The sequence below is a fragment of the Typopeltis vanoorti genome, chromosome 19 (genome assembly GCF_054136105.1).
Source record: "Typopeltis vanoorti isolate ZY-2024b chromosome 19, IOZ_Tvanoo_1.0, whole genome shotgun sequence".
In the NCBI taxonomy this organism is placed as follows: Eukaryota; Metazoa; Arthropoda; class Arachnida; order Uropygi; family Thelyphonidae; genus Typopeltis; species Typopeltis vanoorti.
In genome coordinates, this window is record NC_143567.1 from 5,200,273 (window position 1) to 5,272,361 (window position 72,089).

General features: G+C 35.9%; 1 protein-coding gene across 2 annotated transcripts; it reads right to left on the bottom strand.

Moving 5' to 3' along the window:
- Positions 1 to 281: 281 nt before the first annotated feature.
- On the bottom strand, positions 282 to 43,542 carry Cisd2 (CDGSH iron sulfur domain 2). 2 transcript variants are annotated; one of them, XR_016549923.1, is made up of 4 exons: positions 43,113 to 43,542; positions 29,493 to 29,695; positions 3,872 to 4,056; positions 282 to 476 (listed from the first exon to the last, which is right to left on the bottom strand). XR_016549923.1 is itself a non-coding variant. In XM_090408998.1 (3 exons), exons 1-3 carry the CDS (start codon positions 43,114 to 43,116, stop codon positions 384 to 386), a joined length of 300 nt encoding a protein of 99 aa, XP_090265124.1. In that variant the 5' UTR covers positions 43,117 to 43,531; the 3' UTR covers positions 282 to 383. The 2 variants fall into 2 exon arrangements, 1 of the variants encoding a protein (XP_090265124.1); XM_090408998.1 differs by lacking the exon at positions 3,872 to 4,056 and having other exon boundaries at positions 43,113 to 43,531.
- Between the last annotated feature and the right edge of the window lie 28,547 nt (positions 43,543 to 72,089).

The following is a 72,089-nucleotide window of genomic DNA, read 5'->3' on the forward strand; positions in this document are numbered from 1 at the left end:
ATTGTTCTGAGAATTGAGTTACCACTTGTTAAATTTCGGACCATGCACAATTAGTAGGGGAATCCATTAGCAACTAAGAAAGGGGGACCATGACTGCAAACCACTTTATTTCTATATTGTTTTTCAGTAGTTTTGAATTGTGTGTCAGAATTCAGTTGCCGGCTGGCGCAGTCGACTTAAAAGAACATAAATTTGTCGGCAACGGAATAGCTGAAAATAAGTAAGATAAGTAAATAATATAAGTAATAATAACAGGGCAAGTCAGAAGACATAACAACTCCTTTAGAACACTATCAGGTGATAAAATTTTTCTTTTCAATAGTACAATAATTGCTTTCTATGATCTAATACATCAAAATTTCAAAGCTTAAAGAAATTGAAATTTAAATTAAAGTTTTTCTTCTTATTACTACTGGGCCTGTATTATCTCCATTTTCTTTGTTATGCTTTTTATGTGCACCATCACAATAAGGAAACTGCAATGAAAAAATGTTTTTATTCTTGACTCAACATTAATAGAGACCTTGTAATATACTATGGATGTGCTATTAATTCATTTTAGTGTTGGGATGAAATCCAATGCAAGTGAGCAAAGATTACACAGCATTTACTTTAGAACAGAAACTGAATCCTCAAAAACAAAAAAAAACAAAAAAAATACATTTAGTCTCATATATGCAATGAGAATAAAAATATATTAATTAATGAAAACATCTCCTCACAATTAAACATAGTTTTACACAGTCTTGTCATAAATACTGTTACAACTTCCACACACACACACACACACACCTGCCTTGCCCACAGAATTGTGAGAGCCTGGTTCTGTTAGTGACACTGTGCACAACCAATTAACATTGGTGTATCATTATTATTATTCAGGCCTCCATGGAGTCAAGAGACTCATTGTGGGAGGACCTCCCTAGGAAACACAAAGTCTATCATATCACTCCTTGACTGTTCTCTATCAGTAGAGAGAGAGAGAGAGTTATCTAATTGAATGGGTTACAATACAGTGGGGAGATTATTAGAACCATGTAGCTGTAATAGCACTTCACAAGACTGGAATGTAGTCACCATATATTTTCAACACGATAAACACACTTGGGATATGTAGGATGTTTGTGGATTAGACTATTAACTGTTATAACGATGCAGAAGACATATCTGACCACCAAAGAACAGGTCAACCATGCTGTATTAGGATGAAAGAGCTTGTGATGACTGTGAAGGCATGCTCCACTATAAATCTAGAAGAATTAGAAAGAGATGTCGTGAGAGATGAATGTTTTGCAGAGAATAATGTCACATGTACTAACTGATAACCTGGCAGTGAGAGCTTTTCATTCTACTGGACACTTCCTAAGACCACAACTTATATGACAGAAGGTGATAAAATTAAAGGCACTTCTTTGGCGGTACACACGACAGACAGAGATATCCTCTTCACAGATGAAAAGATTTTCACCATTGAAGACTCGCTTAATCACCAAAATGATTAGGTATATGCCCAGAATGGTTGCACAATATGTGCAATAGCACTCAGGATTCAGAGAGGTAATCACCCTGCGGTGATGGTTGGTGTGGATGTGTGTGTGTGGGGGGAGGGAGTATCCGAGTTGCATTTCTTCGAGAAAAGGGTCAAAATTGCCACTAATGTGTATCAAGACACTGTGCTGGAACCTGTGGTACCACACCTGAACAACATCTTGTTTCATGGTAGGCAGTGGACTTTACAACAGGACTCAACCCATGCACACAAGGCATGGACCACACAACAGTGGTTGGAGTCAAATGTGTCCCACCACATATCACCATCTGATTGGCCATCTCAAAGTCCCAATCCAAATCCTTTGGACTTCAAATTGTTGTTGGAGCTTAAGAGAGTAGCCTGCAAGAAATGACCCCCCAGCATCGCCAGCCTAAAGGTAGATTTGGAGTGAGTAGTGGGAGCATTTCCATTGAATATTGTGCATGCCGCCATCGATGTGTGGCCTCACAGACTTCGGGCATGTGTGAAGGCAAAAGAAAGACATTTCAAACATGGTGCTGCTATATGCACATTACACACGTGGTTTGTATGTGCTGAATGCTGTAAATGATTTACTGATGGATTCAAGGTTTATGCGCTGCTCAAGTTGTAACAGTATTTATGGCTAGACCAAGTATTTGCCTAAGCCAATAAATTAAACAGCTGTTCTCACCACAGGGAATACAATTATACTAAATTAATACCCTCTAATATATGTACTTGAATTTCTTTAATTTAAAGAAATTCAAGTAGTAGTCATTACACTTACACTAAAAAATATTCTTTTAGTGTAAGTGTAATCAGCTACAGTACTTTCCAGAAGTTTATTCCAGTGGCTGATTACACTTACACTAAAAGAATATTTTTGTAAGTCTAACTTATAGCACTCCTTCATCAGCTTGAAACTATGTTCCCTAACAAAATGTCAAAATATTGTTATAATTCAACCTATTCATGGCCTTAATTAAGCTTTATAACCATCAACCAAGACACATCATTCTTGTGTCTACAATTTGTAACCATGGCTTTCTTTATAAGAGTGAGCGCTCTCCTCTGTACTTCTCCAGGATATCAGTATTCCTTCTCAGAATGCTTATAATTATATCATTGTACCTTTTAGCAAAAATCTCTGTAAATTAATGAAAGTATCCTATGTGCAGTTCTAGCTCTTTCATGCTGCACTGTTTGAAAAAATTCATATTGAATAACACTATTAGTCTTTGATCATTTATATATTCAACTTGCTTTTGAGTTTTTTCCTTATACAAATAATAGGCTATCTTGGATTTTGATACTCAGATGAATGACTTTACATTTTAAGCTGTTAAAAATCTTTGTTCATACAATACTATTATTGTGTCAATAATGGGTAGTGGGCCTTCTAAGATTAGTCTTGAAACACCAAGATCATGCCTTGAAATGTTGTTTGTATAAGAATGCCGGAGTTTATTATTATTGTTATCATCTGCCCTCCATGGAGTCAGACTCATCCTGGGATGTACGATTCTACCCCCCCCCTCCCATTCTATGAAAAATCTCTTCCATGTCAGCCTGATAATAACCCCTGACTAGCTTATATGTCTCAATCATATCCCACCCTCCCTCTTCCTCCTATTCATGTGGTTTTGCAATTTACATTCTCTCAATCTGTCCTCATACTTCACATTCCAAAAACCACTGACAACCTTTGTGAATCTTCTCTGGACCCTTTCCAACATATCCTTGCCACCATAAAAACCCAGCAACCAAATTTGTGCACAGTAATCCATATGTGGCATGATCAAAGCCTTATACAATGGCACCATAATCTCTTTATTTCTGCACATCACTGTCCTCAGCATCATTGCTATTATCCAATGTGATGTCTTCACAACTTGTGCAAGGTGGCCCCTGAATTACAAATCCTTGACCACCACCACTCCCAGATTCCTCATCTCCTCTACTTCCTTTAAAGTTTCCCCCACCAAGTATATACTTTATATCCCATCTTTGTTTACCAAATCTCAAAACCTTATACTTTGTAACAATGAACTGATAGTTCCACTTACCTGCCCATTAATGAAATCTCTTAAGGCCCTAATGTAAGGCCATAACATCTGCTTAACTCTGCATTGCTCTCCCCAGTTTAGCATCATCTGCTGGTCACTAGTTAAACTAGAGGGTGCTCGTGGTGGTGGTGTGTAAGTAGAGCTATGGATTCAGATAAGTTATTCTTGAAATAATTAATTGTATATGAGTGTTTGTTTGAGTAAGAGCTGCTATAAAAGTTGTGCGCTACTAGTATTATTAGTGTGTGGGATATTTTGTCTAAACTTAATTACAAATTCGTTGTTTTTATACCTTAGAGTAGTAAATGGCAGAAGAAAGATGGTGGCAGCTTTTTCATTGCATGGCTTTAAATTAGACTTCAGTCGTTTCGTGAAGTGCGAGGTGTGCTACAAAGGCTGACCATACATCCCAATTTGACCGGGACGGTCCCGGTTTGAAGGTCCTGTCCTGGTGTCCCAGCCAATTTGTGAACTGTCCTGGAAAAACATAATATTACATATTACTATTGCTATTGTACATTATTACTATTATTATTTGACACCTCCAGGGAGTCCAAGGGCTCATCGAGGAAGGGCACCTGCTCTACAACTCTGTCTCCACTATTCAATCCACCAACTGACCGCAACCACACCAATGCCAACATACCGCCGACCACCACCACTAGTATTTCCACAGACAATCACAAACATCTATGCACATGGTGGGATTCGAACCCGCAGCCTTTTGGCTGGAGAACGGATATGCTAACCACTTGGCCAGTGGGAGGGAAGTAAAAATAGAAAAATAAGTTTATAAAAATAACGATGCTGCGCTGAACTCTAGAATATGTGTAATCAATCTGCATCAAGGTCACTTCGATTGTGGCTAGACCACCACTAACTATGAAACTATGCATATGCAGAATCTATACAGGCGTGCAAATCATGTGTCCATAATATAGCGTCGTGTGTGTTTACAACGGTGTTCATCCATTCTAGTAGTGATTCAAGTGCTATTCATGACGTGAACTTGACGTGTGCCGAGAGTGTTTTGCTTTAGATTATGTTATAATTCTGCTTTGTTCATATCCCTGTCATGCCTAAAAGAATTGTAACTTCACCGATGAACTACAAAAGGGCTTTCCTTTTCTTAAGAGATATTGTGATGAAGTTGATCGGGTGCGATGCGATCATTGTGCCTCAGTTTTCTCCGTAGCGCATGGCTGATGGTCAGACATTAAAGACCACTTAAAAAGTGCTAAGCATAAAGCTGGTTTGTTAGCGGTGGCAGGTTGTTCTTCATTATCTATGTATTTCAAAAACAGTGATCCTGTAGAAAAGGACCTAATAATCATAGCTAAAGAAGTAACATTTGCATTCCATTCCATTTCACATGATGTAAGTTTCAGAACCTCTGATTGTTCTTCTAAACTGATTTCGAAACTTTTTGAACCAAAATTTGCACTTGCCAGAACAAAATGTGGGGCTATCGTCTTGAACGTAATTGGACCCATGGTAATTGATGAACTCTACGAGGACTTAGAGAAATATCATTTTGTCACAATTACAACAGACACATCAAACAGGAAAGAAATTAAATTTCTGCCAGTCGTTGTGAGGTACTTTATGTCCGAATATGGAATAAAAGTTAAACTTCTGGATGTTGAAACACTTCCTGGTGAGTATTTCAACATACAGATTCGGAAATAGTGACGAATCACTTAATGCTGTCATTAAGAAACACAAACTGTCTACTAAAATTGTTGGATTCTGTGGCGATAATTGCAACACCAACTTTGGAGGTGAAAAGGATACAAAGATGGATGACAAAGATGGTTTCAGGACTGTACAAGGATAGTTATGAGGATCAGCTGAGGGAATGTGGACAGCAGAGTTTGGTGGATAGAAGGAGAGGTGATATGATTGAAACTTTTAAACTGTTGAGAGGTGGTTACAGGGTTGACACTGGGGAGTTCTTTCGCTTGGTTGAACAGCAGGAAGGAGTGATGACAAAAGGCCATCCCTGGAAGTTACGAAAGGAAACTGTGAGCAAGAGGGTGAGGAGTGGTTTCTTTGCATGGAGGGTGGTTGAATCGTGGAATGCATTGCCTGATGGAGTGGTGAGAGTGAGAACGGTCAATGAGTTTAAGGAGTGGTATGACAGACTTTGTGTTTCTTAAGGGGGACCTCCCCTTGATGAATCTTGACAGACTTTATGTTCTTAGGAAGGACCTCCCACGATGAGTCTTTTGACTCCATGGAGGCCTGAATAATAATAATAATAATAAAACGGCAAGGTGAAAATAATGTTTTCGCATGTTTGAAGAAAGATTTGGGGAGAAACATTGGCTGTGGGACACATTGTCACAACTGTCTACAAACCACAGTAGATGTTCTTCCCATAGAAGCTTTGATCGTTAAAGTGTACAAGTATTTTTACATTTATATTGTTCGCATATCTCAGCTGAAAGATTTTTGTGACTTTGAGCAAGTGAAATACAGGAAATTACTGAAACATGGAAATACAAGATTCTTATCCCTCTTCTCAGCTATTGAACAATTTCTTCATATGTATGGTCTGAAGTCTTACTTCTGCTCACTAGAGTACTGTCCAATGATTATAAGTAATATTTTCAACAGTGAGTGTGGAGAAATGTACCTGTGGTTTGTGCATGGACAGCTCTGTCTCTTCGATGAAACCATTTTTGGCTATGGAGACAACAAAGGCAACTGAAGTGACCATTGAGCTTGAAAAACTGAGAACAAACATTCAGGAAAGGCTAGAACGTATATTTTTGCCACAGGGAGCCAAAAAACTATTACAATACTTGAAGACGAGGGACAGATTAATGGTACAGTTGTCATGCAGGAAGTTACTGCCTTTTATGAGAGATGCATCTCTTACATTGAAATTTGGCAAAACAGCTTTGGTGAGGACACCAGATCCTTTGCTTGGGTCAATAATAACACCTTAATATGGCCTGATGTAGAAAAGTCTGCAGAAAAAGTGAATGAGGCAGTTGGGTTTGAATAATAATAATAATAATATTTGGATAATCTTTTGATGAGCTGGTGATTACTAAGAATTTTTTAAAAGAAAATAGGAGACAAACAGAAGAAAACTTAACTAATGAAGAAAAGTGAGTTTGATTGTTCTCCCATTTCAAGAGCCAAAAGATAAATTTGTGTAACCTCTCTTGTGTCATAGAATACATATTCTGCTTTCCTGGTACTTCTGCTACAGTTGAAAGAATATTTTCCATGATGAACAATGTGTGGTCAGAAGAAAAAAGAAGAATATTGGAATCAACTGTTAAAAGTTTGTTGTACTGTAAAATTAATATTGAACTCACCTGCACACAGTTCTATGACAAAATAAAAGCAACACACAATTTTTAAAGAAGGTTCACTCAAATGATAAATATGAGTGGTATACTACAGCTCAGAAGGAATAAAGACAGTGGATAAAAACATCACAAACATTGTTTAAAATAATCATTAATCTCATCAACATGCGCCTCCGTAGCACAATTGGAAGAATGATGGTACGTTGCGTCCTTCGATTAGAAAAAGGCCTACGTTCGATTCTCTCATGACTGAGGAATCTTTATATCAGGGGTTCCCAACCTGAGATACCCATACCCCTGGGGGGTATGGTGAATAGCAGGTAAATAAGTATATTATGCTATTAATATATTCCAAAAATAGTTGTTATCAACATTTCCGGGCTATTCCATATTGGTACTGTCTGTCAGCCACATCAGCAACATTTCAGGTCTCTTTTCAGACATGGACACAGTGAGGTTGCATAGACTTTTTTTCTCACTGCAGGGTCCGATAACTCAAATTGCCCAGTTAAGATACAAGATAGCTAGTGAAATTGCCAGATTGGTGCTCCCTCGAGGCTTGCCTCTGCATCTCCTGCGTATGTGCGTGACGTACTGTATTGTACACACTCCAACTGCTTCATTTCGACATGCTCATAGTATACACATTTTAGTGATAAACATAGGTTAGCTAAATTACTTTTGCTGACTAAATTTTGATCTAAACGTAAGTGGCTTATAGTTTATTTTTAGCCTATTCTAAAAATGAAAGGATAGATCAAGATTTAAATACATTAAAATATTATTTATTTTTTAGCTTAATTTTAAAATGAAAGGTTAGATCAGGATTTATATACAAAAAAATATTATTTTGCAGACCCAAGGAATGACCAAGCCAAAGAAATGTTACCAAGATTCATATGTGCAATATGGTTTTGCTTTTGTGCTTGACAAAGGTGTGCAAAAGTTGCAGTGCTTCATTTGCTCCAAGATATTCAGCAATGGTAGTATGAAGCCATCAAAATTGAGAGAGCATCTTCAGAATGTTCATCCTGAACATTCTAACGAGTCAGAGTCCTCATTTAGAATAAAACGAGCATGATTTAGTAAGAATATCACACTTCATGACCATGGATTTATTACCCCGAAGAAGCCAGCACTGGAGGCCAGTTATCGCATCGCCAAAGAAAAGAAACCACATACAATTGCTGAGACATTAGTGAAGTCGTGTGCTAAGGACATGGTTGAGTTGATGTGTGGTAAAGAAGCAAAAAGAGAAAATTGCACAAATACCATTATCAAGTAATAGAATTTGTGATTGGATTCGAGAAATGTCAGAAGACATACGTATACAGGTAGTGGAGGAAATCAAGAAAAGTCCAGCAAGAATTAGTTTACAGTTGGATGAATCAACTGATGCCTCTAACTGCACACAGCTTCTTGTTTTTACTAGATATATACATCAGAATGAAATAAAAAAAGGAATTTCTTTTTTGTAAACTCTTGAAAGAAACAACAAAGGCAGTGGACATTATGAATTTGGTGAATGATTTTTTTTGATTCAAATGGCCTTTCATGGGAATTAGTAGAATCTATTTGTACTGACGGTTCTTCCGCTATGTTGGGGAAAAAATCAGGTTTCACTGCTTTAGTTAAAGAAATCAACCCAAATATTTTTACAAGCCATTGCATCCTTAACCAGTATGCTTTAGCATCTAAAACACTTCCACATAATTTGAAAGCCGTTTTGGATGTTGTTGTTCAAGTTGTGAATTTTATCAAAGCAAAAGCATTGAATCACCACGTGTTTAAATCTTTGTGTGAAGAGGTTGGAGCAGATCATATCATACTACTGCTTCATACAGAAGTACGATGGTTATCCAGAGGAAATGTTTTAGGAAGGGTTTTTGAACTTAGAAATTTAATTGAAATTTTTTTAGTCGAAAAATAATCTGCTTTTGCTTCATATATCAAAGATCCAAACTTTGAGATTTCTCTGGCTTATCTTTCTGATGTATTTGGAATTCTTAATTCTGTGAACATTTCACTGCAAGGTACAGATGTCATTCTCGCGGAGGCTGAAGAAAAGATACAATCGTTTCAAGAAAAATTGACTCTCTGGGGAAGAAGGGTGGAGTTAGGTAACTTTGCCCATTTCAAATTTCTCGATGAAATCACTTCAGATCTGGCATACGAACTAAAACAGGAAGTTCGTGATAGCATTATATTGCATTTAAAAACTTTGAAAGAGGCACTTGTAAGAATAATTCCTCCTGACCAAATGAATGAAGTCTGGATACATAACCCTTTTCATATTGATTTAGAAAATATCATTGACATCAACCCAGTGAAAGACGAGCTAATTGATCTCTGCAATAACAAGAAACTCCGAATTGAATTCCAATCAATGAAGTTATAAAATTTTTGGTGTACACTTGGAGAAGCATATCCTGTTATCACTAAAAATGCTTACATGGCTATAATTCCATTTATAACAACTTATCTATGTGAATCAGGATTTTCAGTTCTGTTTTCAATCAAGTCCAAAACAAGAAACAAACTGGAGCCTGAACATGATACGCAGGTATCTATTTCAAAAACTGTACCAAGAATAAAACTGTTGGTGGATAAGAAACAGAATCAAGGGTCTCACTAGTCGATTTTACTGCAGTTTAATAAAGATTTTACAATTTTATGATAATGTAATTGATTTATTTACCGAATAAAGCTTTTATGAAAACTTAATTACTGTTTATTTCTTATATTATTTGAATCTGTATGGTAAACCTAAGAATTTATTTCTTATTATAACGAATTGGGGGTACCAGATAATTTACTAAAAAGCCAAGAGTGTAAGGGGACCAAAAATGTTCGGAACCCCTGCTTTATATGGACATTTTCAATCGAAGGCGAGTTAGCCTATCTCATACGGAGGTAGCAGGGTTTTTTCTCCCAGAAATTCGGGTTTTTCATCCTGCATGCAGACAAATCGGTCCTTCAGAACACACGCAATTTACAGACAAAAAAATACTAGTTGTGGCGGTGGTGGTGGTAATGGTGAGCAATAGATGCCACTGATGTAGATGATTGGTAGTAGAGGTTTGGTGGGGTGGTGAAGATGGAGAGTTGTAGGTGTCCTCCCGCGATGATCTAGGGACTCCTTGGAGGAGTCACGAATAATAATAATAATAAAACATTCATAGACTATGAATGTTTTATTATTATGTATATTTAAAATATACATAATTTAATAAAATATTTTTAATTTTTTTTAATTAAGTTAACAGTAAACCTGTTTTGTTTGCTTTTCTTGGAAGAACCGTGTACAATTATTTTGATGTCAATTAAATAATTTAAAGTTAAAAGTCAATATTAATATATTTGTCATACCAGCTACTGTCTTGTATAGAAGTGTCCCGGTTTGAGAAAATCAAAATATGGTCAGCAAAGGGCTACATGTGCTTGTTTGACTACATAGATGATTTGTGGATATTTAGGGCAGATGGAAGGAGGGTGTGTGCGTGTGTGTGTGTGTGTGTACGAAGTGTGAGCAAAATGAGGATTTGATGAGTGCTAATATGAATTTGATGACAGAAAGTGTTAGCAGCGAGAATCTCGTGAAGAATGAGTGCTCGTTCCAACAAAAAGGATGGTGTGAAAGAAAGGTGAAAAATTGTTAAAAAATCATTGAAAAAGAGAACGAGTGATTTGAAAAGCGCAATGGATGACAAAAAGGACAAAAGTGAGGCGATTGTGGCAGAAAGCAATGAAATTGAGAGAACAAATGAAACTGGAAATAGTGTGACGCATGGTTCGAAAGTTGAAAAAATCAAAAGAATGAATGATAGTGAAAGTGTGAAGCAGGAGTCGAGAGTTCGAAAATTAGAAAGATTAAATGCCAGAGAGAATGGGACGCGAGATTCGAAAGTTGAGTTGAGTAGGATGAGGCAAGAGATGAATTGGATGTGGAATGAAATTAAAAAAATTCGGGTGAAAACGATTAAATCAAATCATGTTGGTACGAAAGAGTTAATGAAAGACGAGCAAGTGGCGTTTTATGGTGACTCCATTATTAAAGGTGTGTTGGATGAGAGGATGCACAAGGTATGTTTTCCAGGTGGTAAAATAAGTAGAGGATTGAGGCTTGGATATGAGGAGGGAGAGAGCAAAGGAGTCGATGGTTTTAATAGGTACAAATGACTTGACAGAGGACAAAGAGCACGTCAGAATGGATATCAGGAGGCTGCTTAAACAGATAAAAGAGAATAGCGTGACAGGAAGGGTAGTAAGCGTGTTGCCTAGGTATGACAGTGATGAGGCGGAAAGCAAGGATTATGAATGATATGTTAGCTGAAATGTATAAGGAGAAAGGAGTACAGTTTGATAATGTGTGGAATGAGTTTGAAGGACAAAGTGAACTGTACGGGAGCGATAGACTGCATTTGAGTGGTTATGGTGCGAGTTGCTTGGAGAGACTGCCCCCTGGAAGGTAGAGAAGTGAGTAGAGAGAATGAATCAGATCAAGTGGGAAGTGATGTGGAAGAGCAGGAGAGTAAAACAGGAGAGATTGAAGAGGTGGTTATGAATGAGGAAGTGAGTGACATGAGTATGGAAAATAAGAGAATGGTTGGCAAGAGGAACAGGGAAACAGGAAGGCTCAAGGTGGACAGAGGTACACAGCGTGAGAAAGGTGGATGCTCCAAAAGGATGTGAAAGCATGTGTAGACAGGAAAGGAATCAGATGACCTGGGATCAAGAGGAAACAGTTGGAATTGAAGTGGGTTCTAAAATGAAAAAGGGAAATGGCACCAGCCGAGCATGGAGAGATCACATTGAATGAGTGGTATCAGTGGAACTAGCTGTAGATCAAGGAATGAGCTGTTGTGTTTGTATACAAATGCTAGAAGTATACGAAACAAGGCAGATGAAATGGTAGCACTAATTGAGTCTGTTCACCCAAAAATTGTTGGAATAAGTGAGACATGGTTAGATGAGGACGACCTCCTGACAGGAATAGAGATGGAAGGGTATGTTTCGTGAGGATAGAAGGGGTAAAAAGGGAGCGGGAGAGTGCTATTGATGATAGAGAAAGAGTTATGTCCATACAAAGTAGAAATGCAAGAGAAAAATGGCGGCAGTGGTATTGAGGCAGTATGGTGCAAGATAGAGGTGAATGGAATGAAATACTTGGTTGGATGTTGTTATAGACCAGGTAATGTGGATGGTAGTGATAATGAAATGTGTGATCAAATTAGCCAAGCAAATAAGAAAAGAGTGATCATTACGGGCGATTTTAATTATGGCAATATAGACTGGAATGATGAGATAGCAACTGGAAGTAAAGAAAATGAGTTTCTTGAATTTTGAGGGATAACTACCTCAGACAGTATGTAACAAAGGGCACGCGAGGATTGAAGGTCTTAGATTTGTTCATCCCATCAATGGATGTAATTATAAATGAGGTGTCAAATTACCCACCAATTGGTGAGCGTGACGATGAGGTGATCACCTGGATGGTTGCCAGCAATGTGAGAAAAGGGTATATGTGGAATTACAAGGGGGGGGGGGAATTATGAAGAACTCAGGAGACAGCTTACGGGTGTAGCATGGAACGAGGAGTTAGCTGGAAAAGAGATCAATGCAGCTTGGGGGATCTTCAAGAACTATCTAGTAGATGCAATGTCTACATGTATTCCAAGGATGAGAAGGTTAAATAAGTTAGGTGTGAAATGGATGAATAAAGAGATTAAGCATGAGATACAGAGAAAAAGGGCATTATGGAGGCAGCATAAGAGAAGTGGAAATAACCAATTTCATGAGAATTACAAACATCAGGCAAGGCGGGTGACTTGGTTGGTAAGGGTAGCAAAAGTGAGGTATGAACAGCAATTAGCTAATGAAGACAAAAAGAATCCTAAGTAGTTCTTTCGATATGTAACCAGCAAAAGAAAGAAAGAATGATTAATGAAGGATGACAATGATAGGAGAAAATGGTATAAAGACAGCTGTTGCAGAAGATGTGGTGGAGATAAAAGGAGTACAGAGCAGTTGATGATGGGGAGGAGAGACTGACTGTAAGTGAGCAAGAGGTGTATGGTGAGTTAAACAAACTAGATGTTAATAAAGCTGTGGGACTTGATAATATATCACCACGTATTCTGAAGGAATGTGCCAAGGAGTTGACGCCGGCCTTGACATTTTTTTTTAATACGAGTCTTGCACTGGGCCAAGTTCCTAAGGAGCGGAAGGAGAGCAAGATTGTGCCATTTCATAAAGGAGGTGATAGAACTCAAGCATCAAACTATAGGCCTATCTGTGTATTAGGTCAATACTGTCGACAGGGTGTAGCATAGGCAGCCTGCCTCACAGCTTGGCTTAATAAGGGTGCTGGTTCAGCCATATTGCGGTAGGCGTTGTCGCTATGCTGACAGGAATTGTAGCGTAGCAAGTGCGGAAAAAAGTTTTTTCCAAGTGTTTAAACAGATTAAAAATTATTTGTGAACAGCAATGACCCAAGAACGAATGGTTAGTCTAGCAACTATATCAACAGAGGCAGACATAGCTTATAATTTAAATTTAGAAGAGCTTATAAACAGGTTTATTGTGCAATATCCCCATAGAGCAAAAATTTCATTAATATTATGATGTAATTGTTTTACATTAATGTTTCTCTTGTAATAAAAACAAAATAGCAATTGGAGATTTTCTTATATTTTTGTCTTATAATCCATCAGGAGTGATATTTAATTGTTCGCCTCTGGGTGTGATCTAATCTGGCGATAGCCCTGTGACAGGTGTTGTGGTTAAGTTGTTGGAGAAGCTTGTGAGAATTAGGATCCAGAATTGGGTTGACAACAATGGTATTATCTTTGATGGATAGCATGGATTTGCTGAAGAGAGGTCTTGTTTTAGGTAATCTATTTACTTATTACAATAAGTTGACTGCTTCCTTGGACAGAGGAGAAGGATACATAGTAATATACTTAGATTTAACAAAGGCTTTTGATAGATTACCGCATGATAAGTTGATACTCAAACTAGAGCGAATGGGGCTGGATATTAGATTAGTGCATTGGATTGGAGATGGCCTATATGATATGTATCAACAAGTTGTGTATGGGGGGGGGAGCAATATCCAGCAGGTGGAAAGTCACTAGTGGTCAAAGAGTGCTTGACCTAGTAATTGCATCTGAGAATTTGGCTGTAATGAATATGACCACGTTGCCACCAATTGTTGAGAGTGATCATAGGGTCTTGACTTGGGAAGTAGCTAAGGGTGTGGAATTTACAATTAAGACAGGGTACATGTAGAATTAACGGGCTGGTAAGTATGACAAGCTTAGGAGTTTGATTGGTCCAGTGCCATGGCATGTAAAACTGCAAGGGCTAGATGTTGATAGTGCATGGGGGGGCGGTTAGGAAGTGTTTGCATGAGGCAATGGCTGACTGTATACCTAGGACGAAATATAGGAAGTATTAAATTTTATTTTAATCCTTTTTGAGTGTTGTAAAAAATACATTAAGCCTCTAACATGATGTCCTTACAGCACTTAAGCCTCTACACATGTATACCTAGAGTCTGAATAATAAATCAAGTAGGGGTTAAATGGATGAATAACACCATTAAGCTTGAGCTGCAAAAAAAAGAAACAACTATGGAGAGAATTTAAGGAGAAAGGTGACTGGCAGGCACATGAACGGTATAAAGTGCAGGCCAGAAGGTAACGAGTGTGGTAAGAAAAGCAAAAACGGATTATCAAAGTACATTAGCCATGCAGGCTAAAGAGAATCCCAAACAGTTTTTTCAATATATTGCAAGTAAAAGAAAAAATGTATATGGGAATGATTTTAAAGAATGCCGATGGTAGGGAGGTAACCAAATCAGTTGATATAGTTGAATTACTGAGCGAGCACTTTGCAAGAATATATTATCCAGGTCGTGACTTTGCAGGAATGAATGAACCAATAGATTATATGGGAATTGTGGTGAATGAAGTGGAGGTGAGTAGTCTATTACAAAATCTCAATGTCAATACATCTGTGGGATTAGATGGTATACCAGCTCGTGTCATACGTGAAGCAGCTAAAGAATTGTCTGTGCACTTGACCATTTTGTTTAATTTGAGTCTCGGGTCTGGGTTAGTCCCAAGGGGGTGGAAAGAAGGGAAAATAGTTCCACTGCATAAAGGAGGTTACAAGACTGCTGTTGTAAATTACCGACCAATTAGAATATCAGGAATCGTTGTCAAGGTCTTGGAGAAATTAGTCAAGAGAAAATACAGGATTGGATAGATGAAAATGGGATACTGTATGGGGGACAACATGGTTTTGTGAAAGGTAGATCATGGCTCAGTAACTTGCTCACGTTTTATAACTGGACCTTGCTAAGGCCTTTGACAGGATACCACATGGAATTCTAATCAGTAAACTGCAGCATATGGGGATGGATATAAGGTTGGTGAGATGGATAGGAGGGTGGTTGATGGAGAGATATCAGAGAGTGGTTTATTCAGGAGTAGAGTCCAAAAGACGGCTTGCGACTAGTGGTGTGCCGCAGGGTTCTGTTCTTGGACCACTACTTTTCAATTTGTTCATTAACGATATAGGAAAGGATCTGAGAGGAAGTATTCATTTGTTTGCTGATGATGCACAGTTGGGTAGAGCAATAGTGAGTGCACAGGATGTCAAAATTTTGCAAGATGATTTGGATAGTTTGGAGGACTGGGCTAAGGAAAATGGATGTCGATTTAATGTGGCAAAGTGTAAGGTTATGCATTTTGGGGTGAAAAGATTAGCAGCAGTATATCAGCTAATCTAATCATATCACATTGGCAGAGCCGTACTTCAGGAGATTGAAGAGGCCAGGGACTTGGGAGTGTTGGTGGATAGGGAGTTGAAGTTTAGGGGGCACATAGCAAAAGTGGCTAAATCAGCTAATCAAATCACTTGGTTGCTGAAAAATACTTTAACAAGCAGAGACAAACAAGTTATTGTTCCTCTGTATCGAGCCTTGATAAGACCCCATCTAGACAGTAGTCTAGATAGTTTCTTCTTGATGGGGAGGAGGTGAAGAGGATCCAGAGACGAGTGACCAAGATGATAGCAGGCATATGAACCGTATGAGAAGAGGTTGAAGATTTGGGGATTGCAAAAATTGGTTGATATGATTGAGACATTCAAATTACTGAAGGGATTCTATGAGATTAATTCAGAAGATATTTTTGAGAATAGGACTGGTGGTGGGAGGACTAGGGGCCATACATAGAAGCTGGGCAAGAATGTGGTTAGCAAGAGTGTTAGAGCTAGGTTTTTTACTTGGAGAGTGGTGAATGAGTGGAACAAGCTGCCAGAGTCTGTTGTGGGTGCTATGACTGTGAATGAGTTCAAGGCGAGGTATGATAGATACTGTGCAAATGTCGAATAGTTGTTTTTGACATGATGTTAGGGCCTTCCTAGATGAGTCTGTCGACTCCTTGGAGTTGCCCGAAATAATAATAATATTCTGCCTCCAGTTGGTGACAGTGATCATGAGGTTATCACTTTTGAAGTGACTAAGTTTATGAATGTTCCATTCAGAAAACACTTGGATAAAGGATTACACTAAATTTATTATAGTTTAACCAAGTTGAAAAACACTTCCAACATTTTTCTCTAACTCCAGAGTAATTTAATAATAAGGTGAGACACCTTTTGGCAAGTCTGATACTTTACTTTTCTATTTGCTGCTAGAGTTACTGTGTTGTTATCCAGTTAATTACTGCTGGTATTCACCATGTGAGCCATCGAAATCCTAGGGGCTTGCAGGCCATCATTTTTGGTTGGTTGATAAGCATTTTGCAAGCTTCCTTGAATTATGCTTATACCATATTTTGGTCCAATGTAAGGACTGGGTGCCTTTCCTGTAAATCCAATGGAAAGTTTCAAGTGCAATGTCCAAAAGATCTGCTTTTCTGTTATGAAGGTAGTGAAAGAAAGATATATATCAAGTTCATTTCTCTCTCTCTCTCTCTCTCTCATACCTTATACTTTCACCTAATGCATTCACATCTCCAAATTTTCTATATACTGAGATTTGCAAAACACCTTCTTCTGCAACAAGTCCACCAAAATCTTGTTCATGCAGCAAATCCAATAGAGAAAAATCTCAAGAATAGCATATATGAGAAAACAGTAATATAATCTGAGGTTTAAAATTTAAGGACAAGGAAAGATCATAAAAAATTTGTTTCATCCTTCCATATAAATGTCTCTCCTGAATTTAAGTTGATAATAGAAGAAAATCTTTTCTCAGAATATTATTAATACAAAATCTATTCCAATAAAAAAAAAGTGCATTAGTCATAATGCACATGCACGTGTGCACACACAAATTTATTTATTTATCAACATCTATATATGGTGTGAGATAGATGTTTATAAGACAAGATATTTAATAGGATGTAACTATAGCCCCAGAATACAGATAGTGATGAATAGGAAACATTCAGGCAAATTAGTTTCCTAAGTGCAAAACAAGTGAAATCAATTAGGGTAATCTTCAATTTTTCAAGCAAACGAGCTGTTTCTTCTTTTTTATAATTCATGATTGCATCAAAAATCTTATAAATAGGATCCAAAACAAACATACAAAATGCTCTTTTGTAACCTTCATCGCCCTTTTTGGACCATTTCTTTTGTTGAGGATTATAGAAGTTCTCACCCCAAAGACGATTCATTAATTTCTCAACGTCAATTTAGAGAAATTCAAAATTGACGTTGAGAAATTAATGAATCGTCTTTGGGGTGAGAACTTCTATAATCCTCAACAAAAGAAATGGTCCAAAAAGGGCGATGAAGGTTACAAAAGAGCATTTTGTATGTTTGTTTTGGATCCTATTTATAAGATTTTTGATGCAATCATGAATTATAAAAAAGTGAAATCAATATTGCCAGGAGTAATAGGAACAAGAAGGAAGAATTTTTGGCCTTGATTGGCTCTTCCTGGCCACAGGCTATTGGCATTAGTGAAACATGGCTGACGGAAGATGATATAGTTAGTGATATAGTGTTATTGATGATAGCTGATGAACTGCAGCCAAGGAGAATTGAAGTTGTATTGCAGGATAGTGAAAAGAGCTCATTTAAGGCTATTTGGTGTGAGATTGGGACTGGCAGAATAAAATATATAGTTGGGTGCTGCTATAGACCAGGTGATGGAATAGATGATGGAGATAGTATGCATAAACAAATTGATGAAATGAGTGGAAGGAGGGTAATTATTATGGGGGATTTCAACTATGGTAACATTGATTGGAAGGAAATGGATTTTATTCAATTATTAAGGGATAACTATCTGAGACAGCATGTAATTGAAAATACTAGGGGTTTGAGAGTGCTTGACCTGGTAATAGCATCTCAGAATTTGACTGTAATGAATATGACCATGTTGCCACCTACTGGTGGGAGTGGTCATACGGTCTTGACCTGGAAGGTGGCTAAAGGTGTGGAATTTTCGATTAAGACAGGGTATATGTGGAATTACCGTGCTGGCAAGTATGACAAGCTTAGGAGATTGCTTGGATCAGTGCCATGGTATGCAAAACTGCAAGGTTTGAATGTCAATAGAGCATGGGAAGTGGTCAAGGAGCATTTACAGGAGGTTATGGCTGATTGTATACCTAGGGTCCGAATAGTAAAACAAATAGGGGTTAAATGGATGAATAACACCATTAAGCTTGAGCTGCAAAAAAAGAAACAACTGTGGAGGGAATTTAAAGAGAAAGGTAACCTGCAGGAATGGTATAATGCACAGGCCAGAAGGGTAACGAGTGTGGTAAAAAAAAGCAAAAGCGGATTATGAAAGGAAACTAGCTATGCAAGATAAAGAGAATCCCAAACAGTTCTTTCAATATGCTGCAAGCAAAAACCCGGTATTCCTTTGTCAGTTACCAAGAAGAATTTATTTCCTTACTGTTCAAGTCCTCCTTCCATGCTACAGCTCCAAGCTGTCTCCTAAACTTGTCATAATCACCAGCCTTATAATTCTACATATATATCCTTTCCTCACAAAAGTCACATTTACATCCTCTGATGAAATTATCAGATTTAAAACTTTCGATCCTCACTTCTAGATATAATAATAATAATATCATCAGAGACCTCCAGGGAGTCAGACTCATTAAGGGAGTCTGGAAATTACCTGCACACCAGATGTCATCTTAAACTCACACTGCATGCACTCGATCACTCACTACTCTGTGAGAGAAAAATGTAGCTCTTGCTCCTTTCTTAACTGCACATAACTAATATTTTAGCACTTTTTTTTGATTGCACTTATATCAATTTTCAGAATAGATTTTTGTGGCAGAGTAACAAAGACCCACTTTACAATTTTGATGAGTAATAACTGAAATATAATGAAACACATGAAATACAGCATAGGAAGTAATGCTAGTGACATATAAGTTACATATACATCAAAAGATTACATAGCCAAAAACTACACATTTGATTTTGATAACTGAAATTTCTGGGTTAAAAAATTTCAAGTTTATAACAAAGAAGCAAATGTTCCCCACTTTACCAAAAATTTCTTATCAACACTCATGTGTCATAACATATTATCAGCCCAGCCCACCAACCATAAGCAGGGCTGATAATATGTATGACACATGAGTGTCAGTTACTGAGTATTAATCTAAGGCTATCTCTATCTATCATACACTATTATTAATTATATATTGGGTTTTATCCTTTATCCAAGTGTAAGCAAGCAAAGTGTGCACCTGAAGTACTTTCAGGACTAGGGCAACTAGTGGTAAAGGTGGCATAAGTTCCCATCACTTGCCTTAGTATCTCCCATAATACAAAGCACATCTCTTTGCTGATATGTATAATGTCCACAAAGAGATGTGCATTAAGGGAGGGCCACTATCCAGACCAGTTTCCCTATAGTAAGTGTGGGGTTACCTCTCCAAAAACTCGTGAAATCCCCCGGATCACCCAACAATGAGTGACCCAAAGGATCGAAACTCAGTGTTGTTCTCCTCAGTAACAGGCTCACCCTGTCACTGAGAAGAACTCTCAGCGTTTGGCTCTACCCAGTGGCAGGCTCACCCCACCACCAAGCAGAACCACTCATATTTCATCTGAGGGGTAACAGCAACAGCCTTGCCTCAGTTAACTTTATTGTATACAGCATTGCCATCCATTACCCCTCTACCTGGTGAACAGCAACAGCCAAGTCACAGTCAGAACTTCATTGGCTACAGCATTGCCATCCATCACCCAAGCCTTCAATCGGTTTCGACCGTTAGGGGTCTCATCAGTGAGAGCCAGACCTAGAGGTTGTGATAGTAAGGTGGAAGTAATGGAGAAGTCATATTTACCTATACGAGTTGCCAGAGCGTGTCACACCCTATTATTAAAATTCTCTGGAATAGAGATAAGTTTATGAAAATTTTTTCACTTTGCTATGCTACTAATTATATATTGGGTTTTATCCTTTATCAAAGTGTAAGCAAACAAAGTTTGCACCTGAAGTACTTTCAGGACTTGGGGCAACTCGTGGTAAAGGTGGTATAAGTTCTCATCACTTACCTTAGTGATGAGACCTCAATAAAGGTCGAAACCGGTCTGGATAGTGGCCCTTCCCTTAATGCATAGCATTATCCATGTCTGCAAGATGATGCGCTTTGCATTATGGAAGATACTAAGGCAAGTTATGAGAACTTATACCACCTTTACCACGAGTTGCCCAAGTCCTGAAAGTATGTCAGGCAAAAACTTTGTTTGCTTACACTTGGATAAAGGATAAAACCCAATATATAATTGGTAGCATAGCCAAGTGAAAAAACTTCCATACACTATAATTATTATTATTATTATTCAGGCCTCCATGAAGTCAAAAGACTCATTGTGGGAGGTCCTTCCCAGAAAAAAAAGTCTATCATATCATTCCTTGAACAGATTGACCGTTCTTGCTCTCACCACTCTATCAGGCAATTCATTCCACGGTTAAACCACCCTCCATGCAAAGAAACCACTCCTCACCCTCTTGCTCACAGCTTCCTTTCGTTACTTCCAGGGATGGCCCCTTGTTATCGCTCCTTTGTGATTTCTCCATTTCATGCTTCAACACTTATCTTCACTCTTTTATTTCACTCTCCTGTTATACTCTACTAATCTATCATTCACTCACCCCACCGAGCCTCTTATTCTTATTATCATCCAAACTTTAATTTATACCTAGCTTTCATTATGAATAATTATGGAGACATACTACCATGTTTAAGAAATTATTTTAATTAAAATTAAATTTGTATAATTCAACCTATATATCAAGTTCATCTTGAAGAATACATACATATATATATATATACACACTGGTGTCAAACCTAAGGACAAGCACTGTTTCTGAAGATTTGAACTGCAAATTCAGATGAATCAGCTTGTGGCAATTTGTATAACAGACAATTTTGAGTAGAATGCAGTTACACATTCAGATTTTTGAATCGTGTTTTCAGTGGTGGTGTATCTATAAAATTGAACAACACAACAATGGTCTAATGTACTCTTTACAGATTAGAGTTATTTTAGTCTTTCCTCTGATTCTAGACTACATTTTATCTGCCCTAAAAGTGATACTGCTTACCATCATGAGAATGTTCTTGTTCTGGGATCATGGTGTGGGTAGGTATAATGCTTAATAGATGCATCGAGCTACAAGTGCTGGAAAAAGGGACTGACTGGTGAACAATGTTGCAACAAAGTTTTTCAATGTCATGTTTGATTCTTCCATGGTGATGTAGGCAAAGAATTCATTTTTATGGATGACACCACATCATACATGAGTAGTGGAGATACTAAAGATGAGGATGTTAATCGAATTCAGTGGTCAGCATGCTCCCCAGATCTCAACCCCAGAAGAACACGTTTGGAATGTAATAGGGAGGTACATTGCTGCTCGAAATTCGAGCAGCAATGTGCTCCTCCTCCCAGGAAACAAACAAGACCTTATCCTTGCTTTGAAGGACAACTGGGCCAGTTTGCCTCAAGAACTTCTGAATCATTTAGTGCTAAGCATGGTATGATGTTGTAAGAGCTGCATCGCAGTTCAGGGTGGACAAATTCCTTATCCACTCTCCAGCCAAAAGACTGCAGGTTGGAATCCCACTGTGGGCATGGATATTTGTGATTATCTATGAAAGTACTAGTTGGCACTGGTGTTAGATGATGAAGATTGGTGGAGTAGTGAGATGAGAGTTGTAGAGTAGATGCCCTCCCACGATGAGTCTTTGGATGCCCTGGAGGTGTGATGTAATAATAATAATAATAAATGTCTCTCATAGTTTTCTGTAAGCACTGTACATTAATTCCTTAACTACGTCCTCAGGAAATTTGTAACTGTTGTCAGAATGTATTGCAATTTAATTTGTATGAAATTTATAACACATTTTTTGTGTAATTGTGTCCACATTTGGCTGTAGTCATTAAAATGTTTTCATATACAGGTAAAAATGTAGTTCATCCTTAGCTTTTGGCACCAGTGCATATACTCAGGATCACAAGCTACATTGGTATACACTATGGCAGGCCAAAAATAGCTGCTTGGTGAACTGTTGACCATTGACCATAGCCTGACTTCTGGTGAAAAAAAATAATAAAATAAAACAATTATCTTAGTAAAACTACATCATCAGTTATTTGTTTCTTATATTCGTGATACTTTACTTTTCTATTTGCTGCTAGAGTTACTGTGTTGTTATCCAGTTAATTACTGCTGGTATTCACCATGTGAGCCATCGAAATCCTAGGGGCTTGCAGGCCATCATTTTTGGTTGGTTGATAAGCATTTTGCAAGCTTCCTTGAATTATACTTATACCATATTTTGGTCCAATGTAAGGACTGGGTGCCTTTCCTGTAAATCCAATGGAAAGTTTCAAGTGCAATGTCCGAAAGATCTGCTTTTCTGTTATGAAGGTAGTGAAAGAAAGATATATATCAAGTTCATTTCTCTCTCTCTCTCTCTCTCTCTCTCACTCTCATACCTTATACTTTCACCTAATGCATTCACATCTCCAAATTTTCTATATACTGAGATTTGCAAAACACCTTCTTCTGCAACAAGTCCACCAAAATCTTGTTCATGCAGCAAATCCAATAGAGAAAAATCTCAAGAATAGCATATATGAGAAAACAGTAATATAATCTGAGGTTTAAAATTTAAGGACAAGGAAAGATCATAAAAAATTTGTTTCATCCTTCCATATAAATGTCTCTCCTGAATTTAAGTTGATAATAGAAGAAAATCTTTTCTCAGAATATTATTAATACAAAATCTATTCCAATAAAAAAAAAGTGCATTAGTCATAATGCACATGCACGTGTGCACACACAAATTTATTTATTTATCAACATCTATATATGGTGTGAGATAGATGTTTATAAGACAAGATATTTAATAGGATGTAACTATAGCCCCAGAATACAGATAGTGATGAATAGGAAACATTCAGGCAAATTAGTTTCCTAAGTGCAAAACAAGTGAAATCAATATTGCCAGGAGTAATAGGAACAAGAAGGAAGAATTTTTGGCCTTGATTGGCTCTTCCTGGCCACAGGCTATTGGCATTAGTGAAACATGGCTGACGGAAGATGATATAGTTAGTGATATAGTGTTATTAATGATAGCTGATGAACTGCAGCCAAGGAGAATTGAAGTTGTATTGCAGGATAGTGAAAAGAGCTCATTTAAGGCTATTTGGTGTGAGATTGAGACTGGCAGAACAAAATATATAGTTGGGTGCTGCTATAGACCAGGTGATGGAATAGATGATGGAGATAGTATGCATAAACAAATTGATGAAATGAGTGGAAGGAGGGTAATTATTATGGGGGATTTCAACTATGGTAACATTGATTGGAAGGAAATGGATTTTATTCAATTATTAAGGGATAACTATCTGAGACAGCATGTAATTGAAAATACTAGGGGTTTGAGAGTGCTTGACCTGGTAATAGCATCTCAGAATTTGACTGTAATGAATATGACCATGTTGCCACCTACTGGTGGGAGTGGTCATACGGTCTTGACCTGGAAGGTGGCTAAAGGTGTGGAATTTTTGATTAAGACAGGGTATATGTGGAATTACCGTGCTGGCAAGTATGACAAGCTTAGGAGATTGCTTGGATCAGTGCCATGGTACGCAAAACTGCAAGGTTTGAATGTCAATAGAGCATGGGAAGTGGTCAAGGAGCATTTACAGGAGGTTATGGCTGATTGTATACCTAGGGTCCGAATAGTAAAACAAATAGGGGTTAAATGGATGAATAACACCATTAAGCTTGAGCTGCAAAAAAAGAAACAACTGTGGAGGGAATTTAAAGAGAAAGGTAACCTGCAGGAATGGTATAATGCACAGGCCAGAAGGGTAACGAGTGTGGTAAAAAAAAGCAAAAGCGGATTATGAAAGGAAACTAGCTATGCAAGATAAAGAGAATCCCAAACAGTTCTTTCAATATGCTGCAAGCAAAAAAAAAAAAAAAAAACTGTACACAGCAGAATGATTTTAAGGAATGCCAATGGTAAGGAGGTCACCAAATCAGTCAATATAGTGGAATTACTGAGCGAGCACTTTGCAAGAGTATATCATCCAGGTTGTGACATTGAAAAAATGAAGGAACCATTAGTTTATACGGGAATTGTAATGAATGAAGTGGAGGTGAATAGTCTATAACATAACTTTAATATGAATACATCTGTGGGATTGGATGGTATACCGGCACGAGTCTTACGTGCCCTTGACCATGTTGTTTAATCTGAGTCTCGGATATGGTTTAGTCCCGAAGGTGTGGAAAGAGGGGAAAATAGTTCCACTGCATAAAGGAGGATCCAAGACTACTGTTGCATATTACCAACCAATCAGCATATCAGGAGTCGTTGTCAAGGTCTTGGAGAAAGTAGTCAAGGGAAAAATACAGGAATGGATTGATGAAAATGAGATACTGTATGGGGGACAGCATCGTGTTGTGAAGGGTAGATCACGACTCAGTAACTTGCTCAAGTTTTATGACATAGTGATGGCTGAACTGGATAAGGGTAATGGGTTTACAGTGATACTGCTGGACCTGGCATTTGACAGGATAACACATGGAATTCTAATCCGTAAACTGCAACATATGGGAATGGATATAGGGTTGGTGAGATGGATAGGTGAGTGGGTGATGGAGAGATATCAAAGAGTAGTTTATTCAGGAGTAGAGTCCAAAAGACAGCCTGTGACCAGTGGTGTGCCGCAGGGTTCTGTTCTTGGACCACTGCTGTTTAATTTGTTCATTAACGATATAGGGAAGGATCTATGAGAGGAACAGTTAATTTGTTTGCTGATGATGCAAAGTTGGGTAGGACAATAGTAAATGCAGAAGATGTCAAAATCTTGCAGGACGACTTGGATAGATTGGAGTTCTGGGCTAAGGAGAATGGATGTCAATTTAATGTGACAAAATGTAAGGTTATGCATTTTGGGGTGAAAAGATTAGCAGCAGTATACCACATTGGTGGAACTGTACTCCAAGAGATTGATGAGGCCAGGGACTTGGGAGTGTTGGTGGATAGGGAGATGAAGTTTAGGGGGCACATTGCAAAAGTGGCTAAAACAGCTCATCAACTCACTTGGTTGTTGAAAAATACTTCGACGAGCAGAGACAAGCAAGTTATTGTACCTCTGTACTGAGCCTTGATAAGACCTCATCTCGACTACTGTGACCAGATTTGGTCACCTAGGTTTCTTCTTGATGGGGAGGAGGTGGAGAGGATCCAGAGGTGAGTGACCAAGAAGATAGCAGGTCTATGGAATAAACCTTATGAGAACAGATTGAAGATTTGTGGGTTGCAGAAATTAGTTGAAAGGCGGAAAAGGGGAGATATGATTGAGACATTCAAATTGCTAAAGGGTTTCTATAGGATTAATTCAGAGGATATTTTTTAAGATCAGGACTGGTGGTGGAAGAACTAGGGGACACCTATGGAAGCTGGGCAAGAGTGCAGTTAGCAAGGGTGTTAGAGCTGGGTTCTTTACTTTTAGAGAGGTAAATGAGTGGAATAAGCTGCCAGTCTGTTGTGGGTGCTATGACAGTGAGTGAGTTCAAGGCAAGGTATGATAGATACTGTGAGAATGTCGTATAGTTGTGAGGACATGATGTTTAGGGCCTCGCTCGATGAGTTATTGTTATTATTAATTATTATTTGTTATTATTAATTGTTATTATTAATTAATAATAACAATTAATTATTATTATTAACAATAATTGTTATTATTATTAACAAATAATTGTTATTATTTGTTATTATTAATAATAACAATAATAATAATAATAATTAAGGGAGACTTCACCTATAGCAATCTGGGCAAAGGAGGCAGCTTGCACTACCAAAGGAACTTATTTCTTAGGCAACATGTGGTGGAGAGCACATGAGATCAAAGTTTTGGATTTGGCCATAGCATCAGAGGATCTGACTGTGACTGATATGTCATACTTGCTCCATGTTGGCGAGATTGATCATGTGGTCCTGACTTGGAGAATGAATAGCGATGTAGAGGTGTCAAGGTAGAAGGAATTTATGTGGAAATTTAAGGCAAGCAACTATCATAGACTTAGAAACTAGCTTACAGCAACACAATGAATGAAAGAATTTGAAGGAAGAGAGGCCAGTAGTGCATGGAAGATACTTAAGATAAAATTGTTGACAGTAATGGCAGATTGTATATGCAGACATTAATTGCAAGAGATAAAAGGATGATGGCCCATTATATAAATCTTGATCAGACAACATCTGGACTTCTGTGCCCACATTTAGTCACTGTGATTTGAAAAGGATGAAGTAACCTCCATGGAATTGAAGACTCATTGTGGGAGGTACACACTATTGCACAAGACAAGCATGCTTCCTTCATCAACCATGCTTTAAATTGATTCAATGTGTCTACACCCACAGCACACTCAGGCAATACATTCCACTCACCAACCATTCTCCATGCAAAGAACCTACTCCTCACTCCTCTGCTCACACCCTCCTTATACAGTTTCCAGCGATGGCCTCTTGTTCTACACCCTCTCTCCCATTCTATGAAAAATTTCTTCCATGTCGATGTCTCAATCATATCCCCCCCCTCTTCTTTCTATTCATGAGGCTCTGCAACCTACATTCTTCTTTCAATCTGTCTTCGTACTCCACATTCCAAAGACCACTGACAACCTTTGTGAATCTTCTCTGGGCTCTTTCCAACATATCCTCATCAACATGAAAACCCAGTGACCAAATCTGTGCATAATAATCCATATGAGGCCAGATCAAAGGCTTATACAGTGGCATAATAACCCTGTCAGGGTCCTCTGCATCATTGCCATTATCTGATGTAACGTATTCACAACTTATGCAATGTGGTCCCTGAATTTTAGGTCCTTGTCCACCATCACTCCAAGATCTCTCAACTTTTCTACTTCCTTTAAAGTTTCTCCACCAAGTGTATCCTTTGCATTCCATCACTGTTTACCAAATCTCAAAATCTTGCATCTTGCAACATTGAACTGACAGTTCCACTTACCTGCCCATTCATGCAACCTTTTCAAGTCCTCTTGTAAGCTATAACATCTGCTTGACTCTGCGAGCCACTTTGGAAAGAGCACAGACATGAATAGCAAAAATAATATTAGGACTGCAATGTTGATTATGAGAATAGAATTATTATTATTATTTGACACCTCCAGGGAGTCCAAAGACTCATCGAGGGAGGGCACCTGCTCTACAACTCTGTCTCAACCAAAATAAATTTAGTTTAATCCTTTATCCAAGTGTGAGCAAACAAAGTTTCCACATGAAAGTATCTTCAGGACTGGGATAAGGTGGTACACCAGGCAACTCATTGCAAAGGTTGCACCTTTCAAACTCGTTGCAAAGGCAACTTGTTTGAAAGGTGGAGCAAGCTATCATCACTTCTAACTCAGTATCTCCCATAATGCAAAACACATCTCCTTGCGGATGCATAATGTTATGCATTAAAGGAAGGGCCACTACCCAGACTACTTTCAACCTTTATTGAGGTCTCTTCAGTGGGAGCCAGACCCAAGTGGAGATACCAGGCAGAAGCATTAGCAAGGTCATCTCTACTTATAGGAGTTGCCAAACGGTGTGCCACCTTTTTATTAAATTACTCTGGATTTAGAGAAAGATGTTGAAAGTTTATTGTTCACTTGGTTAGACTATAATAAATTTAGTTTAAACCTTTATCCAAGTGCGAGCAAACAAAGCCTGGCTCCCACTGAAGAGACCTCAATAAAGGTCGAAACTAGTCCGGATAGTGTCCTTTCCCATAATGCATAACATTATACATATCCACAAGGAGATGTGTTTTGCATTATGGGAGATACTGAGATAGGAGTGATGTTAGCTTGCTCCTCCTTTCAAACAAGTTGCCCAGTGTTGAACCACCTTACCCCAGTCCTGAAGATACTTTCAGGCGCAAATTTTGTTTGCTCACATTTTAGATAAAGGATTAAACTAAATTTATTATAGTCTAACCAAGTGAAAAATAAACTTTCAACATCTTTATCTAAATCCTGAGTAATTTATTAAAAAGGTGGCACACTGTTTGGCAACTCCTATAGGTAGAGATGACCTTGCTAATGCTTCTGCCTGGTATCTCCACTTGGGCCTGGCATCACTGAAGAGACCTCAATAAAGGTCGAAACTAGTCTGGGTAGTGGCCCTTCCCTTAATGCATAACATTAGACATATCCACAAGGAGATGTGTTTTGCATTATGGAGATGTTAGCTTGCTCCACCTTTGCAACGAGTTTCCCAGTGTTGTACCACCTTACCCCAGTCCTAAATACTTTCAGGTGCAAACTTTGTTTGCTCACACTTGGATAAAGGATTAAACTAAATTTATTATAGTCTAACCAAGTGAAAAATAAACTTTCAACATCTGTCTCAATCCACCAACTGACCGCAACTACACCAACGCCATCTACCGCCAACCACCGCCACTGGTATTTCCACAGACAACACAAACATCCATGCCCATGGCGGGATTCGAACCCGCAGCCTTTTGGCTGGAGAGCAGATATGCTAACCACTCGGCCAGCCAGGCCAAGTGGTTATCATATGGGGACATGCAGACTGCAGATTTGTGGTTTGGTAATTAGAAGACAAAGGGTGTGGATATAATTGAGACTTTAAAGCTGTTGAAATGTTATTATTGGATTAATGCTGAGAACATTTTTCATATGGTAGAATGAGGGGAAGAAACACAGACCAGAAGCCATCCCTGAAAGTTGCAAAAGGAAGTAGTGAATATTAAGGGTAAAAAGTAAGTTTTTTTTCCCTGAAAGGGTGGTGAAAGTGCAGACAGTGGATGAGTTTAAGGAGTGGCATGATAGACTTTGTGTTGCCTAATGCTGACCTCTCATAGTGTCTTGTGACTCCATGTAGGTCAAGAAAATAATAATAATAATAATATTCAGTATTAGTTTTGTTACTGCCCACATGTTTAGTATTACAAACAATACTCAACATATACACCATTTGATTCTACAAAGAAAACACCAAAATGTTATGCCATACTTACTGTTTGAGATTTCCAACACCTGCATAAACTTGTTTTATTACCCAAATCTTCAATATCTAGTGAATGAGAAACTTTTTTGCAGACTTTCTGGATGTCTAGATTTATAATATGTTTTTTTTTACCATACTTGAATGAAACATATATGGCATAGCATATAGCAGTTGCTGTTCCAATCCATGGAAGTAATGGTTTCCAATCATTTCCTACATAGAAAAAATTGGAGATTAGTGAAATTAAATGCAGTAAAAATTATGAAGTGGGGAAGGGAAAAGGAAGAATTTACTAACCCAGATTCTGGACAGAAACTCCATTAGGAGTGGTGGATAAGCATTATCATCATAAATTATTCCTTTTTTTCTTTCCTATAAATTTCCTAAGGTAAGTCCTCATCACAAAAATTATGGAAACAACTACCACATTAGAGTAAAACTTCAGTTTAATATAAACAAAAATAATCACTTGGTGTTTCGACCTTCACATTAAGGTCATCATCTGGAGTTGACCAAATCAATGTAACTTTAGCTGCACTACAATCTACATGGTATGCTAAAGTTACATTGATTTGGTCAACTATTAAAACTACTAGCCTGACCTCTGGTGAAAAAAAAAACTTACATCAATGTTAGGCCAATAAAAGCTGAAATAATTGCTTAATCATAAAGTCAGGGTTTGCTGGAAAACTTGAACCGGGTGGGCTGAATGTGTGCCATCCAAATTCTTGGGATTTTTATGCCACCATTATTGTTAAGATTATGATGGTAATCAAAATTTCACAGGCTTCTTTAAATTTCCATTCATACCAAGTTTTTGTATGATATAAAGAACGTGTACTTTTCCAATCAATTAGGAAAATTGATTGGAAATGTACACCTACGGATAGGGATTGTATGTCCAGTTTCACCGACATAAGGTAAATTACAGGTGCAATAGATACAATAAACTCCAGGGTGAGCCAATGGGAGCGGAGAAAGATCCTTAGAGGAGTTGAATATGGTTTTTAATTTTATAGGTGGTTTAAAAGTAGCATTAAGATTATAATAGTATAGAATTCTATTTATTTCTTCTGATAACCCTTTAATATAAGGGATAACTATGGTTTTACTGTAATCTATATTATATGTATTTTTTTGATGAAGTTTTATGAAGAATTTCATGGACAGTATTTTTGCTGTAGCCATTAGTTGTATGTAAAACATCAATTTTTTAGTTTCCAATAAATTCTATAATACTTTATTTCTTTGATGGATTCTTTGGAAAAATATTGAGAAAATTAAATTTTCTTATAATGGCTGATCATTGCTTATTAAATCACATTATTTATGAAAAATTAATGCATAACATTATACATATCTGCAAGGAGATGTGTTTTGCATTATGGGAGATACTGAGATAGGAGTGGTGGTAGCTTGCTCCACCTTTGCAAGGAGTCGCCCGGTGTTGTACCACTTTACCCCAGTCCTGAAGATACTTTCAGGCGCAAACTTTGTTTGCACACAGAAAGTGAAACAAAAAGACTATGGCCATGAAGAGAAGAATTCTGAGCATAATAGGCAATGATGCAATAATACATCTGCATAAAAAATACTTCATAACATTATTACTATGTGTCTATAGTTCAGTTTTTAGTTTCAAGATATGAGAATTATATAGTTAATGAAGGTTATGTACATATCCTGCACAAGGCTTAAATCAAATGACATTGTGAGCAAAGGATTCTGATAACCAGCTCAATATTGCAAAGTGTGATGTGTATTATAATGTATATAAGTAAATTATAACATACAAGAAATTTTATGCTTATTTTATCTTGACTTCATGATTGAGACATAAGTTAGCGAGGGCTTGTTACCAGATTAATGTAGAGGATATTTTTCATGGAGTTGAGGGAGATAACAGTAGAACAAGAAGCCATCCCTGGAAACTGTGTAAGGAGGATGTGTGAGCAAGAGAGTGGAGTAGTAGGTTCATGGAATGGAGAGTAGTTAGCGAATGGAATGCATTGCCTGAAAGTATGGTGAGCACAGAAACTGTGAATGGGTTTAAGGCACGGTTAGATGATCTCTCTCTCTCTTCCTGACAGTGTAGACCTCCCACGATGAGTCTTTTGGCTCCATGGAGATCTGATGTTAATAATAATTTTCCTTGACCCAACAAAGCATGAGCAAATAAATGTTTTGCTCATGCTTGTATATGAAAGCAGATGACGTCATGTCAGATTGCTCTATTATCTCATTATGCACACTTCCTTTCAGGCATTATGGGAAGGTCATCATACAGACAGGTATTGACCTTTAATGGTCTCATGAGAGCTAGACCTGTGAAGATATTGACAACTAAATCAATGCGGAACTCATTTTCTATATACAAATAACAAAATTGTGTATCATTATATTATTGAAATACTCTAGATTAGGAATCACTGAAATAGTTTTTGCTTGTTTACAAAATAAACTAACAGACAAAAGTATCATTTTATCTGTTAGTTTTAATTCTTTACAGTATAAGCCAGTGGTTCTCAAACTTTTTGAAGTCGGGGCGCATTTAAAATCCTACAAATAATTGTAGGCGCACTATATACAAATTTCTGAGAAATATGTTATAATAATTAAGTCAAATATCACAGAAAAAAAATAATGCAATAAAAAAAAAAATAAAATGAAACATACCTTAAGTTTATTCATTCTTGTGTTTATGAGAAACATGAGCCTGATGTGTCCTAGCGATTGCTTCAATGTTTGGGCATATATTTGAAAGGCAAACTCTCATTTCCTCGTCAATACATTGAAGAGTTCCTCTCTTTTTACACTTAATTGTGGTGAGGATGGAAAATCCTAATTCACATAAATATGATGTTGAAAATTGTAGTAAAATGTTCAAAGCTTTTTTAGATATTGACACATATTCTTCTTTTATAGAAATCCAAAAGGCTTCAAGAGACAATTCCTTATGTTTAATCATCAGTCCATGATCAATGGATATAGCTGCCAGTTCTCCTTCTTCTGTTAATGTTAAACCAAAATCACTTGAAGTTTCCATAAATGGGTTTCTAATCCAATCGCATTGTTCAGTGTTAAGTGATGGAAAATAAGAACTCGATTTTTCTTCTAAACTTGTTAAATGTTCAACTATTATTGGAAGTGTATCATTTATGCAAGTGTTACTTACCAATGGAAACATTTTCAAATTACCTTCAGCTTTTCTTTTCCAAATCTGTAGTTTTCTCTGAAGCGCTTTCATTTTGTCAGTGGATGTGAGAATATTTTCTTCTTTCCCTTGCCGCTGTTAATTAACAGCGGTTTATTATGCTGTTAATTATTATGTTAATTAAAAGCAAAAAACTGCTGTTAATTAACATAATAATGATGTGTTGACAAAAAGAGCGGTATATCCGTAATGAAAAGGTATAATAGAGTAACTATATTTATTTTTATATCTGGTCACATATTTCTCTGGAATACCACAGGGCGCACCCTTTGAGAACCACTGGTATAAAGCAAACAAAGTTTTAAAGCAAAGAAAGTTGCTTTAAAACATCTCTAATTCAGAGCATTTTAAACAATATGATGACAGTTGCATTTTGTTACATGTGTATTATTATTATTACATGACACACCTCCAAGGAGTCGATAGACTCATCACAGGAGAGCACTCTACTGTATTCCACTTCACTATGCACATCTCACTACCACTCAATCCTCCTTACACAACTCACCATTTCTGCTACTTAATTTTCTAACTACATACAATGACATTTACTGCCCACCACCACCACCAACAATAATTTTGTCTGCAAATTGCATGTGTACTCATGGCTGATTTGCCTGTATGCAGGATGAAAAGCCTAAGATTTTGGGAAGAAAACCCTGCTACCTCCATATGAGATCAGCTAACTCACCTTTGATTGGAAAAGCCCATATAAAAATTCCTCTTGTCACTGTGAGAATCAAACTTTCTTTGAAAACTTTCTGAAAAAATCAAACAGTCTTTTCCAATCGAAGGGCTAAATGTTCTATTACTCATCCAGTTCCACTATAGAGGCACTTAAAATAGAAAATATATGGAAAATATAGTTTCTATATTTATTCAATTTTCGATATCTTGTAGGTCTAGTTCTCAATGATGAGATCTTGATAAAGGTCAGAGTTGGTCTGAGTAGCGACTCTTTCTATAATGCATAATAGTATATATACATCTAAATAGATGGTACTGGAACAATTCAATTCGATGAAAGGCATTTGTTTACATATAAAAATCTGGACACAATAATCCACTGTGGTCTGATCAGGGTTTTATTATTGTTATTATTATCCTAAGACCCCATGGAATCAAAGACTCATCTAGGGGTCCCTTGTTGTACACACAACTCATCACACCTTGCCTTAAACACATTCATTCTCTGCAGAAACCACAATCTTAGGCATTGCATTCCAATCATTCCCAGCTCTACAAGCAAAAAACTTACTTCTCACTCCCTTGCTCACACCTCCTGCAAGCGATGACCTCTTGTTCTTCCCTGATCTCCTGCCATTTAATGAAAAAACCTCTTCAATGTTAATCCTATAGCAATCCCTTACCAACTTATAAGTCTCTATTATATCACCCCCTCTTCCTCTTATCCACTAGACTCTGTAAATTGCATCTTCACAACCTTTCTTAATATTCAACATTACAGAGATAGAAACTACCTTAGTCAATCGCCTCCGGACCCTTTCCAACATCTCTTTGTCCTTTTGAAAACCAGATGACCAAATCTGTGCACAATAATCCATATGTGATCCATACTAGAAACCCAGCTTTCGGATCCATTAAATATAAAAAAATGGAGATATTAGGAAGAAACTTGACTTATTAGTATTCAGGAATGTATGAGCAGAACTAATCTCAGGTATTATGGTCACTTAAACAGAATGGAAGCGGAAAGGTTAATAAAACAGGTATTTAATGCCAAGATGGCAAGACAAAGACCAGAGCCCGCCAATAGTGTCCTGTCCGGCGCCAGTGTGTAAAACTTTAGTTGGCGCTCCTATCTCCCCCCCCCCCAACTCCAATAAAAAAATCACTTTAAAAAACGTTTTTTAAAGTATTTCTTCCTCTTTGGCGCCTTTACTATCCTGGCACCTGTGTGCGCCGCACATATTGCACATATGGCCGACGCATCCCTGACAAAGACCTATATCCTGTTCCACCTTGCGATCGCAGGAAATCACTTCCTCAGGGAAAACGGTCAATTTTGTCACCATAAAATATTCTCTTCTTAGGATGCAATTAAAATATCTTTTGGACATAAAATTATGAACGTGTTTAGTTTTTTCTTTTTAAAGAACGTTTAAAAAATTAGTACTACTTTAAAAATCCACAAAAATAACTAAACAAACTGGCTGATTGTTATGACCAATCACATCGCTCTGTGGTCACGCCACGATTTCAAAATCAGAACAAACATATCGGACGAGACAGGTGTTTCAATTGCGATTCCAGGTTTTTATTATTATTATTATTATTATTATTATTATTATTATTATTATTCCTGATACCTCCAAGGAGCCCGAAAACTCATCGCGGGAGGACACCTACAACTGTCTGAACCTCTACTACGAATCGTCTCCATCAACGCCATCTACCGCCCACCTCCACCACTACAACTAGTATTTTTTGTCTATAAATTGCGTGTGTTCTGAAGGGCCGATTTGTCTGTATGCGAGATGAAAAACCCGAGTTTCCGGGAGAAAAAACCCTGCTATTCGAAATTCTCATGGAAAAACATTGACGAAGTGATCTGTGTAGCTAAGTTGAAGTGGCGTTTGAAAGACGGCGAAAAAAGACTTCTATAATTTCGAGTTTAGTCGTGAATGAACTGGAGGAACATTTTTCTAAGCGTTTTTTCGAACACTTCCGAGTTAGTCGATCTCTTCCACGGGCAAGTGGTTTTTTCTCCCGAAAACTCGGGTTTTTCGTCCCGTAGACCCAAGAAAATCGGCCGTCGAACCCACACTATTTTCAGACATTAAAAATATTGTGTCAGGGTTAGGTACCACGAGATGGCGGCACTTGCTAGCCGCCTTCCTCAGTGCGTACCGATTAATTAGTGATAGCCTTGGCCATTGGCCACTATCGCTGATTGCCCACCCGTGGAGATTGAACTGCCCACTCAGTCTCCAAAAGTTACGGCTAAAACGGCCTCGCCTACTCCATATACGGGAACAAAATGGCATAGCTGATTTTTTTTTTAAACAATGACGAGTTAAAGCAAATTTCAAGAACGTTCACGCGAAGCTGCGAGCTTCACACCCTGGCAAGATCAAGGAAGAGAGTGTAGCGATGGTGAGCGAGCTGATCGGTGTTTCGGAGAAAACTATCTTCATTGTGAAAGTCAATAAAAAGAGGTCACACATGCCCAAGACAACACCCAAAAAGCGGGCACGATGGGGACTTGAACTTGGCCAATGCAATGCGAAGCACTCGACGCCTCGTTTGGTGTGCCATTCACCAAAAGGTTCATACATTTTTCTTCAGGAATGAGTAGCCTAGACTGATCAAGCTGATTGTTGAAGTCAACAGTCTTCAACTGTCTCCCTGTCTGCCACAAATATCAAGAACGACGCTTTATCGGATGGTGGAGGATCTCGGGTACATAAAACAGCAATGTGCATCGGCCTTCATAGAACGAGAGGATGTAATTGCTTGGAGACATCGATACCTTCGAGCACAGAGAAATATGCACCTTCTTTGCAGTGAGTAGGCCGCAATCTTAAAGTAGAACCAAGCATAGATAAATGCAATATCTAGATGGTCTGATGCCATTAGACGTGCCTGAGAAGATTGAAATATAAGATCTTACAATATTAGTGTCATGAGCAATCCATCTCTTTCTCATCCATCTTTGATGAACTGAGTCGTTTCCCCTAATTAGGGGTTTAGGGGGACTGGCTTGTCTTCCTTTTGCTTTATCCCTAAGGGCAATTATTTTATGTTTGCCTGTTTTGAGGGATGAAAAAACGAATTTCCCAGAGAAAAACACTATCTCAGACCTGCTAACTCACCTTTAATTGAAAGCCTTCATAAAGGTTCCTTGCATCACCGATGACATTTGAACCCAGGTCATTCCAACTAAAGGGCTCCATCGAATCCAAATGAGCTACAGAGGCTCCTGTGAGAAATAGCAGATTCATTTGGAGAAAGAGCAGAAAACTGTTGATGGATTAATAATAAAAAGGAAAGCTTTAGTATCATCACAGTCTCATTTATATCCCTTTAGGACACTTTCAGAACTTTGATGATGACAGAAAAAAATTCATTCCATTATCCACTAAATCTGGATTGCTAGCTTCCTATTTTTGTAAATTGTAACAAATAAAAAAAAAATCACTCTTTCAAAAGTGATAAAAATTAATTTCATCAATTAATTTTTATAACTAATTTTTAGCATTCATTTGATGATTAATATTTGCAGCATGAGAATTACGTTAATGTTAGGTGGAGGAGGAGAAATTATGAAAATCATGAACAATATAACATTATATTGTTATATAATTATAATTATTATTATTATTATTATTATTACTACTACTACTACGTGACACCTCCAGGGAGTCCAAGGACTCAACGTGGGAGGGCTACTCTACTCTACTTTGCTAAATACATCTCATCCTCTCCACTACTACTTAATTCTCCAACTGCGACACTACTACCATCAATGCAATCTATCGCCCATCATCACCACCAACAATAGTATTTTTCGTCTGCAAATTGCGTGTGTTCTGAAGGCCGATTTGTCTACACGCGGGATGAAAAACCCGAGTTTCCATGAGATAAAATCCTGTTACCATCACAATATAATAAATTTATATTGTTTATATAATTTATATGAACAATATAACAATTTATTTAATGTGACAACAGCTTCAAAAGATTGAAGAGTTCTGAAAGAATTATAACATCCATGATGCCATCAAAAATATTGCTGATTCTTGGGAGGAAGTGAAGCAATCAACAGTTAATGGGATGTGAAACAAACTGTGACCTTAATTCTATGATGATTTTCGTGGCTTGACAGAAGGCATCACCGAAGCCAGAAAAGCTGTGGTGGGCTACCCAACTGTCTGGAATATTCTACAGAAGTTTCTGCATTTCTACCATTTCAAGATAATCCTGACACAGGAGTTGCGCCCGCAGGACAAAGTCGAGTAACGTTTGCTTTAACGTTCGTTGCTCGAGTATTGTTGGACGATGCTTGGTCATGGATAATTATGTGAGGAGATTGGGCTCACTTTCGCCTGAACGGAGCTATGAATACCCATAATTGCCAGGTATGGGCTACGCAAAACTCGCATACAATCCTTTGTATACCTTTGTATTCACACAAAAGTACTATCTTGTGAGGGTTTACTGCTTCCTTTATCATGGAAATCAAACAAATTGAACTATTCTTCATTGAGGACATTCACTAGTCATGTCCAGGAGATTCTTCAAGAAAATTTACGGAGGCTACTCAGAGTGTGAAAGTGGGAAAGTGCAGTGGGAAACTGCACTTTCCCACTGCATGGCTGCAGCGTTCTCCGGATTTGAGTCCCTGTGACTTCTGTTTCTCTGGATTTCTCACAGACAGGGTTTATAGGGATCATCCTGATAACTTACCAGCGCTGAAAGACAGTATAACACAGCATATGTGCAACATCAGTCCCGACCGGCTGCATTCTGCTGTTGGACACACTGTGCAAAGCACGCAGTTTGTGAATTTTTATAATTATTAATTTAATTAAATAATTACATCAATAAACGTCTTTTAGCTTTTTTTATGTAATTATTTGTCAATGTAAACTATAAATACATTATTTTCATTTTGCATCCATTTTAATGATCTTTAATTCTTGGGGAAAAAGTATTCAGAATTAATAGTTTTTAGCACAATTTCATATATAAAAAAAATTGACCGGCATATAGTGGTTAGCATATCCGCTCTGCAGCCAAAAGGCTGCGGGTTCGAATCCGGCCGTGGGCATGGATGTTTGATTGTCTGTGAAAATACTAATGGTGGTGGTCGGCTGTAGATGATGAACGAAGTTGTGATTCGTGGTAGTTGGTGGATTGAGTGGTGGAGGTGGAAAGTTGTGGAGTAGGTGCCCTCCCTCAATGAGTCTTTGGACTCCCTGGAGGTGTCAGGTAATAATAATAATATTTTTAAAAATCAACTAATTAATTAATCCTAAATTAAATTATTTCAGTTTAAAAGCAAAAAAATCATAAAACAAATAAAATAATATTAAATTACACACTTACCTTTTAAAAATTTATTTTTCTGTTTAAATTTGTTTCACTATAAATTTACAATTCACAATTCACTCAATGACTCACTAGACAGAGGACAAACTAACCTGCCACTGTTCACAAATCAGAAAAAGATGAACCCAAAACAGGAACATGTGTTTTATTGCTGCAATAAAGCACGTGTTCTATGGCTTCCCTGCCATGGGCCGAAAACAGGCCAACCCATAATAAAATTTTAAGACACAAGGAGTCCTAGGGTGAAGAGTGCAAGATTACATATCTCAATCAATTTTACAATTATAATTTGTAAATTCGATAACTGCACACCCGGAATATTTGCTCGATATTATATATATATATATATATACCACAAAACACACACACACACACACACACACACATATATATATATATATATATATATATATATATATATATATATATATATATATATATATATATATATATATATATATATATATATAAATATATATATATATATATATATATATATATATATCAAGGGCAAATATTCCGGGTGTGCTAGGTGTGCAGTGCACACCCACGAAATATCAGTATCACCGATATTATATTCTTGCATTTATTCCCGTTAAAGACTCCCCCAATTGAACACAATATACTAATGCTTCATTATCCTGTTCAAGAGGGTAATAAAGCATTAGTGCTTCATGAAGAGGGCACTTTTCAACGCATAAACATTGCATCACATTCGCGTTAACAGCTTGGATGTGCTTTCAAAATGCATACACCTTTGAGCCCTTCGAAAAGATGTAAAGAAGGCGCAGCGGGTCAAATTCCTAGCTTTCTTGTATTTTTTAAACCACTGAGAAGGTGGGGCTGAGTGAGCTAACATTTTGAGCTCACCCAGCACCTCACGTCTGTGATTGGTTATTGTGTCAATAACCAATCCAATTGAACGTTGTCACTTATTATGAGTTGAGCGCTTTCTCTATCCGATGGCTGTATTACAAACAGCTGTTACTTCTCAGAATTTCTTCTTATTAATAAAAGATGGTTTTTTAATCCTACATCTTCAGCAAGTCACTTTTAGTCAAGCACACCATGAGAAAGTACTCTAATTCCAGGATCGTGGGAGTTGGATACAAACTGGATACCATCGATTTCCAAAAATGTTAGTGCTAAAACAGTGCTGCCTACTCTCTTTTGGGGAATGAGACGCCATCAGAGATTTGGTCTCACAAATATTCCTCAATCATGTTGTAAGGAATATTTAGAAGGCTATTTCGCCTGTAGATTTAGTTTCACTCTTGTGTGGCAGGACTTTCTTACACTAAAAATAAATAAATGAAATAATTAACATAAATTAATCAAAAAAACCAGCCGGCTTTGGTTAGCAGGGAGAGCATACCTGCTCTCTAACCGACAGGTTGTTGGTTCGAATCCTACTGGACACAGATGTTAGTAAACGCGTGCTCTGGGAGAGCTTGTATAGCTTCTTGAGTTTGAGACTTGTCTTATGCATATATAAATACATTTCATGGATAGTCACTCGCGATGAGTCTTGATGGTTCATGAAGTTTCCAATAATAATCATAATAATAAGATTATTAAAAGTAATTACCTTTCCATCCTATAGGTACGAAATCCATAATCAGAAAAAAAAAAATGTATATTAATTCCTCAGTTCTTTCAAGCAGGTCAATTGAGTGTAAAAGATAAAAACATGTTTGGATATAATGTATAGCACCCTAAATTCTCACATGTATTGGGACAGTTGCTTTTTTTTCCCGCTTTGGATAAGAAATCATTTATTCTATTCTTTTTTTTTTAATTACATTTTTGTGAACAAATGCCACGGACTTGTGTAACCCATGGTAACTTTTACACGCTAGATCTGCAGAAGAAACAGGACAACTATAAGTTATAATCTGGTCACTAATTATAAAAACACTTTTTCAGTCTTTTTTTTTTCCGGAAATTAGTCTGTTTCTGTTGCAAGCTGGATTGATCTCCTGCTTCCGGGAGGAAATGAAATTTTTAATCCCACACACCGCTAAAAAAAAATAAACGCTAGTTATGTAGGCAATTTAGCCTACATAACTAGCTGTCTAACACGGTTTGAGGATGCTTGTGGAGGTCAGTTTGAAATTATGGCAGAAACAACTAAGGTTGGGTTAGGTTACAAAGAGTCAGTATATTATGCCGGTTAATTGCATATACAGTACTTTCTATGGAGTCGGTTTGTCTGTTTGCGGCATGAGACAGGGGTGGTCTCCTGCCACCTAAAGGTTTCTAACGTTATAAAACTCGATTCCAAAGTCTTTCCAAATAAAGGGAACACTCACGAGGACGACATATTGCGTCGTCCTCGTGAATGTTCTACGGGAGGGGTTGCCAAATACAAAATAAGTAAATAAAATAAAATAAAAATAAACACTTGCTTCTACAAATGGCAGATGTACCTTCTAATCTCTTATTTCATCCACCTTTCATCCAGAAGGCACCATAAAGAAAGACTCATCTTCTAATATCATTCTTCTCTTCCAACGCATAGACAACCAAGGAAAATCACCTCCTATTGCAAAGGTACCGCAAGGGGCGGGGGGGGGGGGATTAATTCCAACATTCTGCATTGGTCAAACATCTCCCAAGGGTTAAACAATAATAATATTCAGTTCTTATAAAAATACACTGGTTGTCTAGCATATTGAATTGAATGCAAAGTAATGAATGATGCATGTTTTTTGACAACGTTTATAAACCGGAATGAGGGTTTGTATAATCTAATAATAATACTAATAATAAATTTAAGTGTAGAATCTGGTGAGAAGTGAGTACACATAACTCGTTCAAGCAAAGATGAAACCATCCTTCGTGTTTGGGTGGAAAGAAGAAATTAAAAATAAAATAAAATAAAAATTCGGTAACGCCTTTTATTCCACGGTAGGGAATAAGCGAGTCCGTTTTAGATATAACTTTTGGAGACTGGGGGGAGGGGGGGGACAAGTCTCCACGGTAGCCAATCAGAAATAGCTGAACCAGGACTATCACAAATTATACACAGCATTTGGTGAAGAGAGGCGGCTGACAAGTGCTATCTGGTTGTCCGTAATCCTAACACTATATTTACTGTCTGAAATAGTGTGAGTTCTACGATCGATTTTTTTTTTTTTTTTTTTTTTTAGTATATCTCGAGTTTTCGGATGAAAAAGAAAAAAGAGAGAGAATAAACAAACGTTATAAAACATTTTTATATCAATATTTCATTCATTGTCAGTTTGATTAACCCAGTATAATAACTCCAACATACAAGCGCATGGTTAATCAACCACAGATTGATTTGAAAGCATAGACTGTAGGCTGGAAACACCTGCTTACTGGAGGTCTGAAGTAACACCTGTGAAAGAGTGCCATGTTTAGCCTCTAGAGCAGGGTATCCGGATTATCTAATTTTTAGCCCACGCAAAGTACCTATGTGTTCTAAGTTTGTAACTTTAAATAGGTTAGATTGTCATAAAAAAAAATAATAACAATCTCCTTCGATCTCAAATATTACTCGGCTGCAATTAGATTTTCACTGAGCAGATTCTACGGTAATCAGTAAATGTACAAAATATTTACGAAATTTTAATATGTATGGAACAATAAAAATGTTTTTAAACAGAAATATTTTTATAATGTTATAGAAATTTGGGTTGGAATACTTAGATGATCGGGATAATTACTACAAGCCCACCTTGAACATGTCTTCATATCCAAGTTAAATAAATAAATAAATAAAAATGTAGATTCCTTTTCTGCTTCGAAATCATTTGTACATTAAAAAAGAACTTACCTAATTTATCTGCAAAGAATCTGACCTGATGCAGATAATGTGCGTTTTTTTTTTTTTTCTTGCGTTAGCTGATTTTTTTTTTTTTTTTTTTTTTTTGACGTTTTTAGATTCCTCAACTATCCCATGAATTATGCAGCGTGGCTATGTTTCTCTCTTCCTGCAAATTATTTATCAAGCTTTATTATGCTGTGCTCTTAAATGTAAAATGTGTTCCAATAATGTCTTGAAAGGAAAGTAACATGGTGATTGGGGGGGGGGGGATCGTGTCGAATGGCGCAAAAGACACTGTGTATACTTGATTACATAATAAAGAATGGGGACAAGGCTGTCTGGAGTCCGTAGCAAAACATCTACCTTAAGTGCTGTAGGCGCCGATAGCCATTTTAATTCCATAGCATGTCAACACAGCTAATTTTCCACTTCAAGGAATTCAGAAAACAGAATGAAATTTATCAAAATTAATGTATCCGAGCACTCCTACTCTAAAAAATAAAAATAAAATAAAATAAAAATGCGATGACCAAGTGTTGATAGCTTACCCATTGTTACTTGTATGAAAGATCTAACAACTTTGGAGAAACTTTAGTCGGAAAATGTAAGCTTCTTCTCTTCACTGATGCGATGATACTGCTTATCATGAATATATTCCACAATCCTACCACATGACAGCACTGTATGATTAAGAATATAAGCTCCAATAGTCCAAATGTAACTAGCACAACAGAAATGGTTCGGAACTAAATAAAAAGTCATAAAGTAAAACTATTTATTTATTCTCTATTTCTCTTTTAATCGCTTTACAGTTCGTATTCGTCAGCGTTCTCTGTTTCTTTGTTGTATAACTGTGCTCAATGCCGCAATCCGCGATAACGTTTAATGACATCATTTGAACGCCATCTAGAGATTAAGTGAAACATATTTCTCTTCTTTAATAACCCTACTGACTCATCTCACTTTCGATTTCAATAAGACTATTTTTAGTGGCAAAAATTAGGCAAAAGAATACATATTTGCTAAAGTAAGGAAAGTAAGGAAATGATCGGCCATAATCATAACAAGTAAGGAAATGCTTTCTCATATTACGTAACTATGTACACAGTACATTCATAGCAAAACATCAGTTTATTTGTATCTACTACTTTCGCAAGCTCTTGGCCTGCTTTTCAAAATAAAGATAATATAAATGTCAAATAATAATATAAATATGTGAAATATAACGAGCATCAGCTACATAATTTTTAAAAGGTGAAAATCCATATCTCTGCGGCATGTTTGCCTTTTGAATTAATGTATATTTGATTGTGTATATCTCTGAATGATATGTATATTTGAAAGACGTATGTAATAATGTTCAGCATATTTCTTCCAATCATATTTTTATATTACTGTTATCTTGAAGCAAGCCACAAAACCTGGAGGACGGAGCAACAAAGGCAATTTAATTGTGTATTATACTGGCGGTTTGTCTGTTATGCGGAATAAAAAAACTTTGTTTCCGGGGCGGCAAACCCTACTACTTCTGTATGAGACGGATTAACGCACTTTCACTTAAAAAAACTAGCAAATAGATCTAAATAAATTTATTTCATACTATGATTTTACTGTGTATCTTGATTATGTATATCTGAAAGTCTCCGTAGAGCAATTAGAAGAACAGCGGAACATTGCGCCCTTCAATTTCAAATGACTTGGGTTCGATTCTCGCCGTGACGAGCGAAATCCTTAAATGGGCTTTTTTCAATTGAAGGTGAGTTTATCCGATCTCATATGGAGGTAGCAGGGTTTTTTCCTCCAGGAAACTAGGTGTTTTCACCCCACATACAGACAAATAAGCCTTCAGAACAAACGCGCATTTTACAGCCAAAAAATACTGTTGTTGGTGAGGATGGGCGGTAGATTGCGTTGATGGTAGTATCGTAGTATGAGAATTAAGTAGTAGTGGAGAGGGCGAGATGTATTTAGTGAAGTAGAGTAGAGTGCCCTCCCTCGATAAGTCCTTGGAGGTGTCATGTAATAATAATAATCTTATGAACTATAGAAAAACAGAACAACCACAGAAGTTTGAAAAGGAAAAATATGCGTTTTTTATAGTATACTTCGGTATTGAAATTTTCGTTATAATAAATAGAGCCTAGAACTGCTTTGAGAAATTTAGGAAAAAAAGAATAATTTCTCCTGAATTTTCCCATTAAAATGGTTCATATGAAATCAGAGATTTTAAAAGTAAATGATATCATATAAAATATTCAAAATGATAAATTGAAGTGAATTCCATGAAGCTAAGGGAGAATTATTATCAGTATTTTGACCCCTTTTGGCAATTAAAACTAAAAGTTATTGCAGAAATGGTAAAAGAAAAATAAATAGTTATTATAATTTTAAATCATTGTTTTTGTCATTAAAAACGAAATTATATAAACGATAGAACCGAAATAAAATATATGTAAAACATTCTCTTTAAATTTACACATACAGTCGAGTTTTGAACATGTTCAGAGTTAAATTGGCTATGTCCGTGGAGATGGGCTTCAATCCAGCACCTAAAAGAAAGTTATAGTTAAATTGCCTTGTCTACTCCCTCTGAGAAAGAAAAGGCATCAGCGAATTTATTTATTTTTCATTATTACTTAATAATTCCAAGGACTCGTCGCAGAAGGACACTTGCATCCCACAACATACTCTCTATATTACTTAATCTTCAATCCACAACATTACGCCATCTACCGCCGCTGTTCTGCCGCTGTTTGTTCCATTTAGCAATCTTTCAAAGTTATCACTTCAAATATATAAAATATCTTTATCTTCAGTTTACATGTAATTTCTATAATCTTTGATTCCTTTTACAGTACTCTTTTTTTCCATTTCTTAGCTTTTTTTCAATATCCTCCAGAATATTTTACCATCTTCCTAATATTTAATTCCTTTCTTCTTACCAAAGCCTGCCTATGATTTCTGTTTAGCTAGTTTTACATAATGCCTGTCTTTCTTACATTTTGATCCCTATTCTCTCAGAGCATAAGCTGATTTATTTTACAGGAACTTTCAATACGCTTTCTTCATTTCCTTGACGACCTCTTTACATTCCAGAGTTTGCCATGAGTTCTGATTTTTCTATCTTTGCAGACAACCTCACTACATGCCTCTCTGGCTCAATCGATCAATGTTTTCTTCATTCCATTGATTCTCCAAGCTTTGGTTCTTGTTTTCCAACTTTTTCATTTTTTCCTGAATAATATTTATGTAGTAGAGTCTGGAGTTTACTTCTGAAAGCTGCTCAACTTTAATTAAAAAACTAACAAAAAAAAAATTTTTTTTACACATTCTTCTTTCCCATATGATAATCGGTTATATCCTGCTCAAAACAAATTGGCAGTCACTTCCGATTTCAAATCCTTTGCACACTGTTGTCTCCTGAACCAACATGAAGATATCGCTATCAACAACAATACAGTCAATGACACGTTTCTTATTTCTGTCATCATCTCTCCATGTGAATTTGTAGACATCTTTATGCTGGAGCATGGTGTTAGTAATAACTAGTCCATGTCCTGAACGGAAATTCATTTAACTGAACCCTTGCCATTATTATTAGCTTTGCTCTTTTCTCCATTGTTCTTCTTTTCAGCCATTTTCTGTCCACTGTTGGATGAAGGCTTCCTCCAGTTCTTTCCACCTTTCTCTGTTTTTTGGCAATGGTTGACCAATTTTCCCCCAACAAAATTTGACAATTTATCACTCCACCTTCTTTTAAGACGTCCTCGGCCTCGTTTCCCTTCTTTTGGGATCCAGTTCATTAATATGGTGGTCCATCGCTCATCTTCTCTTCTGGAGAGATGTCCGGTCCATTTGCATTTTAGTCGCTTGTGGTGAAGAATGATGTCAGTGATGCGAGTCTGGCTTCTTATCCATGTGTTTCGCTTCTTATCTGTTATTGTGATGCCTAGCATTAACCTCTCCATTTTTCTTTGAGTTGTTGTTAATTTATTTGCCAATGCTTTTGTTAGCGACCAAGTTTCACAACCATATATGAGATGACTGGAAGTATACACTGGTTAAATATCTTCCTTTTTAAACAGAGTGGGACATCATTGTTTTGAAAAATGCTTTTCAATTTTCTGAATGTACTCCAGGCAAGATGAACAGTTTAGATCAATGAGATGACCTAAGTATGTATATGAAGAGATTCTTTCCAAGAAATTGTTTTCTATTATTATGTTTTTTGGTGTTACAAAATGATTAAACATGATTTTAGCTTTTTCTCTGCTTATTTTTAGATCGACTTTTCTGCTTTCATGATATAAGTCTTCTATCATTATATTAAGGTCTTCTGGAGTGTTTGCAAAAATTATGATACCATCTGCATATCTTAGGTGTGTTAAGTTCTGTAATTAATTTTTATACCAAGGTTTGTCCAGTTTATATTATTAAATATTTCTTGAAGTTAACATGTGTAAAGATTTTGGGTGATAGACAGTCTCCTTGTCAGACACCTTTTTCAACTGATATTTTATTGCTAACTGTGTGAAGTTGGATTTTTGCAGTGAGGTATATTGCCTGGAGGAGGTCCATATATTCTTCAGGAACTCTCTGATTCTGGAGTGCTTTGATCATTGCAGTTTGATGGAGTCAAATGCTTTTTCATAATTAATGAAGGCTAAACAGAGGTAATTGGTTTTCTTCTGCATTTTTTATTGTTTGTTTTACTGCATGAATATGATCAATTGTGATAAAGCCTTTACGGAATCCTGCTTGTTCTACTGGTTGATTTGAATCTAGAAGAGGTGTTAACCTATTTGTTATTACTTTTGTGAGAATTTTGTACAGATTAGAGAGCATCCAAATTGGTCTATAGTTCTTTACTTCTTCTTTGTCCCCTTTTTTAAAATAACAGTATCAGAGTAGCATTTTTCCAATTTTCTGGTATCTTCCCCTCTTCTAGGCATCGATTTAGTAAGTTTGTGACATGGTGAATTATATTGTTTCCTCCCCATTTAATTAATTCTATGTAAATTAGGTCTTTTTCAATTTTTCATTTATTTTAATGCTTATTTTATTTCATCTGAAGTGAATGGGGGATGAATTCTATATGCGATGGAGAAGGGTTATTTATATTTGATTTATCTATTGAAGGATCACTATACAGTTCTTTATAAAATTCTTCTAGCCTGCCTAGGATTTGTTTTTGGTTCCTTATATATTTTATTGCAGTTATTTGACTTTTTACAACTGATAAATGTTTTCTTGGTATTTCATATTTTTTGTTTTCAATTGTTTCTTTTATTTATTTTTTAATGTTATAAGATCTTATTTCATTTCTCATCTTTTTCCTTATTGTTTTGCATATTCTATTTTAGAAATTAAGTTTTGGTCTTGTTTCATATTTCGTCTCTTTTTTTAGTAGTTGTAAGGATTCCTCTGAAAGTTTATGGTCTTTTTGTTGTTTGTTGCTTTTGAATTGATTGACTGCTGAGATTATTACTTCCGTTAGGTTTTTGCTTATTTTATTTATGTCTTCTTCTTCAAATATATTTATTAAGTCTAGTTTTTGATTGTTTTTTTTCGTAATCCTTCTTGTTTTCCATAAGTTTTAAGTCAAAACTTCTTGATTTTTTGTTGTTTAGCCATTTTATTCTTTCCAATTGCGGGTTGATTTTAATTTTGGCTCTGACCAGTCTGTGGTCACTTCCTGTTTTTACTTGATTTAGTACTGAGATATCTTGAACTATTTCTTTATTATTAAACAGTATATAATCTATTTCATTTTTTGTTTCTCCGTTTGGACTTTTCTGTCCATTTTCTTTTGAGGGCTTTCTTAAAAAAATGCATTTATAATATAAAGCTTGTTACTGATAGAGAATTCTGTAAAAGCCATTCCTGAGTTGCTGCTTGTACCATATATGTATGGTCCTATTGTATCTATTTGGTGAATGGGATGACCTACTTTGGCGTTAAAATCGCCCATTACTATAGTAAAATTTTGATTGCAATTTCTTTTTTTATCAAGAGTGTGCTGCAATGAGTCATAAAATGCTAATATCTCTTCATCAGTGTGGGATGAGGTGGGAGCATATATTTGGATGATCCTGATTTTAAGTTTAGAGTTTATTTTAAGTGTAATAACTATTATTCTTTCATCTGTATAATTAAATTCTTCTATAAGATGTGTAATTGTTTTCTTAATTAGAAATCCCACTCCGTATTGTCCTTTACTTTCCCCATAATAGTATAAGTAGTCTCCATTTTTTAGTTTTATTAAATGTTCATCCTGCCTGCGAACTTCACTTACCTATGATGTCCCATTTAACATGTTTTAGTTCCTGCTGTAAGATAATGTCTTCCTCTTCTTTAACTGTACGACAATTAAATCTTCCTATATAGAGGAAAATAAGAAAGATTGTATTCATTACTGTTATATTTATGAATTCTTTGGGCTATTCCAGTATTGCTTATTATTTGGGAAAACTTCCCCACTGCATCATGCTCTGGTCTCCATAAATTGTTTCGATCAGGGTAGTCATATAGTTGGGGAAATTTAGTCATGTCCTGTGATTGCCCATTCTATCCATGAGTTTTACGGCCTTTCTTTCTTCTTCTTGGCATTGTAGTGGAGGAGTTGTGGTCTAATCTCCCATGCTGGCCACATAACATCTTGCGAGGTGCATTTTATAGCTTTCTGCCAGCTCTTTGTTCGGTATTAACTTTGCCATGGCTCATTACGACACCATGTTTCCGGGGGGGGGTCCACGTGGAGGCATGACAAGGACCAACGTTTCCTTTTTCTTTTTGTCAGCTGCCTTCTCTATTCCTCAAAAAATTCCTCACCTCCTCCTTAGTAGAACCTTCTGGGACCATATGCAAAAATAAATCCCAGAGGTCAAGTTACCCATTCTGATATATGTCCATATCGTTCTGCTTGATACTGCCTGACATTCAAAAATATTTTTCTCTCATTTAGTGTTTGAACGGTACAGTTTCTCCTTCCCCCTAATCATTATTGCCCGAATATAACATCTTGTATTGGTCTACTCTCCTAAATTTTGTATAGATGACTGAAGCTAATCACCTCCAGGTAGTTGACACATTCATTAATTGCTGGGATTCCAGGTGCATGGAATTTGTTAAAGACATATTTAATAGCTTAGGATTCAAGGTTCCTTCTGATAGCTTCTGATATTGGTGAAAGATCAAGGAAGCATGCAGTGAGCTGTTCTTGATATATCACCAGTAGGTCATCAGAAGGAACCTTGAATCCAAAGCTATTAAAGATGTCATTAACAAACCAAACTCCTCTTACCTGGAATCCCATCAATTAATGAATGTCAGCTGCCTTCTGATAACACTGATTCCACCACACTCGCTTCACTGCAGATCTCCTAGAAAACTCACCAAACTTTAGACAAGGGCAATCTTACAAGAAACTCATATCTTCACTCTTGAAATATCCAAGGAATGAAATCAGGTCTGACAAAGATGTGTAATTGAGCCTTTCTTCTTGGTTGTTCATTGCGTGATGTGCAGTTCCAAAATACCCCACGGATTTGTAATTTCGCATACTCCATTCTTCATGGCATATATATAATTGTCCTTTTTTCGCTGAACTAAGAAAAAAAAAAGCTGTCCTTATTTCGCTGATGATACTACACTTCATCCTCTTCTACGTCCAACAATTGTCACGTAATAATAATAGTAATAATAATAATAAAGGAGCTCTGCTTTTAGACGTTTCAGGAATAAAAAAAAATGCAGAGAGAGCTTGAAAGAGACAGATCGATCATCTATCAAATAGGTTGCTTTATTCTTCTGGATAGCACCAAGTATCGGGACGTTGTATACCATTCCAAATTTATACAACGTATAAATCTCAAAAGTATTAGTTGTGTAGATGAATAGTTTCTTGAACAGAATGACAGTTAGTCTTTTTTGAAGATTGTGGAGTTACATACTAGTGAAAGCAAAGGATAGATATTAAATTACTAGCTGTCTATATATCTGACAGCTAGCTTTGTGGGAAAATTAGTTCAGGAATGGAATACAGAGATGAGGGAAAGGTTCTATTTAGGGATTAATACGAGTCTGTTAAAGAATGGTCTTGTTATTTATTTTTTTAATATGTTGACTGCAGCAGTAGATATTTTCGGATTTTGCGAAAAGCAATTCACAAATGGGACCAAAAGGGAGTTAAGTTCATTCCTCTTAAAGATATTCTTCTTGCGAGAGCTAAGGCAGTTTCTCCAGAAGAATATCTGGAGTGGCTATGTCGCATGATTTGCACATTAGAACTCAAAATATAACACTATAATTATGTTCTAGTTGTGCTGTAATAAAATAGAAAACGAAAAGGATCTTGAGATAATGATGGATTAGGAAGTTGAAGTTCATGAAGCATATTGTAAAAACTGATAAAAATTACTGCTGCAGTGAGAAAAACACTGACTTGTAAAGACAGAGAATTCCATTTCACTGCATAAGACTTAATTAAACCGCATCTCGACTATTGTGCATAGGATGCAGGAGGATTTCGAGAAGATCTGAAAATTCCATTGTCGGTATGGGATCTAGGAATGTTTTCTATTGGGATAAGTTCGAAAATGTAAATTTTTCAGAGAAGTCAGATGGTATAACAACATTTTTTTTTTGTAACTGAAAAGTGATTAACAATGTTTTAGACTTCCAAACCCATTGACATCGCTCGTTGTAATTTTCTTTCCTCGATTTCAAGAAAAACATCCCAAAAATTTGAATTCGTATATTAATGTGATTTTTGATATTATGATATTTGATCTTTGACTATTTATATACTGCTGTAACTTTGCTTAATTTTATTTATGAATTGCTTAACTTAATTTTTGTACATACTGTACATATCATTTACTAATTTATCTTTGACTATTCATGTACTGCTGTAACTTTGCTGTGGCGCAGTATGACTTTTGCTATTCTTGTGTCAGTAAACCATAAACCAACCAACAAATCAATAATTCGACTAAATAATATCAAAGGAATTTCATTATGTATACTACGCAGAAATATTTAATATTAAATCAAATTACACTTCTTTAAGCAAAATATAAAACTTAATAATCCCATCTGTTATTTTCATTTTTTGACTAAGAATGTCGCTGCTAATTATTCACTGTGACGTTGAATGTGAATCTTGTAGTACTACGATATTTCTCAAATGGTTCATTCTATTGACAGATATTTTGATTTTTTGGTAAGATGCACTTTAATATCGATAATTTTAATGATTTACTATTAAGCTAATTGGGAAACTATACAAAACTCGATGCCATTTTTTGTGTGTCTGCTTGAGCGTTTGTATCATATTGTGATTTAGAATATCGCTTGTAACTATTTGCTCGGTACATTTGATTGGAACTACACAAGTTCTCCCATTTAGGTACGGCTGTATAATGCAGAAAACCAGCTCCGCTGTGTACAATTTCTTTCTTTTATGACGATCTCTACTATTCCATAAAAATAAATTAAAAAAAAACCTCAAGCTTGATTAAATAATATTAAAATAATTGCATTATGTATAATACACAGATGCATTTAAAATTAAATTAAATTAAGCTCCTTTGATATTAAGCGAAATATAAAACTTAATTCAGTCATAAAAAAATACCTCACAATGTGAGGCTCACAGTGTGAATAATTGGTAGTAACATTCTTAGTCGAAAATAAAAATAACAGATGGGATTATTAAGTTTTACGTTTAATATAAATTTATTATATTAATATACTATTAATTATTATTATTATTATTATTATTATTATTATTATTATTATTATTATTATTATTATTATTAAGAAAGGTCTGATATTGTATCAGTGTCTCAAAATGACCCAAAATCCCTTTAGATGACAGCGCATCTAAAGGGATTTTGGGATTCTCTTTTTGGGGAACACATTTGGGGGACCCACTTCGCTGAGAGCTTCTGCATGTCCAGATGTTGGTGGATAATGACCCCAACTCGTTCCCTGAATATCCACAGAGTCTTTGCAATTTTTTTGGCTGGTATTCCTCTATCATCAAGGACCATGGCATGCTTTCAGGTGTGATCCCTGTGGAAGGTCTTCCAGACCTGGGGGCATCTGTTGTCTCAGGATGCCTGGTTTTAAACTTGGCTACCCATCTGACAACTGTTGGATATGCTGGGGCACAATTCCCTAAAATTTCACACAATGTTTGATGAATCTCAGTTGCGGACTTTTCTTGCAGCACAAAAAGCTTGATGACATCTCTGTGTCTTCGAATTTCTTCAATATTTCTGACATGTCTTCTTATATATCCTAAAAGAAAAAGAACAAATTATTAGAATTTGATGAAACATGGGGGCTAAAGGGTTTTAAGATATGTTCTTTCTTTTGGTTATATCTGTTATTTTAATATCAGTTTCGTTCTAGATGTTTATCAGAAATTTTAACCCCCCACCCCGTACTTATTATTATTATATTATAATATATTTTGGATATTATATCAACTCCCCATTCAACTCTTCCACCTCTTCGCCCTCCGCATATATTAACCTCTCTTTGGGAATCCCTGGTTTAAGGAATTTATTTATTTTGCACTGAGATTGGTGAGTGACAGGAATATGTTGCCAGATGAGTACGCAGGACGGAAATCACTTCAATGCACGTTATAGTATTGTATCTGTTTCCTTTGAATTACTGTGGAAGGTATTTATATCTATCTATCTTTCTTTTCTTTCTTAACGGTTTAATGCAAACATTTACTAATGAGTATGATGTAATAAGCTGAAAATGCTTAGTTATATTCAGAATTTTTCACCTCATCTAATTAATTTGAAATTGTCGTTGTTTGGAATACAGCTTGTATGAATTAATAATATACTTTAGAATTTTAAGTATATGTTAAGTAGTGAGAAATAATAAAGGAAAAACAAAAGATGAAATAAAACGAGTAAGTAAAGAAATAAAATGAACAAAATATAATAATGATGGATTAAAAGAAAATGAAAGAAAGAGTAAGCTCAAAAAAAAAAAAAAAAGAAATATATCCAAAAATAATAAAAATAGTAGATAATTCAACACGTGTAAACTACTTCGTTACACAGCATTACACAACTGCTTTCCTGATTGGCCGTGTTGTTAGCTTATCTTGATTGATATCAAAATGATGTGTTTGACTGATATATTAAAAAAAAAAAAAAAACTCCTCCAACCGCAGATCCTGCTGCAGGTGTGGATGTCTTTGGTAGATGACTTTCTGTTGATGGTGGGAGCCTATTACCCAGCTAACTGGGAGCCTGAAGTAGCTCAAAAACATTTAACAGGATTCCTGAAATGTCCAACCATAAACTGTAGCAAGAGCCTACATGGTTTATTTGGTTTCGACGAAGCCCTTTGGTTGGAAAGACCTAGGTTGGAATCCCGTATGACAGGAAGAACTTTTATCCCAGTTTTGAGTGAGTGAGTGAGCCGGTTCATACGTGGAGGGTTTTTCCTCCAGGAAATTCAGGTTTTTCGTTCCTCAAAACAGGCAAACCGGCTCAGTGAATACATATATCTACGGACACAGAATACTATCGGAAAAGGAAGGCAACGGAAATCACCTTGTTCTATAATAATTGACAATAATGGAGCATTGCTACCTCACTGGCTAGCGAGTTGAAGGAAACACACAAACACAAACTACCAACGGTGGTAATAGTGATAATAACCTCTGCCACCCAGTCTCATATCATTTTAGTGGCTTCAATTCATTTTAGTGCAATGAATCCAAAACAACCAACTAACCAGCCTTTCCAATGGGAAAATAAAAAGACGCACTAAAAATAACTCTGTCGCAGTCCATTAGCGACAATACTACTACTACTACTACTACTACTACTACTACTAATAATAATAATAATAATAATAATATACAATATCCCACTAGCTACTATATCCAAATTGGAGTCAAAACCATTCAGTACCACTCTCTTCCTTTTTTCCCATTACCACTTTAGTACCTTTTTCTTCTTGATATCCTTTTTCTCAATTTGTAAATTGAATGCCCGGTACAACTAAAATAAAAATATATGACGCCGAAAGTATTTCTTGAACTAATTCATTTGTAACAGTGTCATAATATATTTTTTTAAATAATTCATTTTTTAATAAAGAAGAAACAGTCTATTTACGGTTAAAAAGCCTCGCTGCTTCCTCATGTACATTCAGTAGAATAATCCGAAGGCCGGCTAGGGCTTGAGTCACCATCAGTGATGCCTGTGCATCATTTAAAAAAAATCCTAAACTACGTTTTGCTTTAAAAAATTATGGAAAATTTCAAATATCCGAATGGATTTTAGACATGTTGTTTTTCTTAAAAAAACGAATGAACAACTCATTTTGAGAAAATAAAATTCAGTCAATTCGAATCCCAAAAAACCTGATATTTCCTTTTTCCAAAATTTTGTGGAATCTTTTAATAGAAATATACATACATACATACATATTATTATTAAGAGAAACCTCCAGGGAATCAGGGACTCATTGAAAGAAGCCACATACTACGCGCACCAGCTAGTACTTTCTTCAATTCATTCACACTGCTTGTACACACAACATCCAATTACAATCCATTTCGATCAGGCACCACCCAATGAGAGAAAAATCTGGATATCACCCATTTCTTAGCGGCATTCATTCCCAGCTTCCAAGCATGCCCTCTCATTCTTTCCCCACCCTCCATAAAATGAAAAATTCCATTCTGTATGCCCCTTTCAGAAGTTTGTAAGTCTCAATCATATTTGTCTGCAATCTACAAATTTTCATTCTGTCTTCATAATCAGTATTCCACAATCCTGATATAATTTTAACGCTCTCCTTTGCACCCTCTCTCCACTGTTTCAGAATCACCACGGAAGCAAGAAGACCAGATCTGCGCGGAGTAGTCCAAGTGAGGTCTTATCAAGGCTTTCTAAAGAGGCAAAATGACTCCTTATCTTTACATGTCAAAGTTCGTTTCAACATTGCAGTTATCTTTTGAGTTATATTTGCAATCTTTACTAGATGGCCCCAGAACAACTTCAATTTCCTATCTACTAATACTCCAAGATCCCTGCCTTGATCAGTTTCTTCTCGCATAATCCCACCAATGCAATACAACACTGGGTATCTAATCACGCCAAAATGCATGACTTTACATTTACTGACATTGAACTGACGTCCATTTTCCCATGCCCACAATTTCAGCCTGTTCAAATGATCTTCAAGTATACTGCATATCAGCTGCATTCCTGATTACCTTACCTATTTTTGCATATTAAGCAAATAGCCGTATGTCGCTTGTCAAATCCTTCCCAATATCACTAATGTACAGATTGCATAACAGTGGACCAAGGACTGATTCTTATGCTACACCACTGGTTACCTTAAATTTTAAGACTCGCATCCCCTGTATACTGCTTTTTAATATCTGTCAATCAGTCATCCTGTTGTCCACTCTAATATTTTATAATCCAAACCCATATTCTTCAATTTATGCAAGTCTTCCATACTGCATTCTGTCAGAAGCCTTAGCAAAATCCAAAAGTATCATGATGTATCCATTCCCCTTGTCTAGCTCGCTGTTCAATGGTAACATTGTTATAGAATGTGAGCAAGTTGCTAAAACATGACCTTCCTTTAGTAAACCCATGTTGTTCATTGCAAAGTAGAGATTTACTGTCAACCCATTTCTGAATGCGAGCCCTAACTGAAGAAAAACAATTAAATATATACTTATATCAACTGATATAAGTATATATTTAATCGTATATCTGAACCGAGATATAGATTGAACACATCACCAAACTTTTAATTTTTCTTGCTATCTTCAAACAGTTTAATTTCGTACCCCCCCCCCCTAAAAAAAACTTAGATGGGGGATTGACAAGTAGGAAATAAGATACTCTCAGCAGTAAGAAGCATGCTATTGCACATACCCTTCAAACTTTATGTTGACTTTAGTGCTGTATTTCTCAAAGGGTGTGCCGCGAGAAAAAACAAAAGGGATATACAACTTTGAATGGCAATAGAAGGTAAATAGCGATAGATGAACAATTTTTATTACCGTGCAAAATGTAGCGTAACACTTGTAGTTTCAACACAGACAGGTAAAATTCGGTGACTGCCTCCAGTAATTCTGCAGACATTCCATCTATAATCAGTTTACTGCCATACGCGCTAACTTCAGCACTGGCGGCATTCATTCTGGAACGCAGCTCATCCAAATTGGCTGATAGTGGTGGTGGTGCAAACACTCGATCTTTCGCAAAGCCCCATATGAAGAAATAATCTAACGGTGTAAGGTCAGGGGAACGCGGTGGTCATGCTACATGCGTCCCTCTACAAATCCATCTGCCTGTAAAACGGATGTCTGTCAGGTGATGAGCAGGTGCTCCGTCTTGCTGGAAATGTAAGCGTCTGTCGTGGTCATCGTCGTCTAATTGTGGTATTAGGTACTCTTGTAGCAGGTCCAGATACACACCGCCAGTAATGTAGACCATTGCCGCGCCGTGGGTAGCAGGCGCTCTTGTGCAAAACATTTTTCAGCGTCCCCATAAAATAAGTTTCCATGAAAAATTTGCGAAAAATTTTACTTTGTTAAAAGTACAAAACAGTTTATACGCATACATAAAAATAAATGTTATTTAACAGTAGTAGAACATTGTAATCACTGAAATTCATTAATAAGGAATTTTCAATAATAAACATTTTTTAAATGTTTATTCCTTGATATATAAATACAACAGAATGTGTGTGTGTGTGTGCGTGTGTGTGTGTGTGTGTGTGTAAACAAAAATTACTTTTATTTTAATATAAAAAGAAATATTATATAACAAAGATAATTTGGAGATATGCTTTTATCTATATAACAATTAGGATAAATGTAGATTTATTTTACATATTTATCAGTCTTGCTTTAGCCGCCACAAAATTTTTAATAATATCTTTAATGCCTAATGAATCCATAATATTATTTTCAATTGATATAACTGATAAATCCGTTAGACGCTCTCCCAGACACTGTTGACCGCAAATAATTTTTTATTAATTTCGGTTTTGAAAAACTTCTTTCCCCTAATGCCACGGATATTGGTAATGTTCAATAAATACGCATTACAATCGCAGTATTCGGAAACGTGCCGGTTAATTTATTTTCGTATATATAATTTAAAACATCCTGAGGAGCCGGCTCTTTTTAAATAAAACATTGCAAAGTTTTTAATTCCTCAAATATAGTCATACCATCAATATCGCGATTGTGTGAATCTTGTCTGTCGCTCAGTTCTAAGTGCAAATCTTTACAATGTTTCATTAAATCTTCATCGCTCCAATCTTTTAATTTGCTAATGTCTCTTATAACTTTAAAGTCCTCGCTATGTTGTTTTAAGAGTATATATCTTTCCGTGACTGAAGTTATTGTCGTGTCTAAAATCGCGAAGAAAAAATTTCTTTTAAAATTTTGTTTAGGATCATGCGTTGTCTCATCTGATGCTTCGTAACCAAACATTTTTGTTTTTGTTCTTTTGCGAATGTCTGGAAAATAGGATCAATATTAAGATCGTTTGCTACTTCTTTTGCAGTTCTAATAATAATTTCAAAATATTCGTCTGTTCGCGAGTATTTAATTCTTGTATAACATAATCAAGATTTTCTGTATTTTTTCCTATATCAAATGATCTCAAAATTTGATATCAATGATATCAAATTTTCCTATATTGGATTCTGCATTATTTTGCTTACAACATTTACGAGACTTAAGATTTCGTACCAAACATGAACAGAGCAAATAAATTTAAACGAATAAATCTTTGAAATTAAGTTGTCTGCTTGAACTCTAGAATTGATATCTTTAGTTTCATATTCCGTAATATCAAAAAGAACCTGGTAAATTTCCTTAATATTATTTTTAAGTGGCTTTATTGCTTCTACTCTACTTTCCCACCTAGTAGCAGAAAGTGGTTTAAAATTTAAAACACGAATATGTTTTTTTTAATATAGCCCAACGCTTCACAGATTATAATTAAAAATAATTATATAATTCCTGTATTAGCCAAAAAAATTTACAGTTTCACAGGATATTTTAACTGCATCATTAACTACCAAATTTAATGAATGAGCAGCACACGGAATAAAAAAAAACCTTGAATTTATTTCAAGGATTTTTTTCTCTGCAGTCCGTTATGTTTATCTCGCATATTTGAACGGTTAACATAAGCTTGGCCGCGTAAATCCGAAATGTTAATATTCAATAAATATTATTTTATAAATTGAAATAGTCCTTGCCCTGTGGTATCTTCTACAGATTGGAAACCCAACAAGTTCATGAATTTCTGCTATATTTGTATCTTTATTTTGATTAACGGATCTAATAACAATAGATAATTGTTCTGTGTGGCTTATATCCGGAGTAGTGTCAAGAATTAACGAATAATATTTCGCCTCTTTAACCATTTCTAAACTTTTTTTGTTTTATAGGTTCAGAAATTATACGGATGATTTCATTTTGTATTTTATCACCTAAATAATGAACAATGTTCCTTTTTTATGATGTTTGGATACGATGCAAGTGTTCTGCCATTATCGAATCAAATTTAGCGACAGTTTCTACTAACTTTAAAAAATTGCCATTATCATTTTCAAAAAGTTTTTGTGAAGAACCTCTAAAAGCTATACACTGTCTTGAAAAATATTGTATTATGTAGATTAACCGTTCTATAACAGATTGCCAATATATTTTCTCAGTTTCGTATAAGCTTTGTTGTGTGCAATCAATAATGCATTTCTTAATCAACGACATTTTAAGTTCGCAGTATTTTGAACAGTTTTTAGTGTGCGCGGAACTTGTCTAGTGTATTTTTAGTATATGACTCAAATTTTGCCAATCGTTACAACCGTATTCGTTAGTAAGTTGGGAATTTTGACTACCAAATATTTTGCAATAATAACAGAAAACCGAATTTTGCGATTCTGAATAAACTAAATAACTTCGTAAAAGTTTTTCTCCATTTGCTAAAGTTCGATAATAGTATGAATCGGAAAAGTTGCGGCCAGATTCATCTTTGGGAAATTCTTTATTAACTACTTGACGCGGGCAATGCTCAACTAAACAATTTCTAACTTTGATAGTTATATGATACGGCAAAGTACCTGGATCATTAACATTAAAATTTAAAGTAAACTTTGAAGTTTAGTGTTTCGCTGAATCAGAATCCAATATTTCTTCTGCTGCAACTTCTGTAGACAGTCCTGTCAGGCCAGTTTCATTTTCGCATATAACATTTGTTTCCTCATAGTTATCTTGCATCCTCTCTTTTTCTGTAGTAGAGCTACACGGAGTACTTGCTTCGTCAGAACTTTCTGTTCTTTGTTTTTTATGTGGTCCTGAAGTTAAAAATTTATTCAGCGATCCAGCCAATTTATGTTCCAGTTGTACTCGTTGCAATTGTCTCTTCATGTTTTGTGCACCCGAAAACTTCTTTGGCTTTTTTTCCGACATCTGGGGGTTAACATACTTGGTTAGACTTTAAAATAAGAAGAGCATTAAAAGTTGTCCACTAAAATAAATAATAATTGCTGAAATTTTCCCTTAAACTTATTTTTTACCCCCCTATTATTTTTAAGGTGAATGGCCCAAAACTGACTATTTTTTTTTTTTTTTTACTACAGAATTTGCTTTTTCAGATGTTTTGAATAATAAATATGCTTACATTTTAGGTATTTTTTTGAAAATTAGCAAGTAGAGATATTAGGCACTGATTGATTTCTCAGTGATATTTATTTAATATTTTTTACATTCTGGTATTTGTTTAATAATTAATAAATTTCTAGAATATTAAAATTATTTATTAAAGAAATTAGTAAAAGGACCCCAACCCCAATGTCTTCCAACTAGAACAAGAATAAATATATAAATAAATTTAAATCTCTTATTTTCTAGACGTCTACCCACAATAAGATAAAAATCTTTTGTATTCAAAATAAGATAATTAACTAAAATGAAACAATGAAACTGATTTTCAAAGTTAGCAAAAATATAATAGACGTACTTACTTTACGTGAATAATAATCCAAATTCACAAAAACAAGTAAAAAATTGTCCAAAGTCACTTAAACACAGAACACACAATACGCACTCAATATGTTTCACATTCAAAATTGAAATGACACTGAAAAAAATGTAAGAAGTGCATATTTGGATAGACGCTATTTCGTCTATTCAAATTCTAAGCTGAATTTAAGAAAACGAACATCGTACTATACACCTATGTTTCAGACTAAATATTTGTATAGATCAGTGTTTCTGAAACTTCAGATATCTGTGTACCCCTTCTTTAATTTTCATTATTACCAAGTACCTTTTCAAAATACCCTTATCAAAATAATAATAATAATAATAATAATAATAAATATATTTCATTTTAAATGTCTGTTTTATTTGAATTTAGATATATTTCAACAAAAAAAATGATTTATTTTTAATAGAACAAAATTTATAAAGATACTACATTTTTACTGTATATAAATGATTTATCATCAATGAGACAAGTGAAATTGCCTATTTCTATATCTTCTATATTGCTCTCTTTTGTGCGTTTTATAAACCCGGTCTTTAACCAATGGTCCATACTTAAGAATTTGAAATCTAAAAAAATTACCGTATTTACTCGACTATAACTCGCACTTTTTCCCAAAATTAAAGCTAAAAAATTGTGGTCTGAGATATATGCGGGGATTTTCGGAAACTAAAGTTTTCAGTCATCAATGAAACTGACACTCAATGGGAAAAATATTGATCAAGTGTCAAGATATAAATATCTTGGTTGCTGGCTTAATGAACGGTGGGATCCAGAAATAGATATAAAGACAAGGATTGAAGTTGCACGGCAGTCCTTCATGAAAATGAGAACATTATTCTGCAATAAAGACCTAAACATGGAAGTCAGATGCCGAATGCTGAAATGCTACGTGTGGTCTATTCTGCTCTATGGAGTTGAAACATGGACATTGAAGGCGACAACCATCAAGAAAATCGAAGCCTTTGAGATGTGGCTATACAGAAGAATGCTAAAGATATCATGGACAGAAAAAATTACCAATGAAGAGGTCTTAAAATCCATTGGCAAAGCTAAACATCTTGTACAAATAATCAAGAAACGAAAAACATCATATCTTGGCCACATCATGAGAAACAGCAAATACCAACTTCTACAAACTATTTTGATAGGAAGAATTGGTGGCAAAGGAACTAGAGGAAGAAAAAGAATATCATGGTTTGATAACATCAAGACGTGGACAGGAAAGAGCAGTGCACAAGAGCGCAGTTTGTTCGCCAAGATGGTCGCTGACCTTCGATAGAAGATAGCACAATAAGAAGAAGAAGAAAGTTTTCAGGGGAAAAAAACTGAAAATGGGTATGACTTACCAAGAAGCTTCTATTCTCCATAACTTCTTCTGTCCTCGAGAGCAGTTTCCTTGTGTGCAATCAAAGTTATCTACCCAAATAGAGTCATCTCCTTTCCCATTATAGCAAGCAAAAATTACCAGTAATTTAAAACTTGAGATACGTAATGAACAATTCTTGACAAATTACTAATGAGAAGTGAAAGATGTGCGTGATTGTAGGCCAGTAGAGAAAAAGCAACTATTAAGAAGTGCATATGATTGGTGCGGTATTAACAAAAGATCGCGCGACCCAAACAAAACAAGCTAACAATTGCTAATTCTCTTAAACCGATTTCCATAATATCTAAAATGTATTCACTATATATTTCTTAATTTTAACACGCTCATGTAGTGTCAAGCAAAACCATATGTTGCACCTGCAACATGTGGTTTGCTCCAGTCTATACAGCAGAGGAGATGTGATTATTAATTAGTGTTTATATATTCCCAGTTGTCTCTAATTGCACTGTTTGTTGAGAAATATATTACACAGTCTGCAAATGTCTGTGAACCTTATTCAGTGACATGATAAAACGAATTGTTTTTCATGTTTTTGCAGTATAGTTGCTGTTGTGGAGGGCGTATTGTTTACTGCAGGGAGTAAATAAACAATACTGTTTACTGCAGGAAGTGAATTGTGAAAGTCAGATCGATAGTGATTCGCAATTTGAATAGGAGAATTCATGCATAATATAATTTAATATATATATTTAATATATATATTTGACTATAAAAGTTTATGAAATTCACATCGTATGATACTTTATGGGTTGTTTCCTTAAGTATCTAATAAGTGAGTTCTAAAATGTTTAGTTTTAGTATGTTTGATTGTAATTTTTTTATTAATAAAATATAATAAGCACATATTTAACTGTCAACGGGAAATGGCGTCTTTTTTATTTGCTAAACTAAACGCTGTATTTTTGTAAAATATCATGTTGCCGTTATACGGCTGAACGAGCGTCCTATTAAGCAGCGCCGTTAGGCAGGCTGCCTCTATGCTACACCTGTCGACTGTATGAATTCACTGTCAGTCTTAAACTAACAATTTTCACTAAAAATATAATAAACAATAGCGAATATTTATACAATTTTCGCTGAGTTGATGCTTACTCTGTGAAATAAAATCTGTGGTAATATTGATAACGTTTCACTTCAAACAAATTATAATAAAACTGGCGATGTATTAAGTTAAAAATGTTGTTAGATTATTTAGAATTCATAATAATTTGACTGATTTAAAATTTTATTTTTATTGCATTAACTATAATTTGTAATTGTGATATTTATATAGTACGATACGATATAATTCAAGGATAATAATAATAATAAATATATATATATATGTATATATATATATATATATATATATATATATATATATATATATATATATATATATATATACAGGGTGTTCGGGATAAATTTGACATATTTATAATTAATTATATTTTTCCGTAAGTTACATGTATTAACACACACTTCTCTTCATTTAAAAGTTTGGACCCTTCTTCATTCATATACAAGATGTCAGAAAGGATGGATAGCTGGAACCCACCTGAATCATGGAAGAGAATAACTTGTATCATGATGATTCGTGCCCGCCATCAAAATAAGGATATTACGACTGCTGCCCAATGCTCCCTGAATACAGTAAAAACAATCAGGCATGAACTAGAGACTTGCAATGGTGACTACGAGGATGTAGCAAGAAGAAAGATCCCTAGCAGACGATCTGATTGCGTTCGTACAGCAGAATTCCTCGCAAATCTGCAGGAACAGGTGTTGAAGAACCCTGGCATTGGAATTCGGGCTTTGTTCGTGGAGTTGCTAACTGTAGTCAAGCCCTGGATAACAAGGGTAGCCAATGGTAGGCCGTATGTATGGCAGCAGGATTCGGCCCCTTGCCACACCTCTGGGAAAAGTCAAAAATGGTTGTCTGAAAATTTCTACGACTTCACCAGTCCAAATGTTTGGCCTCCAAACTCCCCAGACCTTAACCCCATGGATTATTTTGTATGGGGCGCAGTTGAAAAAGACACCAATCGCACTTCCAGTAATACAAAAGCCCAGTTAATGGATAAAATTAAAACAGTTTTTGCGGCCTTTCCCAGGGAGACTGTAGCATCAGCTTGTTCGAGGTTCCGAAGCAGAATTGAAGCTGTGATCGATGCTAATGGTGGTTATTTTGAGTAAATCTTGTTGATAGTATTGTAATTAACTCTGCCTGTAATGTTTTTTTGTCAATTCATTAAATTTAATAGATACAAAGAAGATTTTCTTTTTCCTTACGAAACTGTCAAATTTATCCCGAACACCCTGTATATATATATATATATATATATATATATATATATATCATTTAAAAGTTTGGACCCTTAATTTATCCCGAACACCCTGTATATATATATATATATATATATATATATATATATATATTATTATTATTATTATTATTATTATTATTATTTCCCGTCGTAAAATAGCACCCCTATCTTCAACCGCCCTTGTGCGGCGCACAATCTGCACAACCGCACGGCTCGGCCCTGACGTAGACTCCGAAAAAAAGAAGTGTCCATACACTTTCTTCTTGCTTATGGCTCACAAAACGTTAGCCTTGGCGGTGCCGCTAACATATTCTACGATGGAGTGAGAATTTTCGCTCCCCAAATTCTGCAGTTGTGAGTATTTACTATATTTACTTGCCCACTTACGTGAAAAGTGCACTCGCCACTGAAAACGATCGTGTACAAAAAGTTCTCATTTTGTTTCTGTCCTACTGATCATTTCAGTACAGAAATTCTAGCGTATCTTCTTTCTTCAAATGTTATACGAGGGTAAATATGTAGGGTCTTAAATGTAGACGCTGTCGTAAAACACTCCACACGGTCACATGTGGAATTCCAATTTGATGAGAAGCCCGTCTTGTTGATTTGCAGAGCTTCTCTGGAAACTTTCCCGAACTTCTTCCACAACAGCATCGGCAGCACGCGGTCTTCCCGTTGATCTTGAATTACGCACAGAATAGCCTGTTTCCATAAAATTCTTGTGCAACGTGTAGATAGTGCGCCTACTAGGAGGTTGTTTGCTGTATTACGTGTGGAAATTCCTCTGAACTTGTGTTGCAGACTTCGTTTTCTCAAACGAAAACACACAACGTACTTATTCTGTACCATCGAAAGTCGTTATTTTCAAATGGTGTGACGTATCACGCCATCTAATGTTGTCATTTGGTAATAAAGTTACGTGACCAAAAATCGATGTGTTTTACTACATTATGGCATCACTCAACTTTTGTACGTCTTCCTAGTTATTCCTGTGCGAAGTTGTATACACTCTTTTGAAACACCCTATACATTGAGGCACTTTTTCCTATTTTGCATATTTTGCAATGCTGAACTAAAGTGGCCACCAACTGACCACCAGAATACGAACAATGATTACATCATCAAGTGCCAAGTAGTCTATACTGTTGTCTATATTAAAAACTGTAAAATGCTATAACCTTACGGTTAAATAAACGAAAGTCCTGCAAATATGCGGCCTCGACAGATAATGCGGCACACTTGCATTATCGAGAGTGCCGTAGTCTGAAAAAGTTTGAGAACCACTGGATTAAGGTGTATTATTTCAAATAATACGCCTTAATCATTCTAATGGGCGTATTGGAATGATTAAAATTCCTGGGAAGGTTGACAGTACTTTCCAAAGTTTGCTTCTTGGTATATTAATGAGGTTGTTTGAAAGATAATTTGGAGTGTAACAAACTTTTCGCCTTATTACTCCGTAGAGAGCCGTATCTGTGTATTTAGGCAATAATTTTATTTAATAAAGCCTCTTTTCAAGATACATCACATAATAATGAACTCCAAACTGGTCTTAGTGCTCCAAAATTCATATTATTCATGTAGTTATATTATAGAATTGTTATTATTTTTGCAGCTAACCATCGTTACATTTATTAGGTCACTACCAGCATTTGCTTGTTCACTTTAAGCTGGGGATTTCAAATCCATAAATGCCATAATTCCTTAATATGGTGTGTATCCGAGATACTTTAATTTTTTTTGGGGGGGGGGGATTTGTAACTATTTTCACGATAAACTAATGTGTGCATATATAATTATTTTTTCTATTACAGTTAGAACTTGGAGAATATCTTTTCAACAGAAGCTCTCCGATGCGTTAATGGAGGATACCTATAGGAAAAAAGAATCAAATCTTTCTGATTTATCATGTGATCTAGAATCTAAGCAGAACATTCGCCAAGATGGTGATATTTTTCTAGATCTGTACACGGGGTGTAATGTTGATGTTTGGACAGAAGCACCTGAGAGTTCCGCAGTTATCGAAAGTAGTACATCAGAACACGAAACCTCATTTTCATTCCTTTCTGATTCTACCGCTTCAAATGCGCCTCTTGAAGAAAACTGCAGTGATAAAGAAGGCTCCGATAGTGAAGTATTTAAATATTTAGAAAATTGTTTGAACGAAACGGAACAACGAAATAATCAAAGTATATCTGCACAGAAGCAAAAAGATGATAAGGTAAGCACTGCAGTTTTTATTACTGATTACACTTCTAAGTCCTTAAATTCTCCACTGTCTAATCAAGTGGCAGTTCAGAATGATACGAAACAGACGAATGATAACGATCAAATTAAGACTCAGAAAACGAATAAACAAGTACTCTTTAAAAAAGACCAGTCGAATATTGGTAAAATGTTAAGTCCATTTGATTCAGAATTTAAAAAGCTGGTTTCGAACAAATTAAGAAAAGAAACTACCAGTAACCTTACGTTATTCAAAGCGCCTTCTTATAGAAATTGTTCCTCAACACAGTATGGCATACTTTCTAAGAGAGAATGTATGGATCAAACAGATTTGAAACTTACTGAACGTACTTTATATAAGCCATATCCAAAAGTGGTAGGACAAGAGCTCGACAATAATAGTCATATGCGATTATTTGAAAGTAAACACAGAAAAAGTGACCAAAATTCTCAGAGTAAAATACGAAATAGAAAAAATTGCAGCTCTGATAGAAAAACTGCCTCAAATGCTCAAAGACAATCACAGTCCATAAAATCACACCACAGTTCTAGGATTAATAAAGGTTCAAAGAATAAGTTTCATTTAATGAAACGACGACTTCAGGATATGTACAATGAAAAATCAGAAATAGCATCGAGTAGCATAGAAGAAATATTAGATCCATGGCTTACTCGTTCTAAGAGAGATGAATTAAAACAGTTATTTGATCATCACAGCAGTCCTTGTCCTGAAGAGGCAAATGAGTTTTGGGAAGATGTTCCTTTCTCACTTTCTCGTTGTCTACCTTCTGTTTTAAATACTTTCAGTTCCATTTCATCAGCTGTAACACAAGTCACATACCTGCAGACTCAGTTGTTTGGGGGGAAGTTTCCAATGGAGGTGACATCCACTGAATCTAAGAGTTGCTCAAAAGCCCTCGATATCCTTTTGAACATCCAGGGCGATCTTATAAAATATTGTAGCAAACTTAATAAAAATCACAAAAAGAAGAAGGAAAGCAAGAAAGATCACAATGAAATGGAAAGAAATGAAAAAGAAGCATTAGGTAACATACCATTGCTGTCTCTATATTTGGAAAGTGAAGCTGCTGAAAATAATTCTCTAGTGAGGGAGAGAAATGACAATGTGAACAAGAAATCTGAACGAAGAATCAGTTGGTCTCCTAATCTTCATGTGATGCTTTTTGATAAGAGAGAACAAACAAGAAATTCAAATCAACATGTGTAAGTATTAAAAAAAATCAAAACCATTTCTTTAACTTTTTATCCCATGTAAATATATAATTTATTATGAAAATACATGTCATTGAAAATATTTCAATATTTAGATAAGAGTACGCTAGACCAGCGCTTCCCAAACTATAGGCCGCGGCCCCCTTGGGGGCCGTTAGTTTTGCTGAGGGGGACCGTGAAATAATGACAACAAATTTGAAATGTATTAAGACTAAGTGTGCCATGTCAAATGTGTAGGTAAGATATTAAAAATATAATATTTGCATTTGATTTTTGCGATATTCGCTGTGTATATTTTCTATTGAATATAGATACAATAAATATTATAATAATATATGTCTGTATTATGATTTTTTTCCATGGGGGGCGTGAAATATTTTAATTTTTCCAAGGGGGCCTAGTTTGGAAAGCACTGCTCTAGACTCTATGTACATAGGCTGACAGTTCTTACCTGGATAGACTTCACAATTTAAACAGTATCACCAGCTGAACTATAACTTATTATTGACCTGAAAAAAAATTTGGTTGCCTATGAGTTAAAAAAAATTGTTTGTAATTAAGATAAAACAATCTTGATTGATAACAAAGACACTCGAGATATTTCTTGCTTTGACACTATTTGGTTTCTAATTTAAGCGGAAGTTTCTCAGTTGCACTTCCGAGCACACGTGCTAGCGAAAAGAACGTTGCTATTTAGTAGGAAAGGAACAAGTAGAGCTGTGGAGTTTATGTGTCTTCAATATATGAAGACTGGACAGAAATAAAAGAAAATTAGAAAAGTTAGAAACAGAAGACCGAGAGAGGATCCTTGTTATAAAGAGATAAGTCCAAAGTTTTTAGAGTAGTCATTAATACATATATGATTTATTTCAGTTGACACTGAAAATAACTTTATAAGCATATTTCCACTTCACATAGAACGGGCACAGTAGAGTTTGTTTTATTTAGGATTTTCAGTCTGATAAGTGATTTATAACGTAGATATGGGTGTAGTTATTTCTTCAGACATTTTCATATAAAAGGTTGTTCTGAAGATTTAAATTGTTGATATGGTTTTAAAAAGATGGTGAAACTTCCATATAGACAGTTATTTCATTTTAAAGTGATCATATAGTTTTTAGTAATTTATTCAGTGGAGCTTGCTGTTACTTTCATATAGAAAGTGAAGTTATAGAAGTGCAATGAATGAAGCCAAAATATTTTTTATTCGGTGTTCTGTGATTTCAGATGCAAGAAGAATTTGACTATTGTTTTGCTGTCATATAGAGGGCAGTTTTTGTGTTAGTCTTTCTCTTGTATGAACTCAAGAAAGAATAAAAGTTCTATATTAGGCAAGGGACTAACTTAACATATAACGTAATATATAACAGAATAACATAAACCAACAAATTCTGTCAATATAGAACAGCTATGTTATTGTAAAGAAGTTGTGTAACTATAGTGTTTTTCTTGTTGCGATTTCAAGAAAATACACTGGCACTTACATAGTAGTTCATCTGATGTATATATTTGTAAATTAAGATTTTTATTTTGCTTACAAGAGTGAAGACTCAATCTCTTAATGGGTTAAGAGATTGAGAAATTAGTTTAAAAGGGGTAATTTAGAAGTTAAGTTACAAATGAGATATCCTGGGATGAGAACCTGTATACAAGCTGGATTTGGAGTTTAATTTCAGATGTTCTTTTTATTTTGAATTTAAGAGTTTAAACCACTCAGTGTCTGAGTGAAGGAAGTAAGTAAAATATATATACCCCCCTTCCCTCACGCGCGCGCGCACACACACACACACACACACGCACGCACGCACGCACGCACAACATAACGTAGAAGAGAGAAAAACCAAGCATTAAAATTTTCAAGTGTTGAACTTTGAACATACGTGGGAAAGTAAATATTTAAAGAGAATAATCTCACAAAAATTAGGATACCTAGAATTCTACGCTAATTGTACTTGCCTATCGGGACAAATGTCTTATTAGCTGACCCATGCTAATACAAAATGTACTTTTCAGGTCTAGTCAGCGAACTGGATAGCGCTTACATTCTAGACACATTCATGAACTTCCATGGCCGCGGTAGCTTTAATCCTGATGTGGTCATGGATGATTACGAATGTGTTTAGATGGTAAATTAAGTTCCCTGGCGGCCAGTATGCGACCATCACTCTACTAATTGAAAGGGGACGATGTTACTTTAAAAGTGGTATAGCTTGAAAAGTTTCTCTGGATCTGGATTTTCAGGCAGAGTGGATGAGTACCTATGCTGCCTAATGTACGAGTTTACATTTATTTAAGGTAAAAATTTATTTAAAATAAAAGGTTGAGATGGTCTGGTCATGTGATGAGGAGGAGGGATGACGAATATGTGGGAAGAAAGTTGGATATGCAGTGGAGGAGGAAGTGCGGGCGGCCAAACAAGAGATGGAGGAAGATGGTGGAGGAGAACAAGATGGAGGAGGAGGAGAAGAAGAAGAAGAGGAAGAAAAACCATTTTAAATACATCTGTTAGTGAGTGAGATTTACATAAAAAGTATTATGAAATACTTGCTTTTTTGTTTCATTATTTTGCGACAGAGTATTTTTATCGGCTTTAATGTACTAATAAAAATAATAAGAGGAAACGTGATCTGAGGACTAATTCATTAAGAAAGTTTAAAAAGTTGGCAAAATAAGCTGTATGTAACTTCAACAGTAGATAACTTATTTGAACACTTGAAAAAAATATATGAATAAGAAAATATTAGAAATAAATCCTCGCTAGTTGAGAATTTTCTACTGACTATTTTTGAAGTTATGCGTAACGAAAGGATGGCAGATAACTACCACTATCTCATGTTCCTTACTCTCATTGGCTGTTATTGTGCGAATTGGTATGGCTTCTGCTACTGATTTGTGTGAGCTGCGACGATAAAAACTCTTGTTTCTGGGAGAACTGCATATGACTGCACCAAAGATTTACTTACTCGGAAAGTGGATGAAAAAAGATTTGGAAAAAAAGTTATTCTGGCGATTAGAATCAAACTAATAACGGTATTTTTGCTGCCAGTCATGCTCACAGACATAACCCCAAAGTTACACTGCCATCTGTTATTTATTCATTTTTATAAAGGCAATCTGTTGACATCAGAAAGTAAAAAAAAAAAAAAAAAACTTTGCGAGAATTCACGCATTTCAAAAATAGACCGTAGAACTCTCACTAGTTTAGATAACAATAAGTTAGTGTTTAAGGTCACCAGATAGTAGCAGTCATCTAACGTACTCTTATTCCAATCATTTTAAAATCATCGCAAGGTATGAGTCCAGTATTTGAGAGCTAAGTGTGGAGACCGGCCGCCCACTGATTTCCAAAGCCAGTTAGGAATAATGGAATTTTGCTTACTTCTTTAAGAAAATAAACAATAAGTTAGTGTTTAAGGTCAACCAAAGGCGTTAGATGATTTATTTATTCATGAGCATTTATTTATTCGTCAACTTATCATGCGGCAGTCTGGCCAATCTTTTGCAAAATCGTCGCAATTCCTAAAATCTTTATGTGGAAATTTTCAGGAAGGCAAGTTATTATTCGGTCTCACACGGAGGATACATTTTTTTCTACGGAAGTCGGATTTTTCTTTCTGCTAAAAAAAAAATGAAGCAATTAAAAATACAGGGGTGTAGAATATAGTAGATGATGTGATAAACGGTGGGCTATAAAGACAGATCGTGCAGTGCATAGCCCGCATTGAGTCCAAAGACTGTAGACTGTATAGAAGTGGCTGTAATAATAATAATAAATATGTAACAGCTACACTAGTGGCCAAAATTGTGGAAACCTTTTGGAAAAAGTGTATTTCTGAGGCTTGATGGCTCATAACACCACTTTTTTTTAGTAATACCATAAAATTATATATCAATGGAAAGATAATTTAATCAAGAATGTACATTATATTATAAAAGCTTGTTTGTTTCAAACTGATATTTAACGATAGCGGTTGGGAAGGATAATGGTGGATTAGATATACGTACCGTAAGTTAGATGTTATTCAGTGGTGATATCTGGCCTTAGAGCTACCGTGGGAACTTGTAAAGACTTCGTTTCTCATGAGAATTCGCCGTTAAGTCTACATTTCCAACTCGCGCTGTTCATTGTCATTCGAGTGTGTTTTGAGTGTTGATTGCGGTCTCACGATAGTCCTTTAGTGTGATGTATTTTGTGTTTATACGATATACGGAAGTCCATGAGATCCAGCTCAGGTAAGCATATATTTGAATATTTTAAACATGAGCAATTTAAGTCCCGATGACTTT

Coding starts and splice junctions, on each gene's coding strand:
- Cisd2 (XM_090408998.1), bottom strand. Junction 477..29,492: donor GGTGTTGGAAATCTCAAACA/GTAAGTATGGCA, acceptor TTTTCATTGCAG/TTTCCTTATTGTGATGGTGC.